We start from the raw sequence: 72,089 nt of genomic DNA, 5'->3' as shown, positions 1-72,089 counted from the left end.
AAGACAGCGTCTCTCTCAGTGCGTGAAGGAGGAGGGGCAGCTTCCGTGGGCTCTCGCATCAGCTGGGCTCTCGGGCAAGTAGATAGCTGCTCTGCTCCAGAATCACCGCCGTGTGTTTGCTTAAGGCAACGTTGGTATATTTATACCTGAAAGGTGCCTGGGTTTGACGTAAGGTTGGACATAAGACGTCAATAAAGATGTCACTAAGAACTGACCGTTCTTACAGTGCTTTACAGAAGTTCTAGGACGAAATCAAAACAAAAGCAAGGGGGATTTCCCAGGTTTCTGGAGGCTTGGTTTTGTTTAGAGAACTCGGTGTGCTTACTAGGGGGCCGGAGAAGTAGCCTTGCTTAATGTGACAGCATGTGCTACGACTGAATTATGGATATGGTTATAATGCCGTTGTATGGATATTATTGATTATAGCCGGACTAGGGCATAAAATAGGAATATTGATTCGGGTTCCTAGATAAAACACTACAATGGAATGGACTTTCTCTAAACAACGACATAAAGGAAATTAGCACTTATTAACTACTGTCACTGCACAAATGAGAATAATCAAATGTGTGTATTTTATCTCATCTGGTAAGTACCTGATGTGATATAATACACATCCCCAGATATATTTTGGCAGGTCAATCCTGCTGATATTATATGGGGTTTAAAATTCATAAGGAGTACCAAAATATTTATGATATGTCATATTCTGATGGCAAAGCTCATAACAGGAGCCCGTGGGGCTCTACTTTCTAATAACAGCATCAAATATCACCAATTTGTTGATGACACGCAACTCTACTTAAACGTCAACTTCACTCCAGACATCTGAAGCCTTGAACACTGCCTGAATCTCATCCAGATCTAGATCTTATCACCTACCTGGACCTAATACCCTCAAAGAAAGTCTTCCTGATACTTGCCAAGAACATCAACCAAGAAGTAGTTCTCGCCTAGCTCAAAGACATGGACTCTGATTGCTTCAAGCCCCATCTCTCACCCAGTGGCGTCAGTCATCCTGAACACTTGTCTCACCCTAGGAAAACACTGCCAGGGAAAAAAAGGTGGCTTGGTACCATCTCTCACAACTAAAGAAAGTGAACTGACACTGTGCTCTCACACCTGAATGCTGGAATTGCTCTGCCCCAAAGCCTTGGAGAATCCAACCTGGCACTCCTTCAGGGCATGCTGCAAACTACAGCATTTCCTGTCCGGGGCCTGAAAATAAGACTTCATCCTCATCCTGACAGAACTCCACTGGCTCGCTTTGCTGGCCCATACCATCTTCAAAATCACCTGCATCATTTATAAAGCCATCATGGTCAGCACTCCTGCTTATCTGGCTGACAATGCCACAGTCTCTGGTAGCTCTCTTCACACCCACAGCCAATACACCACTATACATTCAGAAAAAAAAGTGTAAAAAAGAAAAAACAAGGGAACAGTCGATGGAACCAACAATAGGGGAACACCCCTATATTCTTCAGCATAGCCCCATCCCTGTTTCATTTTAGCAAAGAGATGAAGATACACCTCTTTTAAAAACATTACATCAAAATGCAGAAACAGTACACTTTTGCTCTCAGAAAGCACCTACTACTCTAATCAATTGTTGAATGTATCCTTTTGATTCTGTACAGTGCTTCACTACATTTTAGATATGTTCGTGCAATACAAGTAACATGCATGCATACAAACATGCATAAAAATAGGCAATAATAATTGCACACAACAAATTCAAAACACTTCAGTGAAAGATGCTATTAAATGTAATAATTATTGCAAAGGATGCCGGGCCACTTCTAATGAGTGTTGGCAAAGAGGGTGCTGAAGAGAAAAACAGGCTGCATGAAGGGTTAGAAGATGTAAACCAATGTGTGGCAAAAAGTGTGAGTGATCAAGACCGGATGAAGCATTAAGAATCAGAGACTACTGTAGAGAAGTTAGAGCAAGCCAGCTACCATGTCCACACAACAGACCGCAGAGGCTGACACACAAACAATACGGATAAAATACATATACAATATAATGCAATACAGATATAGATATGCACACAGTCACACATAAACGGACATCAAAATAAATGTATTGAAAGAGGGATAAACAGATATATCAAAACAAGTTTCATGTCCAGATTTTAGGGAAATGAAAGTATAATGTAAGTGCTTAATCAATATGTTGCATCACAGTAGCTAACTCCCTGTTACTGGGTGGTGGAATACTTCATTGAGCATCTTGGGAATTATCATATGTACATGAAATATAGTGTTATAAACATCACTTGCATAGGAAAAGTATTTCAAGGGTTTTCATTTCTAACAACAATATACTATCCGGGGAAACATGGCAGTGGTGAGCGCTGTGCTCCGGTCCTGGGCTCCCGTAATGGCTCTCTTTTTTTGCCTTGACTAATGCCAGAGACTTGCCTCTTAACACAAAGCAGCCAGAGATCAGTCCTTTAGATCAAATGTGCTGTTTATGATTCCCCACGCTCCCAATACCTTAATTTACGACGCACTCACGGAGCAACGAATCTTACCCGGTCCAGTTGGAGAAATCGGTGTCCTGGTCTGCCGGTCAGGGTATCGGTGTATCAGCATACCGGAGGTTTCCGGCTCATTTTGACATTTTCTTTCGCCCCTTTTTCCATGTGTTTGGTGGAGGTGGTTCCCGCCCTGCCGGGCTTGCTTCATTGGAAAACAGCCGCCCTGGAGCTTCGCATGGGGCGCCAAATTTGCAGCCTCCTCCGGGATACTCGGGGCAGTCCTTCCGGGGCCATTGAGGGCGGAGGTGAGACGGAGGCTCAAACACTGAGCACACTGAGTGTCCGACAGCTGGAGGAGCAGAACATTACCGCGGTGAGTTCTCTACAGCCGAGAAACGTTACATCCGGCTCTCCAGCTATTAAGAAAGTAGCTGTGTCGAAGTTAGGCGCAGCTAGGAAAAAACGAGGGCGAGGGGCCAAGCAACAATGCAATATTATTAGTGAGGTGACGGGCGGTGATGATCCCTCATTTGAAATAAGTACAGGGGAGGAGGATTTGACTCAGGGCTTGGGCTGCAGTTCCATCGGTGCCTCCAAGAAAAGTAAAAAAATATCCATATTTTTGTCAGGGGAAGTTAAAGCAAAGCGAACAAAGGGGTGTAAATCGGAGAAATTGGCAAAAGTCAAATTTGCTACCACCCTTGGCTCGAAACTAACCCCCTCTCTTAGATCCTATTTTAAGGCTGTGCCTCAAGTCCTTGATTTAGCGAAAGAGAGGGTATCCTTTGGGCAAATTCTCCCTTCTTCCCCCGCCCCTCTTCCTTTTATGGATGTAGAGGAGCTCTTGGTAGGGGGCGAGGAGTCCGACATCAGATGCGGGGTCTTGACCAAGGAGGGGGGAATGGAGGCTGCAGTGAAAGAGATGGAGGATGCGGGTAGATCCGATGCAATTGACGCAGAACTACAGCTGTCAATAGAGGCATTGAAGGCTCTGGAGACATCTGAGCAGGGAGAGGCTTTACAGAAGGATATGCAGAAGGATATGGTCTTAATCCCAGGCAGCTCTTTGGCTGAGGGAGGTGACATATTGGTGTCAGCCTCTTCCTCTTCTTCCTTGGAGACCATGTTTTATCCCTGTTCTTCGACATAAAAAAGGGTTTTGAAGTTTCAGCTGCCAACCAGACAGAAATCAGAAACTTTTGCGAATCCCTGGAGAATAAAATTGATGGACTTAACACCAGGACAGTGGCGTTAGAAGACACAGTGGTAGACCTTTCCCTGCATCTCGACAAGGCTAAGGTCGATATCATTAATCTTAAAAAAGACGGTCTTGCCATGGCTGAAAGAATGGAGGTTTTGGAGAACAATGCTCGGCGAAACAACCTACAAATCCTGAATTTTCCTGAGGGGAGTGAGGGCACTGACATTAAGCAATATATCATCATGCTTTTAAAGGATTCTTCAGGACTTCAACAGTCGGAAGAAGAGCTAAGTATTGATATACAAAGAATCCATAGGGATCCCTTTAGGAAGAGCCCATAGAGGTCTAAGCATATAAAATTTCTAGTTAACTTCCACACTTATTCTCTTAAGGAGTCTATTCTCAACCAAGCCCTGAAACAGAAATCCGTGAGCGGTAAGGGGTTCACCTTCCAGATAAGATCGGATCTATGCAGGGTAACCCTGGATAAACAGTGGAAGTTAGGGAAGAGGTTAGAGGCTTTTCGGAAGCAGGGGGCGGTTGCTCAACTTAAATTCCAAGCTGCACAAAAAATAATGTATAACAATAAAATTTAAAATATAAGATCGGTGCAGGCTGCAGATGAATTGTTGCCGGACTAGGGGAAAGAGCAAGGTTCATCAGGTTAGTTTTGAGTACGTTTTTGGCCCTCCTGTGGAGCTTCCTCCTAGGACTATCAAATTGAATATTGGGTTAGTGGAAATATAGGAACAAAAAGAGGAAAATATCTATATTGAGCCCTAACTATTCTTTTCTGGCAAGTAACTTATTTTTTGTATCTTTGGCATTTAAGTTTAATAGTTTAATCGTAAGGAGCATTGTTGCGGGAGACCGGAGGGGCACTATCTCTGGGCTTGTTCCGGTTAGATAGGGCAAGGGTTTCCCATGGAGGGGGGGGGGGTAGTCTAGGGCACGGGGTAGGTGGGTGTTGCAAGGTAAAAAAAATTAAAAATGTCCTAATTTTCTTCTCTGTAATGTTCATTTCCTTTTTTTCTCATAGAGTGATCCTTGGTGAAATCATGGCATTTTTGGTTGGCCTGGAGGGGTTTTTGAATCAAAACAGGATATATGGAGGGGAGAGGCAGACTCTTCTATGAATAGTCTGCAAATTCTCTCCTGGAATATAAATGGCCTTCGCACCAGACCCAGAAGGGATAAGATTTTGCAATATCTTCACGATTCTGGTGCGCAGGTCATTGTTCTCCAGGAGACCCACCTGACAGAACCCGAGATGGTTTCCTTGGCCAAAGATAATAGATAGATGGATTTATGTATTTCAACAACACAGGCAACGAATATTAGGGGAGTCACTATTCTTTTTAAGAAACCAAAAAAAGCCCGTCTTATATATAAGTTAGTAGACCCAGGTGGCAGATGGGTCATTGCAACAGTAAATATTGCAGGGGCCCAAGTCACAATTGTTGGTTATTATGGTCCGAATCACGACGACCCCTCTGTCCTTAAATCTATTTTCTCTCATTTATTGTCTTTTTCAGAACCTATTATCTTGGACGGTGATTTTAATATAGTTTTAGATCCCCTCCTTGACAAATCACCAAATAGTCGGGCTTTGACACCTTCTAAAACCAGGGCTTTGCTATTGGATAACATGAAACAGTATGGCTACGTTGATATATGGAGAGTGAGATCTGGACAACTACTGGGTGTTTCATTCCAAAACCATAAATATCATCATAAATCAAGAATTGATTTTATCCTGATCAGCCAGACTCTGAAGAATGTAGTAAAAAATATCTCTTGCCTCCCATCACATTTATCAGACCATTCAGCTGTATGGATGGTAATGGAAGACTTTCCCAAGACTCCGCCCAGAATTTGGTCGTTTCACCGCTCGCTTCTCTCGGTACAAGAGGAGATCACTTTTTTAGTAAAGGAAACCGAGTGCTTCATGGCTGCGAATATTGGTTCAGCCTCATTAGTCTGTGTTTGGGGCTACTATAAGGCCTTTTTAAGAGGGCAAATAACTAGCAGGGCTACTTAAAGGAGGAAATTGTATAGAGAGGATGTAACGTCTAGTGAGGCTGAAATTGTGAACATACAAGGGGAAATAGATTTGCATTCAGATGCCCCTATTAACATCTTACAGGAGCTGCATAACAAGTTAATGGGAGAAAAGGGGCACCTGGAGTCAGTGTTGAACATACGTGTTCTACAAAGGTGGGAAGCCAGTAAAATAGCTCATTTTCAATATGGTGAGGGAGCGGATAGACTTTTATCCTGGAAATCCAAGACTGACCAGGTACGAAACAACATTGGTTCAATTCCCCAGGATAACTTGGTCTATACATCAGACGAAGATATTTGGAGAGTTTCTAGGCTGCTTTTTCAGGATATTTATAAGGAGGATAAAAGTATTGAGGCGGGAAGATTGGTTGAAGGACATACCATTGCCTTCGCTGACCTTGGAACAGCGGGTGTCCTTAGATCGGGTTATCACACAGGATGAGGTCAAAACGGCTATTGAGCGCAGTAAGAAGGGCAAAGCAGCAGGTCCAGATGGCCTTCCTGCTGAGATATATAGGTTGTTGGAGCAGGCAATTGTCCCCTTCTTAACCACTTTATTCAATCAGATCCTCCAGGAAGGGATGCCATCCCCCCTCATGGGATGGCGCATCGATTGCATTGATCTTAAAACCGGGCAAACCGGCATCAAGCTGCGGGTCATATAGACCAATTTCCATTCTTAATGTGGACTATAAGATCTTTGCTTCTATTATGGCCAATGGACTGGGGTCGGTTGCAGCTGACATCCTGCACCAAGACCAGAGAGGGTTTGTTAAAGGCCGACAACTTTTTGAGCTGACCTACGACCTTATAGGTGCAATCGACATCGCATCCACCGACTCTATCCCTTTCGCTCGACGCAACTAAGGCCTTCGACAGGGTGAATTGGTCATATCTGTCGGGGGTCTTAGGTAAAGTTAACATCGGAGATAATTTCCGTCGGACAGTGAGACTGCTATACTAGAATCCTTTAGCCTGCCTTTTGGTGAATGGAGCATTATCCAACCCTTCTGACATCACAAGGGGAACACGTCAGGGCTGCCCACTCTCCCCACTCCTATTTGACCTATATATTGAACCCTTCGCCCAAAGACTGAGGGATGACCTTAAAATCAAGTCTTTTAGGTACAGGGAGTGAGAGAAGAAGGTGGTCCGGTACGCGGATGACATCTTGATCTTCTCCTCAGAATTGTGTACCGCCCTTCCATCGGTGATTACATTTTCTCAGGATTTTGGAGAAATCTCTGGATACGAGATCAATGCCTCTAAAACCGAGATTATGGTTTGGAATAGTGTGGAGACAATGGCAGGAGTGCAGACAGTTTAAAAATTAGATACCTCGGTATTAATATTGTCCAGGATGTCAACAAAATTGCTGAAACAAATTTTTCTGCAGTAGCGAAAGACTGTCGGAAACTTATGAGATCATGGTCTTTGTTACCGCTGTCTATTTTGGGAAGGGTTAATCTTCTCTCACTCCCTGTACGTGGACAAGTGTGGCATACTGGTTAGAAGCGGCAGACCCTGAAGCAGAGGTCGGCCCAGGACCAGGGTTCAATTCCCGACACGGCAGGGTCTTGGGTCAATGTCCGTGGACTCGATCATTCTCGCTTAGGTGCCTACGCTAACCATGGGTCCCACTCTGCAACTCTGGGCAATAGCTTGCTTAATCTCCACAACGGCCCCAGCAACGCCGGGGATGCCTGGCGTCACCTTGGGGTGCCCTCTCACAGGGAAAGCCAGGACGGGTTCCCCAGCGGTATACAGCGCCAGGACGCCACGTAACAAGGTAACAGTGCGCTTTACAAGTATACATACATTACATTACATTACATCATAAAGATGTCCATTTTACCAAAAATCTCTTTTTTGTTTAACACTATTCCTCTTTATTTTGAACCTTTACTTTTGTCTAAGTTACAGAGAGATATTAATTCATTTATTTGGGCGCAGCACATACCCAGGATCGCCTGGAAAAAGCTAAGGCGCCGAAGAGAAAAGAGAGGACTAGCAGCCCCGGATCTTCAATTGTATGCATGGGCATTCCAACGTACCCACTCGTGCATGCTATTGAAGATGCCCATTAACATCGGTATTGGTTGTATGTTCAGGGCCATGCTTAGTGGGCCTAGTTTACCAAAGGAGGGGTTTCTGTTTAAATTCGGGGACCCCAAATTTAAAAATAAAATAAAACTGAAGGTCCTACAGGGGATGGCTAGAATGTGGGCCAAAGTGCGTAGTTCTGTAAGGCTAGGGTTTTTCTCAAGTAAGGCACCTTTATGGGATTCACCAGGGGGTCCGGGTTGGCTGAAGGATAGCCTTGCCTTTGCCCTTGAGAGAGGCAGGGTTGATAGTTTGGGGTGATTTGTTTGTAGAAGGAGTTCTTGTGCCATGGGAATCCCTTAGTAATTTAGTAGTCTCAAACCTGTTTAGGTTTAAATATATGCAGATAGCTAGTTGGGCTCAGCCACAGTCCACCATTAAGAACAGATTCCCAGTAGGGAGAGGTAACCATCTTGAGTTCCAACTTCTCAATAAAACTCCGGCCATAAAGGAAATCTCTTTTTGGTATCATGCAATTCTAGAGGAGATTGATGGTGAATTTCTATTGGCCAACAGTCTCTGGTACAGCTCCTTTTTGGACCAGTATGTGGGTAACCTCTGGCTCAACTCCTTCAAGCTATTATGGGATATTGTTATACCAGCATGGCTCCGAAGGAATCACCTCTTCACCCTGCATAGGGCCTATTATTCACCGCAGAGGCTCTCAAAATTCTCAAAAGACTCACCAGTATCTTGTACGAGGTGTGGGGCAATAGCTGCCTTGGACTTACATATGTTCTTCGATTGCCCATCTCTGTCTTCCTTTTGGGATTCTATAAGTAAGTTACTGTCAACTTCGCTTGGCCGCCAAATCACGATAAACCCTGAACATGCAATTTTTCGTGTGATGAACGGGGTCACAGGCCCTGCCGGACATCTTCTTTTCTATTCCATCCTCCTGGCCAGGAGAGAAATTTGTAAAAAGTGGAAGGATTCTATACCACCCTCATTTCTGGATTGGCGGAGGTCAGTATTGCAGATCTCAAGGTTAGACCGAATGAGATCAGGCAACCAAAACAAAAGAGCCTTTTGGAACCTCTTGAAGTGGTCCTAATAGTGAGTTGTCCGCTGTTTTTTTTTTCCCCGTCCAATGATTATGCTGCTCCTCTTTTCTTTTTTGTTTTTCAGCAAATCCAGATATGTCAGGTCGTGTCCTGACTATGGATTTACATGCCCTACAAGGTAGCTCTCCTTGGGTCTCTGTACGAGGGTCTTGGAGGTCCTGACATTACAGATTGGCGGTGGCTATTTCTTCAATTGGCCTGGCCATCCAGTTCACTGAGGCATTGTGTCACTCTCTTCAGACCTTAACGGAACGGCCAGGGTAGATTGTGAGGACAAAAAAACAATATACTATCCAAAAACATTGTCATCACGATTAAGAGAACTGTTTCAGCATGTTACTTAGGCTCTCACAGTATAAAAGAGGAAAATGTTTTATACAAAGCTAACAGCTGTTTCACAAGCTTCTGTGGAATTCAGATGGTTGACTTTAGAATAAGGACACCCTGCTAAACTTGACTGTTATTCACACTCATTACCACCTCATGCAGCTTCCTCGAAACATCACAAGCTGAGAAGTGCGCAACCTGACAGAAGATACTTCCTAGCTTGCCAAAAATAGTTCCACCAACATGGCTGTAATTACCCAGCAGCCCCTAAAAGAAGGGAGTAACTTGCTCCACACTTCCTGTTTTTTATTGTCTGTGGAAGACATTTCCTTAACTGAGAAACCAGTAAGGCGGAGTATTCTTTATTATACATTGGTTTTAATCTTAAATGTTTTATTTCTTCCTCCCCTTAGATTAACTATAGCAATCTTCTTAATGTACAGGTATTGTTGCTACTACCTAGCTATAGCAGGCTAGACTGCCATCTATGTGTACTGCAACCGTTGAACAGACTCACTCAGTCAGTCTTAATTCTTGAAGCCTCAAGAAGCATATTGTTCATGCTCAGTGCATTGGAAGGTTTCTTCTGTAATGTTGTCATTCTTCAGAAACGTAGCCTTGATTTGTATTGATTTGCTGATCAACAATCTGCCAATTTGAAGACTGTGGCTACAGGAGGATTAGGCACGAGGTTTGAATTGCTTTGAAACTTGCTTAAACAGGAAGATTCAGATTTCCATCTTTCAGCTTGCTGATAGTTCGGGAGACATGCTTTTACTGGAGTTGGCAGGAATTTGGGAGATTATATTACACGGTACTTCCCTTGCATTGTGGCAAATTACTTTTGGCTACAGATTGCTGAGGCATGGAAACATCAGAGAATAAGTTAGCAGTGCCATCAACATTGGTCCATCCTAACGTGGTTCATTTACAAGCTGCAGTAGAGGAGACATTTTGGCAAGAGAAAGCTAGCATCCTACTTTTTCCCCTGAGTTCGCCGACCCTGATGATGAGGATAGATTCTCCAACGTGTACTTGAGAATCTGAGTTTGCCAACTCCTATCCCTTAGGCTGAAAATAAAATTTCTTCATGCTGTATCATCAACTGGAGTCTGCATCTGTTCACTTACATGGAGCTATTTGTTGTGAGCTCTCCAGTGAGTAGAAGGATGTGGATAATCCAAATTCTTCTAGAATTTTGTCTAGGTGCTACGCTGTGGATACATTTACAGATTAATTCCATGCGGTAATAAAGGTTGACAACCTCATGTTTTGTCTCACCTCGCAAGGTACTATAATATCAGAAGATGTCTTACCTCGTGATCCTATAGCTAAGAAAGTAGAGAGAATGATAAAGAAATCATATGCAGTTTCCAACTTCTCTTTGAAGGTCAACATATTCCACCTATACCGCTCAATCTCTCCTCAGAGATTTTCAGCCACTCTTGGATCAAACAAGTGAGGGAGAAAATTGTTCTGCAATTTGGCTCCTAAGCAGCAGCAAGTCTAATTCCTTTTGGATATATCATTTGATAATGTAAGTGCTTTTGCAGCTGCTTCCGGAGAAGTGATTTCAACTCGCTGCCACATGTCGATGTGCTCCTGAAAAGTGGATACTACTTAAATGTCAATCGTGATGAAATTGCCCTATGAGTGGCAGCATTTCAAGGACTTGTGAAGAATTTGGTCAAAGATAAGAAGCTCTTGTTTGACCCTTTACGAGAGGAAGGGAATTTGGATACAGAAGGGCTATTCCACATGTATGTTGACTGTGTAATTCCACTCTCTTTCAAATAAGGGGTCATGGGAGGTATACCCCGATGCCCGACAAGTCCTGATTTGAACCAGCCACTACCACCCACTCTTCAACTTTAAAAACATGACTACTTGTCCAAATAGGTAGCCACCAGCTAGAGTGTCAGTGAGCCAGGGTCTAGAGCTGTGGTACTCATTGTACAGCCCGCGGGCCGCCTGCGGCCCGGCAGGCCTTCCTTGGTGGCCCGTGGACCTTGCAGGCAATGTACCCATGACCCTCAGAAACCCAATTTTAAGAGTGACAGAAGAGAGTGGGGATAGAGAAAGAGAGCGAGAGAGTGGAGAGAGTGTGGAGAGGGACAGTGGAGAGAGAGAGAGGAGAGTGGAGAGAGAGGAGCGAGAGTGAGAGAGTGGACAGTGAGAGAGAGGGGAGAGAGAGAGAGTGGAGAGAGAGAGTGGAAAGAGAGAGTGGACAGAGAGAGAGAGACAGAGAGTGGGGAGAGAGGGGAGAGAGAGTGGAGAGAGAGAAAGAGAGAGAGTGAGTGGAGAGAGAGAGACAGTGGTGAAAGAGAGTAGGGAGAGAGAGAGGGTGGAGAGAGAGAGTGGAGAGAGAGAGTGAGAGAGTGGAGAGAGAGAGAATGATAGAGTGGAGGGAGAGAGAGAGAGAGAGAGTGGAGAGAGAGTAAAGAGTGGAAAGAGAGTGGAGAGAGACTGACTGAGAGAGAGAGAGACTGACATACTGAGAGAGAGACTGACTGAGAGAGAGAGAGACTGACTGACTGAGATAGAGACTGACTGACTGACTGAGAGAGAGAGACTGACTGATAGAGAAACTGACTGACTGAGAGACTGACTGACTGAGAGAGTGACTGACTGACTGAGAGAGTGACTTACTGACTGACCGAGAGAGTGACTAACTAAGAGAGAAATTGACTGACAGAGAGAGACAGAGACTGACTGACTGAGAGAGACAGAGAGAGATAGAGATAAAGAGAGAGAGAGAGAGAGACAAGTCAATACTTTGTGAAGTTAGTACTTTGTACCAGAGGAAAGAAACAACAAAAGATTACTATCGGGGAGAAGCAAGGGAAAGAGCATGAGCTAGAAAATGGCAAAGATAAATAAAGAGAGAAATGTAGTGGAAAGAGCAGGACATGCACTTTGCTGGAGTGGTAAACCCAAATGGTAAAGAAATTAAAAGAAAAGTTTGCTGATATTAGCATTACGAAGAAACAACTCATTCAATCAGGGTACAGCCACATTCCTCTAGGAGTGGGACCAGCACAAGAACAGAGTGAAAAGTCAAAATGAGGATCTGGCAATTGAATGGACAAAAAGCCTTGCAATCATGAGCAAAGCCCTCTCTATGTAAAATTATATGCAAAGCCCGATCCTGTGCCTCTCTAAAATGGCTCCGTCCCTTTTGCTGAGGCTATAGACTCGACTCAAACTGGACCTGTGCACATTAAGACTGCATGCTGACGATCTCCCTAAAAGGGCTGCACCATCCCTATCGAAGGTGTTTACTCCTCACCTGCTCCTCAAGTAAGGACCCATACAGGGCTGAATGCATATCCACAAAATATTTCCCATGTGATTTGGTTCTCCCTAGTGCTCACTCCACACACGCTCCCGTGCCTGATCTAAAAGAGATGTTTCCCTCTTGCTGATACTATAGACTCTACACTCGCTCCCGCACCTAACTGCTCAGATCCCGTTCTCGAGCCCAGACTAATTAAAACTGATTTTAATGGCCATGATAGAGCGCGCGAGGTCACCCAACCAATAATTTCGCCGCTTCCGGCTTCGGGCCCATATATTTCAATTCACCATATACATTGACCGGGTGACTTCACGGGCTGCTACCAATTTGTGTGAATTCCCTACTGTAATTACTCAGTGTACCCGACTTACCATCCACCGACACGGGTACCTATGACCACAACGGATCAGGGAGCTAGCTGTAAAAGGAAAGGCAGCAAAATACAACTCAAAATGACATTCAATACCTTTGTAAAATGACCACGGACAACTGGAAGTTTTAAAGTCTTTATCTAAAGTTCGTTCTCGGTAAGCATTAGATTTACAAGAATAAGGCCATCAATAATCAAGATAACGAAAAGTACATAACTATAGAGAAATAAAGTCAGGGTAATCATGGAAATGCTAATATGGGATGCAACAGGAAACGCTATGCACTTAGGGCAAAAGTTCTTTAGACAGTTTAAGTAAGGACGTTCTAGACCATATCAGAAAATGACAAACTGCAATGCAAAATATGATTTCTAATAGATAGGGCAACATGGGAACACGTTATGAAAAATGCAAATGACTTTATGATTCAATAGTTTGCGGCAAAGCATGGAAAAATCAACATGTGCAAAGGTGTGTCTTTATTGAAGCAAAAGACAGAAAAATAGAAAGGTGCAAGTTCAAAGAATTTAGAGCAATATTTACCTAGACTGGTGTGAAAACCAAACCCTGGCCACGGGTCAGTTAAGGACAGGAAACCCTCAAGGAAGGATACCCCTCAATGGACAGCAGGTGCAGAATGGACACCCAGGACAGGACAGGATACCCTCAGATTAGGAATCAGGACAGGACCTCAGGACAGGACAGGAAAACCCTCAGGACAGGACCGGCACCCGCAGTTCGGAAGCAACGCCTGCGCTCCACCCTCTCTGCAGCTATCGATCAAGACCCCGATTGGGTCAGCGAACTCCCAGCAAAGTGCTTCGCCAGCACTTTAAGGTTCAGTAGAACCTTAGTCTATGGTCAATTTCGGACAGAGTGCTCCGCAGCTCTCTGTATCTTCAGTCACCTATTGAGTGCGATGGGTCAGTGACAGGTCAGCTAAACCAGACAAGTCGGACAATTTCCCTAGGTGAACCCAGGGTAGATATACAGTTTGGGGACGGTGTACCACCCCCCAATGTTGCAAAGTGTCAGAATCCCTCAATTTGGATTGGTCCTAAGGTAGGCTTTGGGTAACACACCAATCAAAACACACTATTATGATGCCTACTTTGCATCTCTGGGTACCGCCTAGCGAGATTGGGGTTCCCATGAGAAAATTGCGCAGAATACAGGGAAAGAATACATTTTAGCAACATAATAGAACAATATCGTGATGCTGCGGGGCGAAGGTGCTGCTTCCCAGGGTGGCTTCTGGTATCAACCTTCTTTGGCAGCAATTCAATGCCAAGATGGCTTCTGGCGAGTCTGCACACAAGTACCCTCCAAGATGGCTTTCGGCTCAGTCAGACCCCCATTCCCCGCGTTACATGAAAAGTAAGCGAGAACAAATTAATACATAGAAATAACATTATGAAAACACATCACAGGGTTTGTACTTCTAACGTATCACTAAGAAATATACTTATGCAGTCTAAATGTTAGCTACATATATACGAGCACAAGAGCAGTGGCACGAGCAGTACCACATTACTGGCAAAGCTATGTATTACGCATGCGCAACTATTTCCCTCCAAACCCGCAAACACGTCAGGACACGTGAGTGTGACTGACGCATGCGCAGACACTATTTCAAAGCAGCGGCCATTTTTAAGACTCAAGTTAATTGTATTAGGAATACACATAGGCAAGCTTCATGGACTTCGTTTAAACATGAAATAAACGTTAGTAAGACGTACAAATTATTATTTGGTTATACATGGACGAGGTTCATGACAACAGCAAGTCGCGAATGCGAAGCTTTGCTTCATCAATCCCCTCTTTGATGATATTTAATATCATCACAAAATAAATGGAACCAGATGCCAACTTGTCACACCTTATACATTTCTATTTCTTCCAGCAAGCTATCCAGCTTTTCTCTCTCATTTTTGGTAGGGTGAGAATTCTTCACCCTTTTGTATATCTGATTATTCATTTCCTCTAATTCAAGTTCATCCACACTTCGTTTCACTCCTCTCGCATTCACTTGATGCTTTCCAGTGTGCTTGCGACATTTGCAACAGGCAAATATGAAAAATAGGATAAGACCTATAATTCCAATTGGCATCAGTATCTTAAACAATAAGCTTTTACCTAAGCTAGCAAACCAATGACCTACATTTGAGAGACCATCTACCAGTCTCTTCCAGGCACTGTCAACCTCGAGTGGTTTGAGTTCCCTTTCCAAATTAGTAATGTTTTTCACATATCTTTTGAGCTGCACACTTTTGTCCGGAATATAAGTGCAACAATGTTGCGCCTTCAACATCCGGCAGACTCCGCCCTCTTTTGCTAATAAGGTATCAAGAGCAAGTCTGTTCTGCAAAACCATTGATCTGATCGCAACCATTTCGGTATTGACCAGCAGAAATCCATGAGTTGTGTCAGTAGACAACACATCCACTATAGTGGACAATTTGCAAATTCTGTGAGTGTTCAGAACCACTCCCACTCCAGGTATCAGTGCACTGAAAATACTACCCATTATTTCACCTATGCTTTCTCTTTTACTACGCACTAAGCCATTAGTATTTTCACTGCTTCCAGTAACTTTGTTCACATGGTATATTTTCGTGAAGACAATGCCAAAATAGCAGCTTCCATACCAGTGATCCGGCAATTTGAAATAAGCCTTGTCCCCACATATATAATAAATTCCAGGAAACACAGGCTCTGACCCATTTTTGAAACCCCAACCTCCAATTACCTTGTAATTATGTTCGCATTCACTGGAACCAATGAAAATGTTATTATAATAGCTAGTCTTCTCGCGGTGAAGACATAGCTTGCCTTTCTTTTCAAAATCCAGCAACAGAGCAGGACCCGCTCCACCATTAGAGGTGCCTTCCATGTTCTCAGCCCATTTTGGCCTTTTCTGTGTTTTGTCATCTGCCTTTCTTTTTATTTTTATTCTCCTTTTCTCTGCCATGTTCAGGAACATCTTTTCCTGCTCACGCAAAGAACAGGTCAAGTTATCTCTGTGTGCGTCACCTAGGTCTATATTACCTATAGTCAGAAAGTATTCGCCCATATAGCGAGTAACGTCACTTTTGGTATGTACAGGATTCAAGTTCCCACGTATAGGGAGTTCAGAAAAGATCACGTCACTGTTTGAGTAATAGTACTGTAACGGTCCTCTTTTGTAAAATAAACTAGCTAAAATGCTACAGGAAATTCCATATGTCAGAGGCAAGTGATGGTATGTCACGCCTTCAGCTACAGAGGTAGGTAGCTTCATGCAGACATAGCAATCTTCAATTTCCATAGTCTCTACATAGTGTATTAACAAGTTTGCGAAAACATTTAAATGTGTCTTATTCTTAACTCCATGATAATGTAGTTCTCCCTCATCTGATGCTTCTAAGTCTCGATTTGTTTGTCTAAGTGCTCTCTCATGTCTTGCTACACTTTGTGTTGTCAGCTCCTCACTGTCAGTATTTACAATTTCAGTAGGGACAATATTAGTATTTTTGCTCACCGCAAAAGGAATGAAAACTGTTAGTCCTATCCAGAGTAATATCAGTATAACTATACTACATACACATACCTTGCAGCATGTTTTGCAACGACTGCAACTAGGTCTACCATTCACGTTTGAATCAGACATTTTGGCTCAGAAGAAGTTTCTCGACCCCTCTTTGTGTCTTTACACCAGTAGCTTACTTTGTGCAAATTCACGGTGGCTCGTCTTCTTCCTCAGCAGAGTACTCAGGGACGGGTTCTCCGTCGCTTTCGTCAGTTAGATCAAGATCTTCAAATTCTTCCAAAACAAGCGTCCATTCAGGAGACTTGTACTTTTTATTTCGTCTTTTTATTCGATCACTCCTTCTCTTGGAAGTATCTTCGGGTTGTTCTGCTATGCGAGCACTTCTCCTTTCTTCTGCACGTTTTTCTTCTACTGTTTTTATTCTCAGTCTCAATTTCTTTATGTATCCAGGTTCAATGTGCTTTCTTTTCTTAAGTCTTTTGGTTGGTACCGAGACTTCGTTCTCTTCTCTTGTCCTCTTGTTTTCATTAGTCTGTGGCAATTCTGTTTCAGTTTCTTCCTCCTCTATCTGACTATTTCCAGGGCTAGCATCTATTTCTTCTGCCTGGTTACTAATCTGGCCTTGTTCAGGAGAATTTTGTTTTTGCTTTTCAAATGTCTCTGTTTCTGTTTCCTGAACACGTTCTTCTAATCCTATCTGATCCTGTTCAAGCACTTTGATCTCTTGATTTTCTTCTGCTCGAACTATTACGCTATGTCTAGTCTGTCCCTTCCCGACATCAGGAGTTAGTGGAGGAGTATCAATCACCTGTTCTGTATCAACCACTTGTTCTGTATCAATCACTTGTTCTGTATCAATCACTTGTTCTGTCCCTGTCTTACCTTCTCCTTCCTCAGTTTTGATGTGAATCTCAAGATCCCGAGGTTCTTCGCCTGTGCCTTGCTTTTCCTCTCTACTCCACTCTCTACCTTCCCAAAGTCGCTCACTTGTTCGAATGGGGTCTTCAGTGAGATCAATCAATGGTATCCACTCCTCTGGCCATATGCTCGGCAGCTCGTCTTCAGCTACTTCAGGCTCAGCTTCTTGGACCCCTTCAGCAGGCTGGACTCTTGGCAGTTTGTCATCAACTACTCCTGGGCCAACGTTTGCTGATTCTGCAGCTCGACAGGTACTGGGCTGTACGTCGTCAGCTACTTCTGGTCTGGCTCCTGCAGTGCCCTCTGCTGGACGCCCTTCTTCTTCAGGCTCTCCGTCTGGTAATACCTTCTGGGTGTGGCTGGCGTGTACCCAATGTGGAACCCCTGCACACTTTACTGCTGTGGTTGTTACCAGGATCACCTGACGCTTCTCTCCCCACCTTGGCTCCAGACAGTTCTTCCGAGTATGCTTCTTTATTTTTACCCAGTCTCCGGGAACCAGTTTGTGGAGAGGAGTCGTTGGATTGAGGATGGCGTCTTCTCCGATCTGGCGAGAGATAGAACGCACTTGGTCACCTAATCTCTTGCAGTATTCAAGCACCAAATCATCAGTAATACTCAACAGTTTGCTTCCTGGTACCCATGCTTGTCTCATCACTCTTCCCATCAAGATTTCATGGGGACTTAGGCCTGTCTTGCGGTCAGGAACACTTCGGAGTCCCATCAGGACCAAGGGCAGGGCCTTCACCCAGGTCATACCAGATGCATCACACAGTTTTGCTAGTCTGTTTTTGATAGTTCCATTTACTTGTTCCACTATTCCAGAAGCCTCTGGACGGTAGGCACAGTGAAGCTTTTGTGAGATTCCAAAGGCCTTACAGAGTTCGTCGATCACCTCATTCTGAAAATGTCGGCCTCTATCTGATTCAATAGTGACTGGAACCCCGAACCTAGGTATCAGTTCTTTTAGTAAACACTTGGCTACTGTCATTGCGTCATTTTGGGGAGTAGGGAAGCTTCCACCCACTTCGAAAATAAACAGACCATGACAAGGACATATCGTTTCCCTTCACAACGTGGCATGGTGATGAAATCAACCTGTATTCTCACAAAGGGACCCCCTGACCTCCCAATTTTCCCCAATTCCACCGCAGTATTCTTGCCTGCGTTCATCCTTTGACATGGCAGGCACCTCTGACAGAGGGACTCTGCTACTTTCCTGAACTTTTTACTGTACCAAGTCTGTTGGAACACTAGAATCATGGCGTCCCTACCAATGTGTGATCCTTCATGTATCAATCTCGCCATTGTGCTAAGTAAGTGTCTAGGTAACACAGGCATACCAGTTGGGCCCAAGATGACACCATCCACACGTCTTGGTCTACACCCATCTTCCTTCCACTTCTCTCTCTCTTGCCAAGGTGCCGCCTGCTGCCACTCTTTCACTTCATCCCATGTAGGCACTTCTTCAAACACTTGAAGTTGGCAGCTGGTTCCTGGCCCCCCTCGTTTTGGATTTATGATATACCGATCTCTGGCACACCATTGGGCCACTCGATCAGCGAAATCATTTCCCAGTGATACAGTGTCCATGTCCTTTTTATGGGCGACACACTTTACCAATGCCAGTTCATTTGGTAACTGGATTGCCTCTAAAAGGTCTTGAACCACTTTCCCATTTCGAATAGGGGTACCCGATGAAGTCAGGAACTCCCTCTGCAGCCACAACTGGCCAAAGTCATGCACAACCCCATAACAGTACTGACTGTCAGTATACACTGTTATACGTAGGTTTTTCCCAATTTTGCAAGCTTTTATCATAGCGATCAATTCGGCTACTTGTGCAGACTTTACGTCAAATAGATAACCTGCTTCTTCAATTTTTGTTAAGGAGACTACCGCATAGGCAGCACTCAGGCCTCCTTGTTCATGTCTTAGACATGAACCATCCACAAATAATTCCTTGTCATGCACAGGCAATGGTGTTTCTTTAATGTCTGGGCGTAGTTTGGTGTTGAATCCTGTTAAATCAATGCAATCATGCTCATCATCCACCCCACCTTCCATATCCATTGGGTCTGGGAGCAAAGTAGCGGGGTTCAGAATACTGCACCTAACAATGTTTACATTTGCAGCACCCACAAGAATCCTCTCGTATTTAGTCAGCCGACTAGGGGTGAGATACTGAGTCTTCGTTCTGGTCAGTAAAATTACCACTCCATGTGGAACATACACAGTTACAGGATGTCCCATGACAATGGACTCACTCTGCTCTAAACTTGCGCAAGAAGCAGCTACTGCTTTCAGACATCCTGGTAATCCAGCAGCCACTGGATCCAGGGTGGCAGAGAAATATGCCACAGGCCTTCTCGTTGTGCCATGATCTTGTGTCAGGACTGACAACGCGCAATTATCGCGAGTGTCACAGAATAGGGCAAATTCTTTGGAATAGTCTGGCATTCCCAACGCAGGGGCTGTACACAGACAATCTCGCAATTTTGTGAAGGCTGTTAAGCTTTCATCATCCCATTCTACAATTTCTGGTGTTCCTCTCTTGGTCATTTTTATCAAAGGCCTAGCCAGGACTGCAAATCCCAGAATCCACTGCCTGCAGTACCCTATCACTCCCAGGAACATTCTGATCTCTTTCTGAGTACGGGGTAACTGCATCTTTTGAATTATTCTCACTCTTTCTGATGTCACTTTCCTGACACCTTTCTCTATCTGGTGTCCCAGATATTTCACTGATTTTGCACAGAACTGTAATTTGTCAGGGGCCACTTTATGTCCCTTTTCACTCAGGTGATTCAGTAGGGCAATGGTGTCAATCACGCAATCCCTATGACTTTTAGACGCCACCAAGAGGTCGTCTATGTATTGCACTAGGACAGAGTTCCCAGGTAAGACCAAAGTTTCCAAACATTTTTTCAAGATCTGATTAAAGATAGAGGGGCTCTCTGTGTACCCTTGAGGGACCCTGTTCCAGACATATACGTGACCATTGAAGGCAAATGAGAAAAGAAATTTGCTATCTGGATGCAAGGGAATGGAAAAGAATGCATGACACAGGTCTATCACAGTGAACCACTCAGCATCCCAGGGAATCTGATACAGAATCACTGCTGGGTTCGGGACAATAGGGCAGCAGGGGACTACTATCTTGTTGACTTTTCGTAGGTCCTGCACTACTCTGTACTTGCCACTAGGCTTCTTGATACCCATAATCGGTGAGTTACATGGGCTACTCATTACTTCCTGTATGATGTTTCCTTCTAGCAATTTCTGTATTTCCAGAGTGACACCTGCTCTCACTTCTGCATTCATCCTGTAGAGTTTAGTATTGGGGTATACTGCATTGTCCTTGATGGCTATCTGTATGGGGTCCACGTTTTTCATTAACCCTACATCTTTCCCAGTAAAGTCCCATACCTCTGGCTTCACTGCTTCTTGGAGTTCCTTGGGCAAATCCTGCATGGTCATTCGTTTAATTTCTGAGTCAGGTCTAATTAACATTAATTTATAAATGCCATCTTCATCTGGGGTCTGAATTTCAACACCCTTTGGTGTGCAAAAGATGGTACAGTTCATTTTGCACAGCAAATCACGTCCCAGTAAGTTCACTGGACTGGTGTCGCAAACGACAAATCTATGCATTTCCTTAAAGTTTCCAATTGAGATCTCCATGGGCTTGGTAACAGGAGTACTAATCAATTGATTAGATACACCTACTACTTGGATGGCTTCTCCCGAGAGGGGTAGGTTTGGAACGTCCACTGTTCTTACAGTAGAACGGGTAGCACCAGTGTCCAACAGAAAAGTGACATCGTTTCCGTCAACCTTTCCTTCAATGTATGGTCCGGACTGGTCTACCGGCAAGGAGGCGCCAAGTACGCACTCCTCGTCCTCCCCTCTCAGGCCCCGTCAGTACTGGTCTTCACAAAGGAAGGTATCGTTCAACAAATACTGCGAAGTTGCTGCATTTCTGTTCTCATTGCTTTCCCAGACTTCTATCTCATCACCCTCTGTGACTTTTCCCCTATGTGCTTGCTTTGGAGCTCGGGGCACCTGAATCGTTTTTACCTGTGGTTGAGTCTTTCTTGGTCTTTCTTTCTGCGTCTGTGGAGTTAAATCAGGTGTTTTGGGGTTATCGTCAGGCAAATAAGGACACTCGTTTCGCCAGTGTCCAATTTCTCCGCACTGGTGACAGGGAAATTTCTTCATAGCCTCTTCTCTGCTCATTTTGGGCCGGGGCTTACCTCCTCCCCCACCCCCAGGACCTTGGTTCTGAGTGTTTTTGGCCATATTACTCAACTGTTTTTCCTGCTGTTCTGCGAGCTTCACTTGAGCCCACATGACCTTTTCTTTGAGGGCCTTTTTCTTTTCTGCCATTTCGTCCTCGCAGTACTTTGCGTACCGCAGGACCTCGTCTACCTTTTTGGAGAGCCAACAAATTTTGTTATCTTTTATCCACTGACAAATTTCAGGCCTTAAACCGTTTACAAACCTGTAAATGAAATGCGTCATATCCTTCATCTCGATGTTATCTATACCACTGTATGTTTTAAACACCTGCAACAGCCTTTCATAATAGGAGTGCACTGTCTCGTCTCTCTCCTGCGTGGTTCTATCTATCCTGGTCCAATCAGTTTCCTTTGCGGGCACCTTATTTTTCAAATGCAGAATTACCTGTTCATATTTTTTCATCACTTCAATCGACGGTTCCCCTGTGTTAGAGTCCCTCGGGTACTCCTCACTAGGCCAGCCTATGGCTATTTTACACTCGGTCCATAGATCTACCGGGACCACGATATCGAAAAATCCATCCAGGTCTTTCCACAGGCATTTTTGCACCTTTACGAACCTTTCCACCTGCCGGTACCAGTCAACTGGCTTTTCGCGCAATTTCGGGAAATCGTTAGTAAAGGACACAATATCCTGCCTGGACCATGGAACGTGCACATACCTCCCACCTGGCACTTCACGCATGGGGCATAACGTTTCGGGCTTGTCTACCTCTCTCAAAGGGAACTCAGGGGTCGCTTGTCTGGATCGAGCCTCATCTTTCTTTCGTGCCCACCTGCTTTTCCATTTTTCCACGTCTCCCCATTTTTGCAAAATTGCTAGCAGCTCTTTAATCTGCAACTTTTTCCCGGACACATTCAAGTTCTCTATATCTTTGTCTGAGAATTCAGCTCTGTAAGGTTTTTGCAAGGGCTTGGATCTTGAAATATCTACCCCCATACTAGCTGCAGTGTCTCTCAACTTTTCGTGGAGCACCCTGGTACTTCTGGTAAGGCTTTTACACATAAACAGCAACTCTTCTTCGGAGTAGGTATTTAATCTGTCCAATCCCACATTTCCTGCCATTAATTCTTCTATTTCTACCCTCAGTTTGTAGAGGTCTAAAGGTTTCGTTTGCGGAGTCTGTTTTTCTAATTCACGACTCCAATTTTCAATTTCTTCCGGAGTTACCAGAGAGACACTCCTAGTACCTGACGTTGATTCTAATTTAATTTCTTTCGCATTAAAAGGATTATGCCGCTTCTGCACTCCCTTCCCTGTCTGTTTGTTTGGCAGGTCCAAAAACACAACTTCGGACTCGCACTCACTGGACTGATCGTCTATCAGTAGGGGTTCCTGCCTTGATGGGGCCATGATTGGGTTCATAACTGGAGGGTTTGAACTTCCCTGATTATTCCCATACAATGGAACCACTGGTCCAATTGTTACCGGAATAGTCAAAGCCTCAGGACTGGTATTTAGCTGGGAGATTTTCTGAATTATTTCTGTTCTCTGTCTAGCTAGGGCCTCTTGCTCCCTTTCATCTAGTACTCTTCCTAAGGTTCGGTCAGGTATTATCTGTGGGGTCAGGTGAGGGGTAAAACTCGGGGCAGTAGGATGCGTTTCACTTGGTCCTCCACCATAATTTGGTTTTGGGAACAAAGTTCCTGTGCCAAATGACCTGCGCTCTTCCCCATATGGAGGCTGCAAAAAGGGCATTCCTGAACTTAATGGCTTCTCTTCGTTTTCATAAAGAGGTCCGGGGAAAAAGGCTCTTTCACGGGAATATTTTTCCTCCGGGCTCACGGGCACTCTAGGATATATATCGCGTACCTCCGCGGGTCCGGGATTCTCAAAATAGGGCAGTACCTGACCACCTCCCCCCCTACTTAGGGATCTGTCCTCTTCCTTAATAGATGGACGCTGGGGATTCCCTCCTGTACTGGAAAGTCGGGCTCCCTCATCATAAGGGGGCGGACTTCTCGTAAAAATGTCATCTAATAATTCATCGTCTGACTCCCCCAGGGCCCCCCAATGCTTACTCTTTTCTGTCCTTTTCCCTCCTGCAGAAGGGGTACATGCTGGCATCATGGGAAACAGACCCTCAACAATCATGCTCTGTCTCCACTGTTTCATCTTTTTATCCCTGGTCTCTTGTTTCAGCCTTGGGTACCACTTGGTCAGACCTTTGTCCATTCGGGGTTTCTCTCTTTCAAACGCCTCAATCTCCCATTCCTCCAATGCCTCATACTGCGTGAGTCTCGGTCTGGGATGCAATTCATTCATTCGGGTTCTCAAATTAAATAAAATCCTGCCATTAAAAGTACCGTCTAACGGAAAAGCCAATATTCCGTCATCTTTTGTGTACTTTACCCAATTTTCCAACCACACACAGGTATTGTACCCTCGATCAAACATCATGAAAGAGGCGGGAGTATTGGGTGGTGGAACAATCACGCCCTCTCTGGATTTTATTGGCTTTCCACTGATCCCTTTCAAACCCTTGGCTTCTTGGATCGGGTCTAGTCTCTGGACAATACGAGTGCCACATACGATTTCTACGCTTAACTTTGTTTACAAAGTTACCTCCAATCAGAACGCGTCTTGCAATTCCGCGCGACCAATGGGTGCACGCGTTCAAAATAGTTTCGACCAATGGGTGCGCGGCCCCTTCGTGAGACCGTTCTCACTCTTCGGCGCTTCACCCCTCCTTTACAATTCCAGCCCCGCTACCCGCCCGCTGTTTTTACCAATCCCAGCGCGGCACGGAGTGACGTCAGAGACGCTTCGCGGCTGACTCCCTCCCTTCACAAGGTAACGGAAACTTTCTTTCTTTCTAAAGTGCTAGTGCTTGGTTATTTTACAACGAATACACATTCGCCACAGTGCTCAAGTGTCTAGACAGAGAAAGTGTTATTTTACTGCAAGTAAACTACTTCCATTTACTTTTCACACGCTGCGGGTAGATCTCTTCCGCCTACCCTTCACTCTAGCATCGGTGAACCTGTTATTCCCCTAAACTCATCCACTCTTCCGGGATATATCCGAGTCTAAGGTTTCCCAGCGGACCCCTCTGCTTTCACCCAAGCTCCGATGAACCTGCTACTCTTCCGATGTGACCCTTACTAGGTTACGCCACTATGGGAATTTTGCCAATGAACCTCGTTACTGACATTTATTCACACATGTATTCAGAAAAACCCTAGTTAGTGCTTCCCGGTTATCCTAACCTGCACCTAACTTTCCTCGAGCCTGCGACCTCAAGGCAATGGATTCTATTCACCACTTGCCTTTTCAATTCCCCGCGGAGTTCAGACAACAATGAACGAGACGGTTTACAAATGCATGGATTAGTACATATAACAATATAAGAACAAGAATAACAATGATAAAACAATTCATGAATTTCAAAGCAGCGTATTCTCAAGAGAATGATCAGGTCCCTCGGAACGGCCGCTCTTATAGCAGCATTAATATACTAGCAGCTACCGACTTAACTAGTCTAACTAATCCTGCCTAACCTTTAACTAGTCCCTAACCATCCTCTGCTAGCCAGAAAAACTGATAGAGCGCGCGAGGTCACCCAACCAATAATTTCGCCGCTTCCGGCTTCGGGCCCATATATTTCAATTCACCATATACATTGACCGGGTGACTTCACGGGCTGCTACCAATTTGTGTGAATTCCCTACTGTAATTACTCAGTGTACCCGACTTACCGTCTACCGACACGGGTACCTATGACCACAACGGATCAGGGAGCTAGCTGTAAAAGGAAAGGCAGCAAAATACAACTCAAAATGACATTCAATACCTTTGTAAAATGACCACGGACAACTGGAAGTTTTAAAGTCTTTATCTAAAGTTCGTTCTCGGTAAGCATTAGATTCACAAGAATAAGGCAATCAATAATCAAGATAACGAAAAGTACATAACTATAGAGAAATAAAGTCAGGGTAATCATGGAAATGCTAATATGGGATGCAACAGGAAACGCTATGCACTTAGGGCAAAAGTTCTTTAGACAGTTTAAGTAAGGACGTTCTAGACCATATCAGAAAATGACAAACTGCAATGCAAAATATGATTTCTAATAGATAGGGCAACATGGGAACACGTTATGAAAAATGCAAATGACTTTATGATTCAATAGTTTGCGGCAAAGCATGGAAAAATCAACATGTGCAAAGGTGTGTCTTTATTGAAGCAAAAGACAGAAAAATAGAAAGGTGCAAGTTCAAAGAATTTAGAGCAATATTTACCTAGACTGGTGTGAAAACCAAACCCTGGCCACGGGTCAGTTAAGGACAGGAAACCCTCAAGGAAGGATACCCCTCAATGGACAGCAGGTGCAGAATGGACACCCAGGACAGGACAGGATACCCTCAGATTAGGAATCAGGACAGGACCTCAGGACAGGACAGGAAAACCCTCAGGACAGGACCGGCACCCGCAGTTCGGAAGCAACGCCTGCGCTCCACCCTCTCTGCAGCTATCGATCAAGACCCCGATTGGGTCAGCGAACTCCCAGCAAAGTGCTTCGCCAGCACTTTAAGGTTCAGTAGAACCTTAGTCTATGGTCAATTTCGGACAGAGTGCTCCGCAGCTCTCTGTATCTTCAGTCACCTATTGAGTGCGATGGGTCAGTGACAGGTCAGCTAAACCAGACAAGTCGGACAATTTCCCTAGGTGAACCCAGGGTAGATATACAGTTTGGGGACGGTGTACCACCCCCCAATGTTGCAAAGTGTCAGAATCCCTCAATTTGGATTGGTCCTAAGGTAGGCTTTGGGTAACACACCAATCAGAACACACTATTATGATGCCTACTTTGCATCTCTGGGTACCGCCTAGCGAGATTGGGGTTCCCATGAGAAAATTGCGCAGAATACAGGGAAAGAATACATTTTAGCAACATAATAGAACAATATCGTGATGCTGCGGGGCGAAGGTGCTGCTTCCCAGGGTGGCTTCTGGTATCAACCTTCTTTGGCAGCAATTCAATGCCAAGATGGCTTCTGGCGAGTCTGCGCACAAGTACCCTCCAAGATGGCTTTCAGACCCCCATTCCCCGCGTTACATGAAAAGTAAGCGAGAACAAATTAATACATAGAAATAACATTATGAAAACACATCACAGGGTTTGTACTTCTAACGTATCACTAAGAAATATACTTATGCAGTCTAAATGTTAGCTACATATATACGAGCACAAGAGCAGTGGCACGAGCAGTACCACATTACTGGCAAAGCTATGTATTACGCATGCGCAACTATTTCCCTCCAAACCCGCAAACACGTCAGGACACGTGAGTGTGACTGACGCATGCGCAGACACTATTTCAAAGCAGCGGCCATTTTTAAGACTCAAGTTAATTGTATTAGGAATACACATAGGCAAGCTTCATGGACTTCGTTTAAACATGAAATAAACGTTAGTAAGACATACAAATTATTATTTGGTTATACATGGACGAGGTTCATGACAACAGCAAGTCGCGAATGCGAAGCTTTGCTTCATCAGCCACTTGCTATGGATTGCTTGCTATGGGTCGCTTGCTATGGGTTTTTTACCAGACACACGCACCCGGCACCTAAATGGTCATGTCCTCCCTCATCAGAAAGTCTGAAGGCTGATCTCTCCTACAAGCTGCTGTGAAGCTTACAAAAACTGATGCCCATGATATTGTGTATGTATGATGTCTTGATGTCGTGTATGTATGATATCATGTCAACCCTCATCAGAAATTCTAACGCGCCATGGCTGATCTCTCCTACAAACTGCCGTGAATGGGTACTCCTAATAACAACACATTGAACTAAAGCTTCAAATATCTCCCCTCTATTTAGCTCTGTCACTATGTTACTAAGGTTCATATTCTGGAGAGCAGTACACTCCCTCCTCTCCTATTTTACTCTCAACATAATCCTGCCCCAACATGGCCCCCGGCTCAGACTAATCTGGATTCCATCCTCTGGAAATCAGGTTCGAATTGCCACACAATTAACTACCCGCCCAACCTCTCCAAAAACACGACTAAATCGCTAAAACACAAAATACTCAATGCTAACCCAGAAACCCTTATCTCTGACCCCTATTTCTGTCTGCAGTGGAGAATTGCTTTCCAATCCTTACTCAGAATCGCCGTAGCTAAGAAATGTCCACACGGTACTAGACTTTCGGCTGTGACATCAACCTCATTCAGAGCAAATGCTACTATATCCATCTGTAACAATGGGATTATACTAATTCAGGCCACCGACCGCAACATGGCCATCATTGATGAAAGATTCGACTGCCATAAAAAATCAGTTGACCACACCTACTCACCTGAGGAATGACCTTTCTCTATCCCCTACTCATTGCCAACCTGAGCACGTGCTATCGCCTCATCACCAACAACCAACTGCCCCTCATGTTTCGAACTACTTGCAGAGGACCCCAGCTCTAGGCACTACATACTCACCCAATCAATCAATCAATCAGGTCATTTGTAGAGCGCACTACTCACCCGTAGGGTCTCAAGGCGCTGGGGGGGGGGGGTGCCGCTACTGCTCGAACAGCCAGGTCTTGAGCTTCTTCCTGAAGGCGAGGTGGTCTTGGGTCAGGCGCAGGTCGGTCGGGAGGGAGTTCCAGGTCTTGGCGGCCAGGTGGGAGAAGGATCTTCCTCCTGTTGTCGCTCTTCGGATGCGGGGGACGGCGGCGAGGGCGTGGTTGGCTGATCTGAGGAGGCGCTTGGGAGTGTAGAAGTTGATCCGGTTGTTGAGGTAGCTCGGGCCTTGGTCGTGTAGGGCTTTGTGCGCGTGGGTGAGGAGACGGAAGGTGATTCTCTTGTTGACCGGGAGCCAGTGTAGATCTCTCAGGTGTCCGGAGATGTGGCTGCGTCCACCCTGATCTTCCCAACTCCATTCCAGCAATGTCGAAGAAGCCTCTATCCATAGCCCCAATCTCCTCGCCCACACCCCCACTCTCCCTTCCCTCTGATCTCTATTCCACAGAACTCCCTTTCCCCTCAGCTGCCTCGTCCTCTCTACTCCAGGTTAGCCAGGCCCCCTAATCGTAGCTTCCCACCACAGTTTTCTCCTCTCCATCTGAGTCAGAAAGCCTCCTCCAAAGCTGTCCCCTCTTAATCCCCCTTTTTTGAATTTAATTACATCCACTATAGTGAACCCCTCCTCACATCCCACCCACACGAAACACGAAACACCAGCAGATCCAGCTGCTAAGCTCAAGAAAATAACTCAGGAACTTCTCAAGCACAAAACGGCCCTTCAAAATCTCATTAACACCACCGATGACCTGGCCCTTGATCTCGCCTCCAACAAGTCATCGCATGACCTCCAGCATCCACTCCACCACCACCGTATCACCCACAATGCTACTGACCTACCACAAGCTCAAAACCCCAGACAAGCACTCTACAAATACTACCCCCTACCCCAATGACCCACCCAGACCCGCCAGAGCCAACAATCAGCTCTCAGAACCAGATACTCTTGCCCTCCTACAAGCGTACAACACCCCCCTCTCGTCCATACCTGACCCCTATGGATCCATACAACCCTCCCCTATAAATCCCCCCGGAACAGAAAATTCCAAACATGGTAGCACGAAGGCTATTAAATGCATCACACCTAACCTGCATAGAGCCCCTAGACTCAACACCAGTACACTAAACTCTAACAATCTCATACGGATACCCATCACACTACCATCACACTGAACACAAAACACACCTGAAATGCCTACTACTTAACTGTAGATCAGTGGTGAAACATACCACAGACCTTGCTGATCTCATCTGGCTCAGGAACTGGACCTCCTTATCCTCACCAAAACCTGTCTCACTGACTCATTGGGCCCCACCCTGGACATTCTTAGCCCTCCCAGCCACAGCATTATCAGACTTGATTGTACTAAGAAAACCGGAGGAGGCATAGCCTGCATCTACCTCAGTTCTCTCTCAGTCAAACAGTCCCCCTCTGCTACGCTCTCATCCTGCGAATACTTATGCATTGAAATCTCCAGCAAGCATAAACCCATCTGCGGCCTTCACATTTTCTGTCACCTGCCGGGTGACAATGTCCCCCTTATTGAACATACTATGGAAACCATCTCCTTCAACCTGGGCCGACACTGCCCCCAGATCTTCCTTGGAGACTTTAACCTCCATTGGAATGACCCACATGATCAGGCGGTTAATATTCACAAAAACTTCTTAAATTATCTCTCCCTGACCCAATACTGTGACAGTCCCACTCACAACCTAGGGGCGACCGTTGATCTAATCCTTGCTAATCCCAACTCCATCCAACTTGATTCTATTATCCCCTGTAACTGGTCGGACCATCACTATATCACCATCCGTATCCTTAAAAGTTGGAACTCCAACAGATCTCAACCTCTAAAACAGAAACATTTGAAAAGAGTGCTCCATAATACCAACATTAATGAGCTCAAATCTTACTGTACCACCTCCCTACTGCTCCAGCTAATATGGCCAACGTTCATGACCTCAATGATCACTACAACAACACGATTCTCTCTGCCCTGAATGCAACTGCCCCCTTCAACTAAAAAGAAAGCCCAGCAAATACTCATGACCCTGGTTCAACGACAGCCTAAATTCAGACAAATACAGCCTTAGACTGGCAGAACGCACCTGGAGAGCTGATCCTTCGACTGATCTACTAAAAATCTTAGATAAAAAAGGAGCAGATACAATAAAATCATCAGAATGGCTAAAGCAAACTTCTTCAAATCACAACTTGACAAAGCCAAACATTTCCCGAAAAGACTCTTTGAACTGATTAAGTCACAATCTAATAACACTTCCGGCGAGTCACCCCACATCTCCTGCCCTCAGCCCAGCTGTAACGCCGTTGCTGACTTTTTCCTCGAAAAAGCAAAAGAGATCAACTCAGACCTCATATTGTTTCTAATCAATCTCTCACCCTCGCCTGAATCCTCAGGTGCTGCCCCACCCCAATAAACAATGACTGGTAGAGCCCTTCACCCCTGTAAGTGATCATCATCAGCATACACTCAACCCTGAAACCATTCAATCACTACAATGACCCCTCCACACAACATCTTCAAAGAAATTGTAGAAACCCTAAACTGCTCTGGTCCAAGATCATTAACGCTTCGCATAACTATTGTTCAATCATAAACATTCCTACCCTGGCAAATCTCCTTGAGAAATCTGTTCATGAACAACTGCGCAAACAGATTGAACAATTCCAACTCCTCAACATCTTCCAGTCGGGCTTCCGTGCTGGGCACAGCACTGAGACGGCCATCACGAATATAGTGGACGATGCACTCTCCTTGCTTGATCAAAATGAAGCCTGCCTATTAATACTACTCGATCTTTCTTCTGCTTTCGATACGGTCAAACATGACAACCTACTTAACCTACTTGAAGGTAGGATGGATCTCTCAGGCACTGTGCTAAAATGGTTTGCCTCTTTTCTAAACAACAGTATGCAAAGAATCAAAACAAATCAAACCCTATCTGACTCAAGTCCCTGCACTCTGGGTGCCCCTCAAGGGTCTTCTCTCTCTCCCACGCTCTTTAACCTTTTCATTGAACCGCTGGCTGTAATCTTCAAGGACCCCAATATCCAATACCACATGTATGCGGATGCGTAGAAACCTCCGTTCGTCCACTCTGCGCCTGATCACCGTCCCCCGCTTTTGCAGGGTTCGGCTAGGGGGAAGCTCCCTCTCTGTTAAGGCTGCTTACACACCACACATCATTGACTCCATTAAATCACTGGGTGTGGTACTGGAAAAGAACCTAAACATGCAAGATCATATCAGAGCATCTACCAAAGGAGTAAACTTTCAATTAAACATCCTGAGAAAACTTAAACCTTACCGACCACAAGAAGACTTCAAATCAGTGGTGCAAGCACTAGTCATCTCAGGACTTGAATAGGGCAGTGTTTCTCTATGCGGTCTCCCAAAACTCAGCCTAGCCCCACTCAGAGCATCTCTCAATGCTGCAACTAGACTTATCACGGGCTCCTAGAAATCCAATCACATCTCTCCTGACCTTAAAGCGCTCAAGTGGCTTCCTTTTGAGGCAAAGATCCAAATACAAATTGTGTGTATTACCCATAGAGCCCTACACTTCAATACCCCTATCTACCTGACAAATAAGCTTGAGCTATCGGGTAGTGCTAGGCCCTCAAGAAACTCCAGCACTCTGCTCCTCAAGCCAAAGAAATTAAAAGAACTGAAAACCTACAAATGTACTTTCTCTGGGACTGACCGAGATTATGGAACTCCCTACCTGTGGAAATAAGACGAATTTCATCATCTCTTGCCTTCAAAAGAGAAGTGAAAGCTCTATGGATGAAGAATAAGCTGAACTAAAAGCTTTGCTCCCTTGTCACCCTACCTGTTTTTGCCTGACTTTGTTACCACCTAGCTTCTGCTATGGCCCAGTGTCACCTGCCACCATTCTACTGTCATTCCCGATTTATCTTGCTGTAACTGGCGAATGTCACGGTCCAGTCCATTATGTCACTGCTGTACCTGATGTATACTGACCTAATTTGCTCCCGCAGCCCTCGATCTATGTCTACCGCAACTCTTATTTAAAGTGCTCTGATACCCACCTGGGTCATGTTCGTGCCATACAAAACTTTAATTAAAGAAATAAAACTTTGGAAGACCTCTGAAGCCGTCTATAGTGAGCACACAAAAATGATCAGAACAGTCAGCTACACTGATAGTGCCTATGGGTAGTAAAGCCAGGGTGTGTGATGGCAGTGTGGTAGCGTGTATATGAAGGTGTCCACCTTGAAGGATGCTATGGCACCAGAACCGTAGCCAACAAAAAAGTCACCTGTCATTTTGCTAATTTCTAAAAACCTAAAGAAGAAAATATTTCAATGCATGCTAACAAATATTTGTTATGTATTTAAAGCTTTTCTTGTATGATAGCATATCACAGATGAAGACGCAGTAAGTAACATTAATATTGACATACAGCATTACTATTGACAAAAAGAAACCCATACACATATCAGGGAGAAAGGATGAAGTAAACGGTGAAAGAAGGGATGGTCTTCATCACCTTGCAGTATGTCATATTTGTATTACTTCATCATGGCTGAATCGCCATCACCAGTCTTTCTAGCAACGGCAAGGGCGTTTCTTAGAGTCTGCACTATAAGAGAGTAAAGGGAGGAAGGCCAGGTGGAAGGGGAAGAAATCCTGGAGGGGGCCCTAACAGTGTTCAGCAGTCATGGAGATTGCTCCATGGAATAACAAGTTAACTCTTGGAGTCCTCTTGTCTTTCTTCAGTTTTTGGTCAGCATTTGCAAGACATTGCAGGCTATTGTGGGGTTGAGGGTGGGCCAAAAGTAACCATGTGATGGATTTGGGGTTAAAGTGTGTATGAAGCTATGCAATGTCTCTTAAGATTGCTATTGTGTGCTAATAAAAATGTATTATCAAAATGTGCTCTTTATATTTACATCTGTTTTTGAAATACAGCATTGTCACAATGTCTAATGTTTTGAAACAAGCTTGATTTTTTTCACCCTAGCCACACCCCCCCACTGACACCAGCCCTACGAATGCAGCCTTCGGCCACAAACCACACTGTAATTTTAGCCCCCGACAGAAAGTTTGTGAGAACCCATGGTCTAGAGGATAACAGATTTCCAGACACTCTAAACAAATTCTTAGACAAGATACTCTTCCAAGGGATCCTCTTAAATGGCAAGCCCTTTTAGTAGGAACTCAGATGTTACGGCAGAAAGCAGCCATAATTCCAAAGCCTCCAAACAAAGAATTAATCTGTCATCATATCTTCAAAATAGTAACTCTTCAGAGCATTTGTTCCGTTGATGAACAATGGGGACTACATTGCATCCCTTAATATGTTGAATGCCTTTTGTGAGATATTGGGTTCTTGGTTAACTGTGAGGTGAGCCCCAGTCAAGCAACAACCACAGTCATTTGCAGGGTGAATTACAAAAAGTCAATAAATTAACCTGTCTTCAAACCTGGTACATTGGCACAAAAAGCAGCCAGGCTTAATTTAGGCAATGTGTAAATTATTTATGCAGCACACAAACATTAATAAAGTGAAAACATAACAGAATTAAAGTTCCACACCAATTTAGAAAAATAGAACAAATGTTGTTAAGTAATTTGTCACCAGAAATGAAAAGAATACAATCAGTAGAACCAGAGTAATTAATTATGAAGATGTTACCTACAACAGAGCAAAAAACACAAATGGGCCGATTCCGACTCCGGTTGGAAAAGGTACTGGCCACCACGGAGTGGGAATGGAGTCTGACCCCCACGTACAGGTGGCGTACCACCCGTGTAGTACGATGCAACTCCCATGACATACAACTGACCCGTGCGGAATGCAAGCCATAGGACCGAGCCATACGGAAACCAGTGATTCGCTCAGAAATGGGACATGAGTCGCACCGACCTACACGAACCAGGAATGAACCCGACCGACACGTACGAGCGACGTCCGACCCCACAGTATGATGCAATGTGTGTAAAACCAAACCGACTCGCACAGAGCCAAAGCCGCATGACCGACACGCACAGAAAACCGGGACCTGAAGCAATAGTGACCTCTGCGACCGACGCGTATGCAACACAGAAGAAAGCGTGAAAGACTCAGAGAAGCCTGCACGAGGCAACATCAGCGCCCGACTCGGTCAGCAGAACACAGGAAAAGGACCAGACAAGCAATAACAAAGTCAATAAATACAAAAAAAACTTGTAACAAAGACACACCTATAACTCCAGCTATATAAAGGCCAACAATCACTACCATGATCCTTTGCAAATACAACAGCCAAGCCAGCACAGAACACCTTCAGACTGCAACCACAGACATACTCACAACTCAGTCAAAGGGGAATCCCTGGGTAAACACTCACACCTGTAACTCCAGGCCAGTCATTCATGAAGAATTAATTAATTACTAAATTTCCACACTAAAAATGAACGTTCACAATCTTTTTAATGAAACTTAAAATTTACACAGGAATGATTTAAAAATTCAAGAAACTTCAAAGATACTAGTCAGTTAACACAAAACCTAACTCTCCAGCACCAGGCTGTTCTTTCAATTTATCTAAAGAGAGAGTACCCCACTATCTAGTATCTAGTTAGGTTTTGTGTTAACTGACTAGTTTTTCCTCTAAAAAACTAACAGTAGGTGTCCCAATCATACAATGGACACACTAAAGACTTTTGGTTTTAGTGAAGAACAATTAAACAAAATATTAAGTTCCAACAAAGGTGGAAGCAATATAACAGTAATTCCTAATGGTGGGGAAAAATGGAACCAGCTGGTCAATCTAAAAAAGAAAATAATTAGAACAGAACTGCATGCGGAGTTTATGACACAATACGTAAGAGCAGGTACGATACCCACAGGCCTCCAGATACGGAATGAACCGGGGCTTTTTATCGACAATCCAAAATTCCTTGAAACCTGGACATTTATCTTTAACAGGTGTAGTAGAGACCTAATGCTCCTAATAATTGAGACCGCTCAGAGTACCATCTTGATAGAGTTACAAGAAATGGAAGAACTAGAAAAAAGTCTCCTAGAAAGTAATGCTGTAGAAGAGGCAAAAAAGAAAATAGAAGAGATTAACCAAGACATGAATGGGTACTGTGAATACTTGACAAATCGTAAAACACAGAAACTGAGGAAAGACATAAATAAATTTACCCAGGAAGTAGTCTATCCTTTCCTCAAAAAAGACTATTATACAGAGAAACAAGAACAGAATAGGAGCGGAGGACCGAGAGTCAGATTCCAGCAAAGACGACCCAGACACTTGAATTTCTCGGGGACATCTGAAAGTAGTGGGGAGGAAGATGTCCATGCTAGAGAAGAGGAGGAATATGCAGGCCCTAACAGAGAATATGAGAAAGCTTTTTTAGACCAACGCCCCCAGAAAACCCGGGGAGGCTATCGTGGGAGAGGGAGAGGTCAGTACACGAGGAGACCAGCCCAAAGAGAGGAAGATCAGGAATACCAACAGAACCAGGCCCCTCAAGAGTACAAACGGACCAGGAACAAGGTATACTGGCGTTAGAAAAAACGCCTATCATAAACCTATCCCACAGAACCTTGACAAGTATTGAACAACAAGTTCTAGGGATGGGCTTCAATTTTGTACCTACAGCAAGTATCAATAAATTCCAATTAGAGAAAGATTTACGAGCATTTTTTCGAAAGATACGTCTTCGACGTTTCTTTGAGAACAGGCCAGTCAGGGAAGCACCGCAAGACTCAGGCTTAAGGACCAAATCCACTGTTACCCCAAGCTTAGGGATGGTAGACAAAAACCTTGAGACTTTTGAAACCATGGTCAAACTAGAGATTGGAATCCTATTGAAGAAAAAACACTTTCAGGAACACAACATTACCAAAATACAGAGAGACGCCATAGACTCCCTCTCCAAAGACGTGCAAATAACAATTAAACCCGCGGATAAGGGTGGAGGGGTGGTAGTCTTTGACACCACTGATTACGATCAGAGAGTGATGACCCTCCTGTCGAACGAACTGCACTACAGGAGAGTGCCCCAGAGCAGACTGGATACACTAAAGAAAGAGGTGGGAACACTACTACAGCAAGCACTATCAAAAGGCGACATTACTGAAGAGGAATGGAAGTTTCTCAACAATACGAACCCTAAGACTCCGGCATTTTATGGACTGCCCAAAGTCCATAAGAGCATAAATAACCCCCCACTGAGACCTATTGTGGCGTCCATTGACTCCCTGCTGGAGCCTTTGAGTAAATACGCGGATAGGTTCTTAAAACCATTAGTGGAAAAACAGAAATCATACATCAGGGACACCTCTGATATGATAACAAAGGTAGAAGGCATGGAATTTGTTGGAGAAAATGAAATCATGGTGACTCTCGACGTAGAGTCGCTTTATACCAACATACCTCAACATGACACCATCGAAGTGATTAAGACTCTACTGGAGGAAAATGAAATCATAGGGGGCAGTAAGGATTTCATAGTACAGTGTGTCACAATGGTGCTCCTCAATAACATCTTTTTGTTTAAAAAGGACCTTTACATACAACGCAAAGGGACCAGCATGGGCGCTACATGTGCGCCGAGTCTGGCCTGCATCTATGTAGGTGTATTTGAAAATAAACACATCTATAATGAGATCAGCCCATACTACGAAAACATCCGGAGTTGGGCACGCTTTATAGATGATATTTTCTTTATTTGGTCTGGGACAGTTGAGCTCCTTCAAGATTTTCTATCATGGTTGAACTTGGGAGACACTAATCTAAGATTCACAGCAGCATACAGCAGAAACAGAGTAAACTTCTTAGATATCAGTATAGTAAATGAAGATATGCAACTAAAAGTGGAACTATACAAAAAGGAGTCAGATCGCAACACGGTGTTGCAGTATAGAAGCTATCACCCCAGGAGCCAAAAGGACTCTATCCCCTTTGGGGAATTTCTCCGCTTGAGGAGAAATTGCACCACAATAGATGATTTCTATAGACATGCGGGAGAAATGAAGCAGAAATTCCAGGAGAGAGGTTACCCGAAGAAATTGATCACCCATTCCCTGAAAAGAGCTCGCTACTACGACAGGGACTGCTTACTGAAGAAGAGGGACAAAAAAGAAACTAAAGAGAAAATAGTGATGGTAAGCCAATACTCAGTAGTGGCAAACCAAGTTAAGAATATAATAAACCATAATTGGAAAATTCTTAACAAGGGGACTGAAACCCAACTACAGCGTCCTCTGTATGCATACAGGAAAAATAAGAACCTAAGATCAAGCCTAGTACACACATACAGGGACGATGTAATAGAACGTCAAACTACCCTAACTGGAACAAAAGCAACAGGGAACCACAAATGTGGTAACTGCTGCATATGCGAACTTTGTATAGTGACCAAGAAAGTGGAACACAATGGAGCCACACAAGAGATTACCGCTTTAAATAATTGCAGGACAAAAAATGTGGTATACATGATTTTATGCCCATGTAACCTGGGTTACATAGGCGAAACAGGCAGAGAACTCAGAGTCAGAATATGTGAACACAAATCGGCAATAAAAAACAACAAGGAAAATGCACCATTAGTGGATCACTGGAAGGAAAAGGGACATAATGAAAAAGATCTAAGATGGGTCATCCTAGAAAGAATTAGGGAACAAACTAGATTAGGGGACAGCAGAAGAAGGAGAAAACAGCAAGAACAATGGTTCATGATTAAATTCAATACCATTCAAAATGGCTTGAATTCCAGAGAAGAGTGGGAAACCTTGATATAAGCAATCCCTGTGAGGGAAATAAAAAAGAGCTACAACCTGCAAAAAAACTGGAAATAGGGCCAACTGAACAATACTGTGCCTGAGACGATGCCTCAATAACACTAAGTCCACGAGAATCGGATTGTAATAAGAGAATCTGCATCAAATCGAGCAACGATGAATAAGCCTATAGGCAATAAGGGCATGTGCCCGCTGGCATACAGAAATAATCAAATAAAAATGGGAAGATGTGGCTATGGCCTCTAGAACGAAATAAAATGATAAACTTAGGTAGACCACATAGCATTAAAATAAATGTCTAAACTAGACCAAGATGGATAACACCCATTAGAATCTCCCTTTTTTAGCAAATAAAAAAGAGTCATAACCGGCAATGAGACTCCCAAATAAGCCAAACAGAACAATACTGTGCCTGTGATGAGGTACGAATAGAGCTATAGGCAACAAGGGCTTGTGCCCATTAACATATAGAAAAAAATTAAATAAAAATGGGAAGAGGTGGCCATGGCCTCTAGAACGAAATAAAATGCCAAATTCGGGTAGACAACATAGTATTGTAATAAATGTCTAAATTGGTTCAACACGAAGAACAGCCATTAGAATCTCTCTTCGAGCAAACCCTATGGTAACTTATATGACGACCTATGGAGAAAGTTAGAAGCATCCGGGATATATCGGGAACCAAAATAGACCTGAAGTACAGGATAATTCTTTAATAGAATAAATAAATAATAGTTATCTACCGAACATAAACCCAAATCCCTATGTGTAATGGGCATAGCGGCCCTTTCCTTTAAAAATCACCACTCTAAGATGGCGATCAAACAAACGTCAGACTGCAGCAAGAGTGCGCCTGCGCAGGCAGCAGCTGAATGCACTTGTCGGAACCAAATGGGGTTTAAAAACGGCGCGCCCGGCTCCTCAATACTAAAACGGGAAGAGGACGAGGCAGAACCGCGACCGTCAGAGAGACGAGGTAAGAGAAGGGGATTTGCTTATACAACCAGGGAGTTGGGACCCTTGCTAATGAATAGAAGATAGCGTAGCACGCACTGTGTTTATGACTTGGGCGCAATGGCACATACGAGCAAATGGCTTAGGACACAAAGATAGGAGGAGGGCGGTCTGTAGTGTAGATGATAAGATAAGTTCCAACAGATAGGAAACGGCAGTCCATTAGGAAAAACAGCCAACAAAGGTATACAAGATGCAGTCAGCAATATCCAGGCGAGGCTGCTAACGAGTATAATATTAGTTCAGAAGGGGTGAAGGAGTTTTAAGCGGGATGAGAAGAACGAATAGTAACCTAGATAGGGAGCATTCCCATCCAGGCTAAAATGCTAGCGATTAAAATAATAGCGCAAAAGTGGTGCAAAGGTGTTAAAAGGGGAACAAAAAATGCAAATAGTAACCTAAACAGGTAAATGATGAATCATCTTACAAGTGGGTGCATATACAAGTACATATATATATATCTTATTTTTCTGACAGAACATATCAAGTTAACTCACGGAAGTACGCAGATATTATGCCCGTCCATGAAAATTTTTAAAGCTTTTTAGGTAAGAGAAACGACAAATGTGGTTGATGATGGAAAGTAGTAAAAGACAGAAACCCTTAAAAGTGCATGAAGGTCACTGTCTTTGATGGCGACATCTCAATAATTATAAATCTTTACCTAGATAGATAAAAAGACAGACAAAAAAGAAAAGCTGAAGCGCCTGAATGAAACCACAGGGAAGTGGAAGAGAAGCCTCATACAATCGGGCTCTCTTAAATAAGAAGGTAACTGATCCCCCAATTAGTAACATCAACAGTAGATAGAGGGGGCAAAATATAAAGACACTTAAGAATCCTTATATCTTTACACTAGGAAGATCTCCACCCCGAATAAGAAGTGTGGAACCAAGGAGATAAATTTAAGAAATATCCGAAGGTGTACCCTGCAATTCCCAATAGGTAAGAGCGTGTACGAGTGCCCCCACATTTTGGAAGGATATAGCCACACAGATAGCCTATTTTTCCGCACTAAAGAAGAAACGGAGGGATAGAGGAATGCAGAAAAACAATGTTGTAAATTTCTCCCTTGTGGGATGCATGTACTAGATATATGATCAGCTGTGTTGGGAAACAGATGCCCGGATATCATAAGGGTTTCCACAATATGCCACGGATGGTTTATTTTTGTAAATTAAGGAAGGAATGGAGAAATAGAAGAGTGGAAAAAATGTCCCAAATTTCTGCCTTGTATGATGCATGTACTGGGTATGTGAACTGCATCGTTGGTAATCACATGCCTGGGTGTAATAAGGGTGTCTGCATTATGAAAGACGATAAAAACACCATAGCCCTTGATCTGCACAAAATAATTGGAAGCAGATGTTAGAGACATACCGAAATACCGATAATGAGTCAAATTAAAGTCCCAAGATACTAAAGGGAAACGGGGACGAGAAAAAGCAGAATAAAAACTATGCCATGCCCTACTATAGAATAGTGATACCTTGTTTTTCTCCCCTTGTACACAGAATGAGGGTGCTAATCAATAACTTTTGATGCCGGTGACCCCAAAGAAACGGCAGTCCTGAAGAAGGTGCTGCAACATCAAGTGTCCACAGCACCGAAACGCGTCGACGCATTTATATTTCCTTGTAGAATCCAAACAGGGTCTAGGGGGCAATATATATCCACATGTTGGCGACACTATTGACCGTACCGTGTATATATATAAGGACCATTGGATCTAAGTAAAACTGTGGCAAAGTAATCTATAGGCCACAACACAAAGGGTTTTTTTTTCCGTATTAAATTTTGTTGATTGTTGAAATTGCTTTTCCAATTGTTTGTGATATATTTAGCTAGTATAAATGAAATGGTATTTGCTTTGATGTCTATTAGGAAATTTTTTATGATGTTTTATGAATTTACATGATCAATTGTTTCTTTTGCACTGTATTTATTCAAAGTTTCTTTGAATTTTTAAATCATTCCTGTGTAAATTTTAAGTTTCATTAAAAAGATTGTGAACGTTCATTTTTAGTGTGGAAATTTAGTAATTAATTAATTCTTCATGAATGACTGGCCTGGAGTTACAGGTGTGAGTGTTTACCCAGGGATTCCCCTTTGACTGTTTGTCACTGTACCCTGTTCCCTGGTGATAGTGGGGTACTCTCTCTTTAGATAAATACTCACAACTCACCCATCACACAACCTTCACACCATTATCACCTCTCTAAAAGCACTCTCACATATACCTAGCAAAACTGACACCCACCCACCCTCTCTTGCACCGTCACTCACACATCACTCCCCACCACCACCTATCACCATGCCCCCTAAGTAGAATCCAAAGTTCACAGATAGTGAGTTAGAAGCCCTGGTATATGAAATCCTCGGAGTGGAGCCACATTTGTTTGGTACATTGGTCCAAAGGACCCCCATGTCACAGAAAACAAACATGTGGGCGAGAATTGTGAACAACGTGAACGCACAAGCACCAACATTGCGCATGAAGGACGACATCCAGAAAAGGTGGTATGATTTACGGAGGAGGGTCAAGAAGCTCCTTGAGAAGGAACATGCCTTGAGTCAGCGCACTGGCGGAGGCCCACCTGCCAAACCTGTATACTTCAGGTCCTGGGAAGAGAAGGTGCTGGATATCCTACCATCAGAGAGCATCCGTAGCCAAGCAGACATACCAGAGCCTGGTGAGTACACAACCAATATACTCAATATTGTGTCGCAATACACACACATCACCGTCAAGGGGACAGTGAAACCATGCACCGATAGCAAAGCCACAGTAAACAAAAGATAATCATCCCAAGATGTATATGCTAGTCAGACAAACACAATACCTGTCACTTCATAGTGATTTGTACCTGCGTTATGACATGTACAAACCTACTAACAAATAGAGCAAGGCAGTGGCAGAGATCTAAATAAACACTGTCAGACATATTGCCACCACAAACACTGCCTCACAGTGAAGCTGACTGACAGGAAGGAATAGTGGGTATGCTGGTGAAGTGAGTATATTCAAAAGCATGATGGGGTCTGTAGTCACAGATAATATTCCCCTCACAATTGGACCATCAAGACCTCTCTGAACCATGCTAACATCACAGGGAGTGGAAAATAACTGACAAGATGGCTGACAGTGGGTTCTGCTGTGGGGAGCACAAGGCCCTGGGGTTGTGATCAAATCAGAAGCAGGACACCACAGCCTGACATCCTGAAAGCCAACTTGAACGCCATGCAACGGAAGCACGTTTCATGGTGGGATGTCTGGCTGGTTGGAAAGGAGGACTGACAGCTCTGACCATACTTACTAGCATGTTTTGTCACACACACCCCTCAGTAAGCTCACACTGAACCAGGGAGTGGAAATGGACTGACAAGATGTCTGACAAAGAGCTCTGTTGTGGGGAGCACAAGGCTCTGCTGGGAACTGTGCACCAACAAACAACAGGACAACACTGTCAGCCATCTTGTCAACACAGGCACACCCCCTCACAGGGAAGCAGAGTCAATTGTGAACAGGAATGCCACACCTGTGTCAGCCACATGATGGCCCTTGAGTAGCATTGGCCATGTACAGTCAAATCCATAGATGAGCTGGTCATGCTCACACTTTGACATGCACATTGAAATGGTTCATGTCAGCTGGACAATGTGCAACAACAATATCAATCTCTGTCCGTGACGACTTAGGAGAATGCAGTGTACAGGCACGCATCCTGACGACCAGTTGCAAATGTCATGTATATGAACCATTGATACAAAAATCAAGGGGGGGGGGGTATGGATCACCAGGGTCCTTACGTATTTTGTTGCCTTCATAAAAACCCTCAAATACGTACACAGGCGGAGGGCGGTATATCTTGGTTCTCCGCCTCAGTGCACTGTAGTAGCATTATCATCGGGTCTTCATTGTTGTAAATATGCTGTGCTTCCACCTGAAGGTAGACCGGCTGGTTTCCCAGTAGTGTACCGAGATGAAAAATAAGAGGGTGTTTCTGTGCTCAAGTTCTGCAAGTTAAAATCCTTTACATCACTCAAAGGCTAGTGTTTAATGGATAAAGTTGTGATGTATGAAGTTACAAACAAAGGTGGTACGTGTGTGGACTCAGCTACTAATCCAATGCACTAGTGTTGTTCAGTGTTGGTCAAAATGTTTCAGCCCCATGTGATTCTAGAGGTTTTTTTCATCTCTGGACACTACTGGGAAACCAGCCGGTCTACCTCCAGTAGACTGATCCATGCGCACTCCTTGGCTATGGACTGTCTTGGAGACAGACACGAATTCAAAACTTGTATGAGTCATGCGCTGAATATTAAGTTGGCTGCCTACAACAATGTTGCAAATCCTAGGGTGTTAGGAAGGTGAGATTTTGAACGATGCGGAAGACGTGTACGAGTCTTACAGTTCCATGGAATGGCCAGATTCATAGAATGCAACCGTGTTGGACCTTTCACTTAGGAGACATGGCACCGATTCTGCCTCTGCAGCAGTGATATAAGGCTGGCTGGCCCCCAGAGAGCTCACTTGCCTGCTCTACATGCTACAGGACCACATATCTGCTACCACTGCTGCTGTCTCTGCATCCTCTAGGTACTGCTATGGCATGTACTTTGGAACGAACCCCAGCCTTCAAAGAGGAGGAGAAAGAGGCCCTTCTGGTAGGGTTCCTTCCACAGTACTGCAAGCTGTATGGGAAATCAGGGGAGCAGGTGAGTGTGCAGTCCACTGCCTTCCTAATTGTGTGAGTTGTCTGATTAGCAGTACTAGCAGTGTGTACACCAGTGGCAAGAATATGCACTGAGTACTTTCAACCCCCAAAGTGTGTAAGTATATGTGATGAACAGCTGTCCTGCTGCACAAGTGCATTTGTGCAAGCTTTTACTTCCCAGGCAATGTTACCATGTCAGACATGCAGGACAATTGTCCATTTCCATGGGTGCACTACCTGTGTACCTCATTTACCTTTGTGATGACTACATGTATATCCAACTGTGTGCAGCACAAATATGTGGCATGTGTGGTAATGTCCTTTTCACTTTGTCATTCTCACAGGTTGATGCCCACCAGACGCAGGAGATATGGCTGCTCATCGCCCGGGCAGTTAGATCAGTGGGGGTCTACAAGCGCCGGATCCGCAACTGCCAGATGAGGTGGCACGGCCATCGGGGCTGGACCCGGTGGATCGTAAGGGTCCAGCAGAAGCTGTTGCCTCCTCGCAGGAGGGGCGGACACTACACCCTGACACCCCACATGCTCAGGATTCTGGTGGTGGTCTTCCCGGACCTGGATGGGCAACTGAAGGCCAGACAGCAGCAAGGAGGGGGTAAATCCTTGCCTAATCTGTGAACTATGTTTGACATGCTATTTGGAGTCTTTTGGCCTGGTTATACTTCCACATTACATTGGTCTTGTAGTCCTGGACTCATGTCCCTCAATTGTATAATGCACCCTTCTCTTCTAATACACAGGTGAGGCCCCTACAGTCAGTGACTTTTTTCACATGGGCATGGTGTCCCTGCAGTCAGCTATGCTTAAGGTTCTGGACAGCATATGTTACTGGGACTCTGATGTGTGATTTGTGGGTGGGTCAATTGTTTGCACAATGCCTGATCTCTGACATGTGATCTGTGTGTGCCTTTGACATGTGTTCCAATTTATGGTCTGACTCTCCACATGTGTCTATGGTATTTAAAATACACCCATGCAGCAGGTGAGTCCATTTAGTAGCCTTAGGAGTATGTATATCAAGTGTGTCACACTTGCTCAGCGACCTGCCAACTGTCCAGTAGGGAGGTTTCACATTGACCTGGGCAGTTATGCCCACTCCAGGTCATTGAAACACTCTGTTCCCAAATCAAATTTGTCTTTATTAGTTCATAAACAATCATAAAAGACACATATAACAATACAAGATAGTTAAAATTCCTTACAATTCATAATAGCTTTTCTTTTTTAACCCCTCCACTGCGCCGCCGATTTTGCGGAAGTGAAACGGGCGGGGCCGCATCGGCCATTGGCCGACGGCAGCACCAGCGAGGTAGCGTTGCCGTCGGCCAATGGCCGACGGCAGCATGGAAGGGGTTAAAGAGGATTCTTAAGAAAAAAATAAAAAAACATCTCATGTAAGATCCTATTAAAATACAAGACACCTAAATAAAATCCTTTTCTGTTCAAACCAGAGATCATATCCATAATACACAAGTTATGGGTAGACACTCCATTCATATAAGCAGCAAGATTAGAAAAGGCTAATAGCACAGTGCGCTCAGCGGATTCATTTTAGAGTACCATGCAAACTATTCCTTCTAAGGGCCCACGTCCAACTCCAAATGTAGACATATTGATAACTATGACTTCACTGGTATCCATTTTTAAGAGACGCAAAGCCGTTTGACAAGATCTTGTTCCTAGTAAAACACAAACCGACTTAAGCTATTTATATGCAAGGCACACAAACAGAACGTGCGGTAAGGTCTCATCCTTGCAAGGGCAAAAATGACATTTTGTATCTTGAACAATCCCCCACTTTTTGGTAAATGATTTTAGGGGAAGAGTGCCCACTCTAAATTGATGATAGAGTTTCCTGTCACCAGGGCTCGTGATGGTATCCCAGTAGGCCTCCAGCCTGTATCTAATTTTGTGGTCCAAGAAGAGGCCTATTAGGGAAACACCATTCGCATGGAAAGAGACTTCTGGCAGACCATGTCCCTACATAAGGCTTTAAAATCTGTTTTTGAGGGGAAAGAGGTTCCTTCTGGGTCCTCCCACAAGTGGATGTGGCCCATATCCATTAGAGTAGCCTTAACCATTTGTAACCATTTGATATTATTAGATTTGTCAGCTTCTTTAATAAACCTAACTGCTTGCACATAGGGAGCTAACTCAGGGGTAGTCCAGAACCTATGCCAGTAGGCAAGGGGTCTAAACCCCACAGCCTCCTCAAAAGAAACACAGCCCAGATCTAAACATAAGGGTCTGAGCGGTGTCGAGAAAGGCCGGTCAATGCCCTCAAAAACCAGCTCTGAGCTTGGACTATTGGAGCTAAATTTTCAAAGCCCCAGAGCTTCGCTCCATAAATTATTGAAGCTCTAATCTTCCCTTGATAAATAGTTAGAGCCGGAGCAATTGGTTTGGTTTGGGAGAGCCGGTGTACTTTTAAAAGGGCCCTTGCTAGCTCATGGTCAAGATCGCGGTCATTACAAAAAAGACTAAATCTGTTGAGGGCTCTTTGTAGACCAGCTTGTATTTTAGACAAAATTAAAGTGTCATCTGCAAACATTAAAAGAGGAACCCTCTCCCCAGCAAGGTTGGGGGCGTCTGTGGGATAATCAGGGTAATATGAGATTACATTATTTATGAACAACGAGAAGAGGGTAGGGGCAAGAACACACCCCTGCCAAACTCCCTTGTTCACAGGGAACCGTTCTGTTAACTCACCCTGATGACCCCCTCGGACTTGGGCATAAGTAGATTCATGCAGTTTTATAATGAATAACAGGATCTCAGCGGACATCCCTAAATACTTAAGACTATTCCACAACTTGATGCGGGGCACTAAATCGAATGCAGATTTAAGATCTATAAATGCTGCAAAAAGGGTCCCCCCTGCTAAGATCACTGTATTCCAATACATCAACATGAATCTAAAGACTTGATCGATAGCGCTAACATGAGATCGAAATTGTGCTTGGTAGGTGGATAGGATTTCATCATCATCAATCCACCTATTTACCCTGCTTAGCATTAATCTAGCCACCAGCTTTTGCATCGTATCTATAAGGTTTATGGGCCAATAATTAGATGGGCTGGCACAATGCGCTTTTTTATAAATGGGGATAACTTCAGCACCACGCCAGGACTCCGGAAATGGAACACCTTTGGCCAAACCATTCACAAAGATAAGAATACATTTTAGCCAATTCTCCTGGTCAGATTTAAATATAACAGCCAGGATATAATCCGGGCCTGGGTCCCTACCCGCAGTTACCCCATCAAGAGCATGCTCAATGTCCACTATAGTAAATGTTAGAGATGACTCTGGGACTACACATTGGCGCTGCCCAGTACTAGAAGCAGGGGAAGAAAATTGGGCCTGGTAGTGTGCAACCCAGGCTTCAGGGGGGACATTGTTAACTGGTACCGGGCCGGTATTATCATTGCCCCACTTAATTCGTTGCCAGAATCGGCACCAGTTTTTCTCATTACTCGCCTCTAACAGGTCCCTCCATCTATTTTCGTTGAAGGCCTTTTTTGCCCCCTGTTGGGTTGTCTTGTAGTCAGAACGCAGTTTCCTTACCTCCTGTGTTTGGCCTTTCCTTATGGCTTTAGACAAATCCCTAAAGGCTGCCCTACATGCCCCATCATACCACTTTGCTGAATTATGAATAGGAATCAACAACAATGCCTCATGAGCTGTTGTAAGGGCCGGAAGGGATGCCTCATTAAGGTCAATTTGAGAGAGGGCAGCAAGAGTATCTGTGAGTGATGTCTTAATCTGGGTCATGATGCCCTCATCCTCAGAGAGCTGTGCCCATTTTAACCTACGGCAATCATTCAACATAATTACGTCTGCTGTTACAATGTCCGTGGTACCCCTCGGAGGTGGGCCACACTTTACCTCTAATACCAATGTCACGGGATCATGATCACACTCCGATCTTTTCAGGACCTCCATATCCCTTACCCTCTGCCAGAATTCTAAATTAATGAGGAAGTGATCAATCCTACTGGCTCTTAATCCAGACCCTGAAGAGCAAGACCCCACCCCGACCCCTCAGCTCCACTGCACAGTCTCCTTTCTCCTTCCCCCAGGCCACCACTCCACAGGTTCCCCCGCCACACCCTGCCCCAGATTCCCCCACCTACAGATACACCATACCAAAAATGTTCAGGCTCTCCCCCTACCACTTGCTCTTCCACCACCACCCCGCTCACCCTGTTTGTGCCACTGGACCGTGTCCCCCCTCTGTCCTTCCGACCTCACCTGAATCCCATTCCGCTCCTATGGAGTTATGCACTGCAGTGGAGTCCACGGCCACCCAGTCTAACTACGGCATTGGAGTGGGGACCCTGTCCACTACATCTGACCTGCCCAATGCAGTTGTTCTTGCACCCACCCCATCAGACTTGCGCCCCATATTTGTGAAGGCACACACCATGTAAGACACCTCCACTGAAGTTGCCAATGACTCTCCTGCACCCACCACTCCTTCGCTGCCTCCTTCTGCTGAGCCATGAGCCTGTCCCCGCGGTGCCTGACCCATGTATGCCCCTCAGAGTGGATGTCCCCTTTCCTTAGCAGTGCAGGCAAGCAACGGATGACAGGTGTTGTAGTGTAGTTCCTATCATCCCAATAGGCTCTGCGCATTGGAATAATACCTACAGCAGTAAAGGCCTAGGCCAGACGTTAACTAGGTCTACTACTGTCGATACTAGACTTAAAGTTTTGGGTTTTGCCAGCTAGCTCAGAGTTCACTAGAAACTTTCTCGAATGTTCAGGAAGGACTTAACTTCCCTGATTAGACAAGAAGGGATTTAGTTTCTGACAACCATAGAACATGACAACTTTGCTCTCCCCTAATCAAGAGTATATCTCGAGAGTCGTGTGAACAAAAGGCAATTTATTTTACTCAGTCAGTACGTGCATTCTTACTCTCATCAGATTGTAGAGAAAAGGAAGAGACGGGCATGTTCAATTAAAAAGGTGTTATTTATTGATCAGTCTCTTTTCTCATACAAGAGAAATGGATCGATATTATTGCAATACTTATAGCTAAGTAAAGTGCATACATTAAAAGCAATAGTATAAAATAATACTGTAAAAACATTGATATGGTTTCTAAGCCATAAGATGTTTTAAAATGAATAAAATATATTACATACACATATACATTTGACTAAACGTACTCAACTGGTGTTTCTAAATACGCCTACCCCGTGTACCTGACCTAAGCCTAATACGTGGGCGGGAATAGAAAGTTACAGTTTAAGTTAAGTTTGTTTTTGCCAAGTGAATAACTAAAGAATTCTCTGTGAGGGGTTATTCAGTTCTGTACCTGGAATCTAGGTTGAATGAGGGATGGTATCTCTCTCTCTGGTCTCGATATTCCAGGCTGCCTGCGAGGGCTACCCGGAAGCGCCGGTGCTGGATCTCTCGGCAGGAGAAATCAGCGTGTCTCGTTCTCAGCGCGTCAGGAAGGCGGGGCTGTGCCAGCGGGGTCTGCTCTGCTCTGGGCTTCGGCAAGTATGGCTGCTCCGTCTCGTCACCACCGCGTGTGTTTGCATAGGGCAATATCGGTAATATTTATACCTTTAAGGTGCCGAGATTGACGTAAGGATGGACATAGATACGTCAATAAGGATGTCATACGACTTGCTCGTTAGCACATTCTTTTGCTGAAGTTCTCGGTGAAATCAAAACAATGGCCGCAGGGTTTTGCCCAGGTTGTCATAGGTTTGATTTGTTATGAGAACTCCGTATGCCTTATCAGGGGCTGGAGGAATATCGCTTGTCTAATTAGATCGCAAGCGTTATGACCTAATCAGATAACACGTTCCTGTGCCGTAGTGTGACTGCGTCAGATAACGGTATCTGCATCATGGGGGTTTTCTGCCTCATGGGCTGACTGTTAGTTAACTTGTTGGTTTGTTTAACCAGAATAGGGTCAGGAATAGGGGGATCGATTCAGAACCTATAGGAATACATCACAGTGTCACTCACACCCTATTCGGACTTTGGATATGGACTGGACATTGGCCTTTGTTTTTTTATAGACTTTCCCTTTGAGTTTCCAGTTTGCTGAATAAAGCATTTTTTGTTATCCTTGTGAATTTGATTTAGCTGCACATTATGTTGATGATGTTTACCATGAACTTGCTGTTATGATGCAGGATTTTCAATGTTGAATACTGAGGTGTTGATGTGATGTACTCCATGTGGTCCTTGAGATATGTATCCTGTTCTGGTCGGTAGCCATGTCATTCTTTGCAGCTAACTGGGTATGTCATGAATAACTAATTTTGCACAGGGATGTTAACATTTCGTTTGCATGGCCACATCTGTGGCTTGCACCCATGCACATATGATGTGCTTCCCATTGTCCAATTTGTCTATTTCCCTGACTATGGGCCGATCTCCACTGGACATGCAGGTGTGGGCATCATTGGTGTAGGAGTCAACTGTGTCCTCTGTGCAACTTGCTAGACATATGTTTTGAGTATGTGCAGATGACTTAAGGGACACTACCGTGCCCAGGCTGATGTGACCAGTGCCTACATTGGGTGGTAAATGATGGTTGACTGAACAAGTGTTTGCTGACATGACTGTGACCTGCTGGAACTGTGTTTGGCACAGCTGTGCTTCCACAGGAGTTGAAGCCCCTCAAGTTAGTGTGTTGTTCTGTGACATTGCCTGGGCCCATGGTGTGTGTTGTGTGGGCATGTCTGTGTGTGTGTTCCCATCCCTTTTTCTACATAGGCTGTGTTCCCTTGATATGTTTGTGTTGGTGATACTTGCTGAGTTGTCCTGTGTTCATCACACATCTTTGTCCGGGGCTTCCAGATATGTGGGTGCATGACACACTACTGTTCATGTGAGTGTCATCATTAGGATTATTCAGTTCTAAGTGGTGATGATGTGGTCAGAGACAGATAGTACACAGTCAGGGCTCCCCAGGGTACTTGTTTGTTCGCAATATCATGTAGGTGGTAACTTTCAGTGATTGAGAATATGTGTATGTCTGTGTGACTGCTCCCACTCATCAGGTTCATAGGTGCAAAGTTGGCAGGTTTCTGCATGTGTGCCTTGTTGTTCTCCTTGGCTTCTGCATTGTCCTGGGACTTTGGCAGGGATTCGAAAGTTTACTTGAGATTTGTCGTCATGGCCATGTACTGCATACTATGCTGTATGTCTGTCATTCACCGAGGTTGGAGACTGTCCTTGTGTAATGAGTCTGTACACCTTAGATCCTCCCATCATTACTGTGTTTATCATGGGTGCCTGGGCAATGTTACCAGTCCATGTGGGCTTCACTGATGTTCTTTGGTGCATTTCAGGGTGTGTGGTGTTGAGGGTGGACAGATGTGAATGTTTGCATGGCTGGGCCCCTACCTCCCTTTTGTCCCTGGTTGACAGGCCATGCTGAGTGACTTGTGTTTGTGTATGGGTGATGTACATTTGTGGCACAGGACATATGTCTGAGTTTCCCAGTTTGAACGACATCTACCTTTGGCATCACAGTGGACGTTTCATGCAGGCTTGTGTCACCCCAATTTATGGTCCCTGGGGGTAGTGCTGTTGTGGGTCTGTCTCTTGCTGTTTTAGTTACTATTCATCCCAGCTTGTGTCACATGTGTCTGTTTCGATCCCTCTCATCTTTCACTGCCTGATTGCCCACTAAGGGGTGCCCAATCGATGGATTACTTTTGTATGGCACTGTGTCCACATCTGTGTCATTGTGGTTGAGCCCCCCTCATGTGTTGTGTAGTTGCCTGGGAATACTGAGACACACATAAACACATGTTGTGTGAGATGTGCAGTGTGAGGTTGCCTGTTTGTGTGTGTGTGCATCTGCACCAGTGCATTGGTATTGCTGTTGTGGGCAATTGTCTGGATGTTGTTTGGGTGATTTTCCCTGCTGTCCCTGTGAGTCATATCTCATCATTTTGCACATTGATCCTGGTTGTTAGGTCCCATTGCTGCCATGGAATGGGAATTTGTGACCTGGCGCCTACAGTCTATGCAGGAAGTATTGATTTATGTGTCTATTTTAGATGTGTGTGTATGCATTATGATGGTCACGTCTGTTTATTTGTCATTGTACACTGTATGCAATGTCAGATCCCATAGGTGGTGCTTGTCTGCACATGGCCGAGAGTATGTTTTACTTTCACAGCACTATTTTCCTCACCACATCTCTGTGGGTATGTGACACAATCACTATTTTGCCTCCAAAGTGCTTCATGTGTTGAGACCAGGAATCATACATGCTGTTTGGCATTTGTTGCTTTTACCATAATGCCACTTACATTTTGGTCACTGTGATGATGGGGGATTTAGCCCTATAACCACAATGCTCACCTTTTGCTGCAGTTTGGAAACACGCAATTTACATTGGATCTACAAAGTGATGGGGGGTTAGAGCACATTGACACATTGCTTTTGTGATGCTTGACTTGTGTAGTCCACAGTCAGTTTTTGGTCACACATATGATGGTAGTTACATTGTATGGTCTAACTCACATTCACTGTTGGGGCATTTGTCAAAGACTACACACTATTGTCATGATGTTAGGGGTATGTATTTTACTGACATATCTGAGGTTGATGTATGGTGGATGTGTGGGGCATCACCCATCCTATTGGGGGGTGTTGATATTGATAGACACACAGCCCCCTATGAGTGGGGGGTGGCAGTACTGATAGGCAACATTCAACATATGGGTGGGGGTGGCAGTAGTGTCGGGCAATGTTCAACATATGGGTGGGGATGGCAGTAGTGATAGGCAACATTCAACATATGGGTGGGGTGGCAGTAGTGATAGGCAACATAGCCCCTATGAGTGGGGGTGGCAGGAGTGATAGGCAACATGCCACATATGGGTGGGGTGGCAGTAGTGATAGGCAACATAGCCCCTATGAGTGGGGGTGGCAGTAGTGATAGACAACATGCCACATATGGGTGGGGGTGGCAGTACTTATAGGCAACATGACACATATGGGAGGGGGTAGCAGTAGTGATAGTTAACATACCCCCTATGAGTGGGGGTGGTTATGGTGAAAGCCATGCAACCCCTATAGTAGCCTGTTGCTAGTGGACAGGATATGGACCCCCTGGATGTGTGTGACATTGGGCAGGTACATGTCGATTGTTTGTGTGGTGGGTGTCTGACTTACCGTCAGTGCCGTCCGCGTCTGTTCCTGATCCGGTCATAGATGTACAGTACTGGTATGACATGTGCCATGGGATTCATGATGTGCTCGTCTTGTACACGCTGCTTGTTGCTCCTTCTCGTACCCGTTGCTAGCTGGTCTGTCTCGTAGCCGTGTATTGTGTTCTGGCATGAATGCTTTGACGTGCTGCACGAGGCGATCCGTCCGGCGCGTAGAAAGTACGCATCGTACTTGACCGACCAGAAATTGCATTGATAATGGTACTGTGCGACACGAATTGGGCATTTACAGATCAGGCTCATACAAAAATTGTGGATGGAGTTGGAGCATACATGTCGATCGGGAATTTGGCATTTTTCCGTATCGTACTTCGTCGCCCGGATGGCCCGGCTCCTGGGACGATTCAGTCTTGAGGTAAGGCTACGGGCAGCTCTCGGTGAGCTGTCCGTCCAAGTTCAGAATCGACCCCAAAGGGCCAACTATGGAAAGTTGGTCGCACCGTACTTCGTCAAAGTCACAAGTACAGTCCAACAGTGATAGAGTGCAGGTCAGCTACAGTCCCACTAAAAGTTTGTCTTCTCAAATCAGTGCCAATAGTCCCGTTCTTGGTGGAGGGGGCCACCAGAAACAGGGAAAGTGTTGTGGGAAGCTACAACAGTAGCATGAAGAGTAGGCAAGGTGTTGTGGATGGGCATTGCTGGAGCTTTGCATTGGCACCCTTCACAAGTGTTCAATGCTGTAGTGTGAGGACAAGAACCTACATGCCCCATGGGAGGAGGACAGATGGAAGACATGTGTAGTCAAACTTACCTCAAGGTGCTTCTCCTGTGATTGCACCTGGATGTGCGCTCCTTTGCTCCCCGATGTCAGGGTCTACAGGGGTCTTCCATCTCTCCTTCTCCCATGAGGCATGTAGGCTCTTGTCCTAGGGCTTAACATGAGCCATTCTACGGTGGAGTGTGACACAGGTCACCCAACAACATGGTATCTCCTCACCACAAGGTTGGTAAGAAAGGAGTCCCCTTGTTTTAGGTCCTGATGAATGCCACGGACCCAACTGGGCCAAACAGCAGAAACATGTTGACCATACGCACCACATTTCGGGGACAGTAAATTCCCCATTATACCGTTCACTTGTTTTTAATACCATATAGCTGCTGTACGATTGGTAATCTGCAAAACAAAAAAGAAAATTAGAGTTTAGAATTATGTAGATGTGAGTAAATGAGCTGATGCATTACAAGTCAAGGTAACACTATGATTTCACTTGTGCAGTGTGCCCGGTGTCTATATGGAAGTGCCTACTGCGTTACTGACACAAAAGTGGCATAACGGGATTGTAAATATGCCGACTTATTTCTAATGTATTGCAATGAAGGTATCGTATATGTAGGCCTCTGTGCTTACCGTTGTATAAACACTGCGGCCAAACACTGCGGCCAGTGGAATTCACAACTTCACTTCAGGTGTTGTTCTACAAGTCAAAGGAGACAGCAGTATCTATAAGTTTAAAAGAGAAAGAGAAATTATGTCACAGAGAGTGAGAGAGAGCAAGAGAGAAAACAACTTTAAAACTGTCTCGCAGAGTCTGGAGTTGAGATTTTTTCTTGAAATGTCAGACATAGATTTAGAAGCTGCTTGTGTCACTTTTCCCATGTTAAAAGTGATAGAAAAGTGGTGTAATAAGCTTGTAGATCTGTTTGTCAGACTGTTCTAACCTATCTGTTGTCACTGCTCGGAGGTAATTATACATTTTACACACTGAAGCTGCTGCAAACTACGGACTGCCTCCTTTCACAAATGAAGGTAACACTACAGTTTTACGTGTGCAGTGTGCCTACTACATTTCAGTTCTGTTATAGTGCTGCGTTCAAGTGATGTCTATATGGAAGTGCCTACTGCGTTACTGACACAAAAGTGGCACAACGGTATTGTAAATATGCCGACTTATTTCCAAATGCATTGTAATGAAGGCATTGTATATTTAGACCTTTCTGCTTACCGTTGTATAAACACTGCGGCCAAACAGTGCGGCCAGTGGAATTCACAACTTAAAGACACCACTGCTTCTACACGTGAAAGCAGACAGCATTTTCAATAAGTTTAAAAGAGAAAGAGAAATGATGTCACAGAGTGAGAGAGAGAAAGAGAGAGAAAACAACATTAAAACTGTGTCGTAGAGTCTGGAATAGAGATTTTTTCTTGAAAAGTCAGACGTAGATTTACAAGCTCCTTGCGTCACTTTTCCCGTGTTAAAAGTGACAGAAAAGTGGCGTAATAAGCTTGTAGATCTGTTTGTCAGACTGTTGTAACCTATCTGTTGTCACTGCTTGGAAGTTTTACGTGTGCAGTGTGCCTAGTACATTTCAGTGCTGTTATAGTGCCGCATTCAAGTGGTGTCTGCGTTACTGACACAACTGTGGCATAACGGTATTGTAAATACGCCGACCTATTTCTAATGCATTGTAATGGAGGGATTGTATATCTAGGCCGCTGTGCTTACCTTGTATAAACACTGCGGCCACCGGAGTTCACAACTTGAATTCAACTGTGCTTCTACACATCAAAGCAGACAGCATTTTCTATAAGTTTAAAAGAGAAAGAGAAATGATGTCACAGAGAGTGATTGAAAGATGGTGCTCTACGTGTGGAAGAAGCCTTCACTGTAATGAAGAGAGTTAATCATTTCTATTCAGATAAAGTTGTGTAGAGCAGAGTGGAGATAGCAGCGTCCAAAAACTTTAAAAAAGAAAGAGAAATTATGTGAGAGAGTAAGAAAGAGAAAGGGAAAAAGGACATTAAAATGTGGGAGAGACATACAGGACAGGGGAGGGGTACGTGAAGCCAGAGGCGTAACCACAGTCAAAAATATCGGGGATGGGGGGGCTAGAAAAAATTTGGGGTGGGGACTTAAGTTCAAGCAAAAAGAAGAGTGGAGGTGCAGGGGCTGTAAGCGGGGGGAATATCAAAGCCTCATTAACAAGCAAAATGTGTTTGAAAGACCTGTGATGTACTCGGGTGCGACTGTGTGTGGGCCCAGGAAGCTATGTCATCCTAGCTGAAGCCCCGTTAGCCCAATGTTAGCCCAATGTTTTTTTTGCGCTTGCTGCATACTACAGATTCTCTCCTTTGACAGATAACTTGTCGTTGTTTCAGAAACAAGCTTCTTTGCTCACCTTGTGCGATTGCCTTTGTCCTTGTTACATAATCCATCGTGAAGCTGTACATCTAAGATATATTACAAGAAAAATGTTATGATTGGTAATTGTTGCTATATTAATTTGGAGTTAAATAATATCGCGCTTTCATAGACGTTGATTGTCACATTTCTACGAACTGTTTGTATTGTGAATATATTCCGGACATTTCAGCGATTATAAAAACGTTACTGGTATTGGGAAAAATATGTAAACATGTAAATTAATACATTATGTAGGAGTGCGTTCATCTAAAATAATAAGTCGCATTTTTGTATGTAGTCAGCTACAACCCTTTGACTCCTTCCGATGAATACTCAAGCCTCACTGCTCACCTTTTTCGAGGAAAAAACAGTTTCTTCATGATGTAGTCCCGATCTCCAACAAAGAAGTCTCATATATGGTGCCGGATCTAGATATCTGTATGGCTAACAACATACTCGTGCTCCCATCATCATCATCGCAGGTTCTTCACCCGCTCAGTGCTTTGGGCACCACTAACTCAGTGACCAAAGAGGCCATGCATGTGGTAGTGGGAACCTTGTTCGCTTGTTTGGGAACAACTCTTAAATGGCGTACAAGACGTGCGCTCCGTCTTTTTTATACATATGGTCATGTGTGTAGTGACAAATGTGCTGGATGGGTGTGGTGTGGGTGTATACCAGCCATGAGGGAGTGTGTGTGTCGATCTAACAACTAGGCCTGCAACTAAGAAATCACTACAATGGAAATTTGGGCCTTTTAGTGTAGTGGTGTTTTCCTGGTAGCATAAGAGTGGCTTTCTTTTTACTATGTGACGTTACGATACAGTCACTATGTATGTAGCCTATTTTGTGACGCATTTTATTGTACAATGCGTTTCAAAAACTAGTTGTGGTAGGGTGCTTTTAAATTAAACTGCGAAGTCTGCTTACGAGTTTGTTGAGTGTAGAAGTATATTTTTTTTCTATTTTCTATTCTATTATATTTGTGCGGACTTTTCTCCTTTAGTGTGCAGTACTATATTATTTCATAACATGTATAACTGTTGAAATCGTCTTAGAAAGTAGAATGGAAGCATGTAAGCTGCTCTCTGTGACGAAAAGCAATTCCGGCTCCCCCAGGAAGTGGGGAGCAGGCTGGGACCGTGGAGGCCTTGGGGCTCTTCCCACGGTCCGCAACGTTACATTTGAGCCCCGGGGGACGGGGTTCTTCGGGGATTATAAAAAAATTAGTGATAAAGGCTATTTTTTTATGTTAGATTTATCGTACGCGTACCTAGCACGTATGGACGACGTACTGTGTGAAGATTGGAAGTTGTGCCATAAGCGTACTAAAGGAAGAAAAAGAAGAATATTATTCTTTAAGATATTTATGAAGTGTATGTGTTTAGATGTTGGGTGGCTCTAAAAAGAGCCCTTGTGTTTATTGGGAGATGTTAGTACCTACAAGTAAGTACCAATGCAAAGTCTAAAGTTGAAGAGGAAGACTCTGTTTCCCTCATCTGTAAAATGTACACCGTCTCTCCTATAGATGTCATGGATATTGAAGCGTAGATTGTTGTGGTAGATAGACCCCATTCTATAGTCTCGGAGAAAGGGAGAAACAGATTTATTCACATGTTTCCTAGCTTTTTCAATCTGTGGACAATAGTGGTTGGACCGCTTCCATTTCTGCCTTTGGCATATATTAGAATATACAAAGTCAGTTTTGGGGAACAGTGTCATCAATTGTGCAAAGGTGTCCTTTATACGCATTTCCAGACCTACCCCCGTCAAAGTGCCTAGGTCATTGCCACCACAGAGCACAATTATGAGGTCAGGGTGTTGGAGGATTTCACCAATGGTATCAATTGGTGCCACTTTAATCCTCTCTGTCCAATCCATTTAATGTCTACATTTGGTAAACGTAGGTCTTTGTGAATTATTTTCTGTTCTGCGTACCTTTGACTCCAGAAAATATAGCTCTGTCCCACAATCCACACTGTAAGCATCTTGAAAAGAGGTCTGGATGCACTCTGAAGGTCTCTGTAAATGAAATGTCAGTTTGAAAAGTAAGATTTTTTCAAAAATGATGGACAAAATGAAGTTTTGAAAAAAGAAAAGGAATGATTAGTTGTTCGAGAACATTCTACACTAAGGTGGGATGAATGTTTCTGTTTTTTAAAAGCCTGATTTTTATCGGTTAAGAAAAACTGTTAGAAAAGAACGTTACATAAGATAAGCTGGAATATTCTCAAGTCAAGCACACTTGCTGTTTTAATTTGCAACAATGTATGATGAACTTATCACCTGTGTGCTGAGTTAGGTGTTTCCTGAAGTGTTTCTATGGTAACTGGCAGATTGTGGAATGAGGGAAGGGATGAAAGTGTTGTCAGTTGGAAGGGGTGCAAAAGTTCAAGCAATATAAAAGTGTGTTTCGTTTTTATGTAATCTGGGAATAAATGTGATTTTTTATTTATTTGTATATGTGTGTAGATTGAGTGTGTAGATTGACAGGAAAAGCTTGTTATTTGTTATTGGACTTCCTGTCCCCCTAGGACTGCTTACGGGGGTTTACAATGATCCCCAAGGTCAAAATCATTGATGGTCTTTTTTGAGCCTTTGATGGCCCTGGGGACCACCACCTGTCAGGGCCGGCTCCTGTAGTGTTACGGGATGCCTATCCCTGGGACAACTACACTGCTGTTTGCTATGGTAGGGCAACAGTTCTCTTTCAAGTAGGAAAGAAGATTGCTTTTCGTCTGAGAGAGCAGCATGTAAGCTGGTATCTCTGACAAAAAGCAATGACGGCTCCGGAAGGATGCAGGGAGCCGACTGGGACCGTGGGGGTTTTGGGGCTCCCCCCACGGTGCTGAACATTATATTTGATCCCCGGGGGATGGAGTCCCCGGGGATTGAAAAAAATTAGTGATATATGCTATTTATTTTTTTTACGGTATATTTAGTGTACGCGTACTGTGCGAATTCTGAAAGTCGTTTCATAAGCGTACGTAAGCAAGAAAAAATCAATAAAAAATATATATTTTACAGATATCTATCAAGTGTATGTAAGTGATTATGCATAGTCTAAAATTGTTGAGGAGCAGTGTTTTATACAGTGCTGAACTTTTGACCTCTGTTGACAGTTGACTTTTGCATGATCTGTTGGGGGTAGGGTGGAAAGTTATGTCAGTTTGAAAGGTTTGAAATGTTAAAGCAATGGAAATGTGTGTTTCTTTTTGAAATAATGTGTGAAGGATTTTAATTGGTTATTTATATGTATGTATGTGTAAAATGAGAGGGAAAATGTTCCATTTTGTGGTTCTGATGCAAACACTGAACTAGAGAGATTCTGTATAAGAATATCTACTGTGTGAGTGGCATTCTTCTTAATCTACAAATCAAGGTGAAAGGTGAGTTGATAAATTGTATGGGAATGTATGTGGTGCAAGTTTGTACATTAAGGAATTATGGGGCATATTATCAAGGCAGGCGATACAATTTTTGCCGCTTAATTGGCAGAAAACTGCCGATAAAGCAGCGATAATGGGCTTGATAATATGCTCTATGCAATTCCAATCGAAGCCCATGTTAGATGTGAAGGACATCTAACATGGGCTTTGATTGGAATTGCATAGAGCATATTAACAGGCCCATTATCTCTGCTTTATCAGCAGTTTTATGCCGATTAAGCGGCAATAATTTTATTGCCTGTCTTGATAATATGCCCCTATATTCGTCCCTTGTTAAACGTTTTGTAGTAGTAAACGTGTTTTGCTATAATGCATGCTAATATGTTTTATTGCTTAATATCACATTTTGCGCCTGCGTACTTTAAGGAATTATTGGCCATAATATCAAGAAAGTGCAATACATTATCTCCGTTTTTATCAGCAGGAAATTGCCGGTAAAGCGGCGATAATGGGCTGGATAATATGCCCTTCTGAATTCCCATTAAAAGCCCAGGTTATGGTGTTAACCTGGGCTTGTATGGGAATTCACAAGGCCATATTTTCAATTCCATTATCGCCGCTTTAGCGACAGTTTCCTGATGATAAAAACGGCGATAATGTGTCGCCCTTTCTTCATAATATGGGCCTATATTTGTCCCTTTTTCCATAATTTCTAGCCTCTCTTTGTATACTTCCCTCTGTCTCCACTTACTCCTTTCTCTCTCTTGGTACTACTGTCTTTTTCATATATTGTCCTCTGTGGTTATATTGCCGTTCTTTGTCTTTATATTTTCCGATTTCTTCTCCTATTCCTTCTGTCTCCTCATTTTCTTCCTATTCTCTTCATATTGAATGTTTTTCTTGATACTCCCTGTTATGTCCTCTTTTTATTTGTCTCCCTCTGTATATAGTCTGGGTCAATTTACAAGCCCCTTGTGCGTCTTTGTTGTTTTATTCTGTTCGTTTTTTTGATGTAATAGTGGCAGAAATAATGTAGTAAATTGCATATGTATTTGAAAAATGAGTCAGTGTTGTGCACTGAAATGTAGTAATTATATACATGGAATATGTATAGTCACTTAAAAGTTTTTCAGTAGTAAATGGTAAAATGCATGGTCTCATATTTTTTTGTCTAATATCACACTGTGCATGTGTGTGTACATTAAGGAATTATGGGGCATATTATCAAGGACCGATGTTAAAATTATTGCAGTTTTATTGGCCAGAAACTGCTGATAAAATGGCGATAATGGGCTTGATAATACGCCTTTGTTATTTCCTATAGAAGCCCATGTTAACACCAGAACATGGGTTTTTATGCGAATTAACAAGGGTGTATTATCAAGCCCATTATCGTCTGTTTTATCGGCAGTTTCCGGCCGATAAAACGGCGATAATTTTAACATCCGTCCTTGATAATATGCCCCTGTATTCGCTACTTTTTAAACGTTTTACAGTAGGAAATGTGTTTTGGTAAAATGCATGGTCTTATGTGTATGTGTGTACATTAAGGAATTATTTTCTCACCTTTTTGCATATTTTCTACACTCTCTTTTCATACTCCCTCACCTCTCGTCTTACTCCTTCCTCTCTGATTATACTATCTTCTCTTTTTCTTATACTCTGCTCTCTTTTTATACTTTTTTTCATACTTGCTCCTCATTTTGCATATTTGTCCTCCTCCTTATATTCTCTCTTGTCTTTATATTCACCACTGTTGTCATAGTTCTTACCGTGTTCTCATAGTACTCCCTCTCTCCTTATACTGTCAGTTTTCCTTTATAATTGTCTTTTCTCCAGATATTTGTCTCTGTGTCTTTTTACATTCTTTCCTCTTTCTTCATATATACTCTTCTGTTCTTATATTCTCTGTTTCTTCTTATTCTCGCTGTTCTTTGCAGGTACTCCCTATTGTTTTCTCATACTTTTCTTTTTTTCTAATACTCTTCTCTCTTTTCTTATACTTTGCACTCTCTACCAATATTGCTGTCTTTTCTTATTGTCATATTCCTCTCCTCATTTTCCCCGTTCTTATAATCCCCCCTGTTTTCACATTCTCCTCTCTGTTCTCTTACTTCTCCATGTCTCCTCATACTACTGAGTTGTTCTTAGATTGCCTTTTGTCCTATACTCCTTCTTTCTGTGTTCATATTTTCCTCTTTTCTTCATATTTCTTTTCTCTTTTCATTTTCTGTCCTCTGTTTATATTTCCTTAATATGTTCATATTGTTTGCTCTCTTCTCTTATTCCTCCTTGACTCCCTGCATACACTCTGCAGCAGTTTCCTCATATTCTCCATCTTTTCATAGTGATCTCTCTCTTATATTTTTTCTCTTGTCATACTTCTGCCTGTTTCGTCATACACTTTTCACTCCTCCATCTGTTTATACTCCTTCTTTTCTCCTCAGTCTGTATCTTATGTTCTTGTACACCCCTTTTTTCTTTATGCTCCACTTTTCCCCACATTCTTCGTGCTCTCTTATGGTACTGTTCTCTCTGTCCTTATACATACTGTCCTTTGCTAGTATTCCTTTTTTGTTCCTATAGTTGCGTGTCTTTTCACACATTCCTTCTTTTTTCTTTAGAGTCTTTCTCTCTCTTCTTATAGTGGCCCCTCTGTCCTCATACTCTCTTTTTTCTTCTTTTACTCTTTCTTCTCTCCTCATATTTCCATCTTTCTCTTCATACTCTCCCTTACCTATTGATACTTTCCAGTTTATTCATAATTCCTTTATCCCTTTATAATACAGTGTCTGTTTATACTCCCCTTTTTCGTTATATTTTATGTTTCATACATCTTTCTCTCTTGTTGTAAGTACTTTTATTTTCATAGACTCAGGTTTCTCGTCATAATCCTCCCTCTGTTCTTATAAGTAATATTATAGAATATTTCATATATTTTTTTTTTTATGATATATATATATTTTTTTTAGATTCTGCCTATCAATACTGAAAAAACTGTATCATGCCTACCAAATGTCAAAAGAGGAAACAACGAAAGAAAGGTGTTTATTTGAAGAGAAGTCATCCACAAGATTTACATGAAGAACCATGTGTTAAGAAAAAGAAAAAAAGTCCTGGTAAGAGAAGGAACACTTTTCTAAGGAAAATATTAAAGAGTAAGAGTAGTGAGCACTAAGGGAAAAATTGTATTACTGTGTCTGCAACGAAAAAGAAACGGAAGAATAAAGAGAACAATCATGGAAAGTCAAATGCAGAGAAAATAGTGTATAGTAAAAGGAGGAAAAAACTATTTATGGAAATTAGGACAAAAATGTTTTATAATAGAGTTAAAACAGTATTTTATTAGAAGAAGAAAGGTATAGAAAATGTAGTTGAGAAAGCTTTCGAATTGAAAACTAAATTGTTTGTTTTAGTAATCAATAGAATTCAATCGCTAGATAAGCCAATCCATTTAATGAAGGCCAAAAGTAAGTGGAGTAGAGTAATTAACAGAAGTAATTTTTGAGAGTTTTTTTGGGTGAATGGAAACATAGTTCAAGTTCTGAGCCTTTTTTTAATGAAGAAAGTTATCTTCAGAGTAATGAGTTGTTGCATGCAGTTGACAATAGTGGTCGTGCTTATGAGGTTAGAAATGGTTGTCCTATTAAAAAAGAGAAAATTGTTCCTAGAAATGCAGAAGGGCTGTTAGCTGATGAAGTTTTAGGGAGACATCCTAAAGCTCCAGTGTACACTTGGAATTGTAGTAGTGGAGGAGTGTGGCTCACTGATTAGAGCGGCAGACTCTGATGCAGATGTCTGGCCCGGGACCAGGGTTCAATTCCCGACGCGGCAGGGTCCTGAGCCCAAAATGTCCACGGACTCGATAATTCTCGCCTCGGTGCCTATTCTAATCATGGGGTCCCACGCTGCAACTCTGGGCAATAGTTGCTTAATCTCCACTACGGCGGCCCACCCCGCTGCGGGATGCCTGGCTTTCACCCTGGGGATACCCAGTAAGGGTTATCTCTCAGGGAAAAAGCCAGGACGGGTTCCCAAGGCAAGCGCCTTGATGCCTTCGGGTGATACGTGCGCTATATAAGTCGCAATACATTTACATTTACATTTGCAGTGCACTGCAAGAATCTATTGATTTTTTACACATCTTCCTACGTAACTATACTAAGAAAAGTGTTAAACAAAAGATTAAGATGTTGCAAGGACTAGACCCTTGCAGAGTGGGAGAAAATACTGGGTTGCAAGGTCATTCTCTGGCTTGTCTTTCTAAAAAAGTATGTCGAAGTGTTTTTCACCATTTCAGCATGTTAGCAGTACATCATTCTGAAATGAGAAAATTAGTCAGAAGATGTATTATGCAAAAAGTCCAGCTCTACTGTTAAAAAAGTTGAACAGTGCTCTTTTGCATGGATCTGTATCAAGTGTAAAGAACGTTTGTGATGAAATTGAGGTTAGTTATTTTGGTCGTGAGGTAGACAGTGGAGAAATTGAGATATTAATAGAAGGAAATGTAGAAGAGAATGTACAACATTTTGGGCAAGAAATTACAAAGTTTAAGGTGATTTCAGGTGAAAGGCCAAATTATTGTTGTGTGTGTTGTCGGCAAACTCATTATAAAAATTGGACCAGGACTGTTGATCTGTATTTAAAAAGTGAAAAGGAAAATAATAATGAGTGGAAGAATTTTGCAACTTATTTGTTGGTAGAGAATTGTTTTAATTTGGGTTCTGATCCGCGGATTTGTAAATATTGTTATAACAAATTAAACGAGAACAAAATGCCTGCTAGAGCTGTGCATAATAATCGTGAGTTGGTAAATATTCCTTCTGAACTGATGGATTTAAATACCTACGAGTCTATTCTTATTCAATGTGTGCCTCCATTTCAGGCTATTGTTCGTATGGAGCCTAAGACAGGAAAGCTGCCTCCTTCTGATTTACAGAGAGGATTAAAGGGAAGAGTTGTATATTTGCCTCTAGATTTAAAGAAAAATATGGAAACAATTGGTGTAGAAAATGTACAGGATGAACCTTTAGTTATTCTTGTTAATGGCATTCCTACTAAGAGTAAGAAAATCTGGCAAGAATTAGTGGATGTTAGGAAATTAAAAAAGGCAACGTTGTATCTTGCAAAAAATAATCAATATTACAGAAATGTGTATGTGAGAGAAGAAGAAATAACTGTAGAAGAAGAGAGTGATTTGCCATCTGGACAAATTGAAAAGTGGATGTGTCCAGAACCGAAGAAATCTACGAACATTACAGTGTTCATCCACGGCATTCTAAAGAAGTGATGCGGAATACTATAGAGTTATTCCAAATGAAAGAAGCAAAAGGAAGTCCCATTAGTGTATGGGAGAAAAGCTTAGAAGCTCGTTGTTTCCCTCAATTGTTTCCTACAGGAAAAGGAGGACGATATGATGCCCGACCTGTGCAGATTCCTGTATCTGAATACCGAACATCAAGATTATATGCAGAAGATCCAAGATTTCGACATTGTATTCCGTATTTGTTTCATCTTATGTTTGAGAGTGATTTTTCTGGACTTTCTTATGCAGTACACCATATATTGAAAACAGGTGTACATCTGCAAAATGTTTCGGCAAATTAATTTATGGATAAAGTACTGCAGAAAGACAATGTTTTGGAATCTCAGATAATTAATCTCATGGCGTGTCAGTAATGAGTACTGGTACCGTCGTCATGGAGAACTGAAATGTATGCTAAGGAACTTAGGAACTCCTACATAGTTCCTTACTCTAAGCTGTGCTGAATGCTTGGGGTGATTTACTTCAATTTCTTTGAGAGGCAAGTCCAAATATACTAAATATTGAATACAAGACACCAGGAGAATTGTGCTCTTTGGATCCAGTTAATGGATGCAGGTATTTCAAGCATAGATTTGAAGCTATGATGTATTTTATCACAAATAAAAACAATCCTCCTCTTGGAGAGGTTCTGGACTTCTTTTGGAGAAAGGATTATCAAGCAAGAAGTGCTCCTCACATACACATGCTAATATGGATCAAAGATGCTCCCAAATTTGGAACAGACTCAGATGATACTGTGTTGTCTTTTATTGAAGAATATGCGACATGGGATATACCCAAATGTACACAAGATAAGGACTTAAGACAACAAGTCTTATGATTCCGAAGCTATCGTTGTGGGAAATACCGTTGTCGAAAGTACAAATCTAAGGACAAATTCTACACCAAATGCCGTTTTGGATTTCCACGTCCAGTAATATCGAAAGGAAGAGTGAACAGTTTTATGTCATCTTTGTGACATACTATCGCAAGAAAGTCTCCATAAAATATGTACAACTTAAGAAGAAATGAAGAGTCAAAATACATAAATGACTATAACCCAGTCATTTTGTCTATGTGGAATGCTAATATGGATATTCAATTTGTTGCAGACAATTCCATTGCTGTTGCTCGATATGTAACATCGTACATAACAAAATCAGAAAAGACGGAATTGAAGGACATGTGGGAAGAGATTTCCCACGAGAAGAGTCTAAGTAAGAAATTATATACTTACAGTATGAAGATGGTATCTCATCGAGAAATTGGAGCATATGGATTCTCGGTTCGCTTATCATCTGCAAGTCTATACTCCAAATCTAGAAGAATCATTTGGGTGAGTCTAGGTCTTGCTGCAACATGAAACACCCGTGTAGTACGATGCAACTCCCATGACATACAACTGACCCGTGCGGAATACAAGCCATAGGACCGAGCCATACGGAAACCAGTGATTTGCCCAGAAACGGGACATGAGTCGCACCGACCTACACGAACCAGGAATGAACCCGACCGACACATACGAGTAACGTCCGACCCCACAGTATGATGCAATGTGTGTGAAACCAAACCGACTCGCACAGAGCCAAAGCCGCATGACCGACACACACAGAAAACCGGGACCTGAAGCAATAGTGACCTCTGCGACCGACGCGTATGCAACACAGAAGAAAGCGTGAAAGACTCAGAGAAGCCTGCACGAGGCAACATCAGCGCCCGACTTGGTCAGCAGAACACAGGAAAAGGACCAAACAAGCAATAACAAAGTCAATAAATACAAAAAAAACTTGTAACAAAGACACACCTATACCTCCAGCTATATAAAGGCCAACAATCACTACCATGATCCTTTTGAAAATACAACAGACCAGCCAGCACAGAACACCTTCAGACTGCAACCACAGACATACTCACAACTCACCCATCACACAACCTTCACACGATTAGCACCTCTCTAAAAGCACTCTCAGATATACCGAGCAAAACTGACACCCACCCACCCTCTCTTGCACCGTCACTCACACATCACTCCCCACCACCACCTATCACCATGCCCCCTAAGTAGAATCCAAAGTTCACAGATAGTGAGTTAGAAGTCCTGGTATATGAAATCCTCAGAGTGGAGCCACATTTGTTTGGTACATTGGTCCAAAGGACCCCCATGTCACAGAAAACAAAGATGTGGGCGAGAATTGTGGACAAGGTGAACGCACAAGCACCAACATTGCGCATGAAGGACGACATCCAGAAAAGGTGGTATGATGTGCGGAGGAGGGTCAAGAAGCTCCTTGAGAAGGAACATGCCTTAAGTCAGCGCACTGGCGGAGGCCCTCCTGCCAAACCTGTATACTTCAGGTCCTGGGAAGAGAAGGTGCAGGATATTCTACCATCAGAGAACATCCGTAGCCAAGCAGACATACCAGAGCCTGGTGAGTACACAACCAATATACTCAATATTGTGTCGCAATACACACACATCACCGTCAAGGGGACAGTGAAACCATCCACCGATAGCAAAGCCACAGTAAACAAAAGATAATCATCCCAAGATGTATATGCTAGTCAGACAAACACAATACCTGCCACTTCATAGTGATTTGTACCTGCGTTATGACATGTACAAACCTACTAACAAATAGAGCAAGGCAGTGGCAGAGATCTAAATAAACACTGTCAGACATATTGCCACCACAAACACTGCCTCACAGTGAAGCTGACTGACAGGAAGGAATAGTGGGTATGCTGGTGAAGTGAGTATATTCAAAAGCATGATGGGGCCTGTAGTCACAGATAATATTCCCCTCACAATTGGACCATCAAGACCTCTCTGAACCATGCTCACATCACAGGGAGTGGTAAATAACTGACAAGATGGCTGACAGTGGGTTCTGCTGTGGGGAGCACAAGGCCCTGGGGTTGTGATCAAATCAGAAGCAGGACACCACACCCTGACATCCTGAAAGCCAACTTGCACGCCATGCAACGGAAGCACGTTTCATGGTGGGATGACTGGCTGGTTGGAAAGGAGGACTGACAGCTCTGACCATACTTACTAGCATGTTTTGTCACACACACCCCTCAGTAAGCTCAGACTGAACCAGGGAGTGGAAATGGACTGACAAGATGTCTAACAAAGAGCTCTGTTGTGGGGAGCACAAGGCCCTGCTGGGAACTGTGCACTAACAAACAACAGGACAACACTGTCAGCCATCTTGTCAACACAGGCACACCCCCTCACAGGGAAACAGAGTCAATTGTGAACAGGAATGACACACCTGTGTCAGCCACATGATGGCCCTTGAGTAGCAATGGCCATGTACAGTCAAATCCATACATGAGCTGGTCATGCTCACACTTTGACATGCACATTGAAATGGTTCATGTCAGCTGGACAATGTGCAACAACAATATCAATCTCTGTCCGTGACGACTTAGGAGAATGCAGTGTACAGGCACGCATCCTGACGACCAGTTGCAAATGTCATGTAATGAACCATTGATACAAAAATCAAGGGGGGGGAATGGATCCCTCGTACTGTGTAACCAGGGTCCTTACGTATTTTGTTGCCTTCATAAAAACCCTCAAATACGTACACAGACGGAGGGCGGTATATCTTGGTTCTCCGCCTCAGTGCACTGTAGTAGCATTATCATCGGGTCTTCATTGTTGTAAATATGCGGTGCTTCCACCTGAAGGTAGACTGGCTGGTTTCCCAGTAGTGTACCGAGATGAAAAATAAGAGGGTGTTTCTGTGCTCAAGTTCTGCAAGTTAAAATCCCTTACATCACTCAAAGGCTAGTGTTTAATGGATAAACTTGTGATGTTTGAAGTTACAAACAAAGGTGGTACGTGTGTGGACTCAGCTACTAATCCACTGCACTAGTGTTGTTCAGTGTTGGTCAACATGTTTCAGCCCCATGTGATTCTAGAGGCTTTTTCATCTCTGGACACTACTGGGAAACCAACCGGTCTACCTCCAATTGACTGTTCCATGCGCACTCCTTGGCTATGGACTGTCTTGGAGACAGACACGAATTCAAAACTTGTATGAGTCGTGCGCTGAAAATTAAGTTGGCTGCATACAACAATGTTGCAAATCCTAGGGTGTTAGGAAGGTGAGATTTTGGACGATGCGGAAGACGTGTACGAGTCTTACAGTTCCATGGAATGGCCAGATTCATAGAATGCAACCGTGTTGGACCTTTCACTTAGGAGACATGGCACCGATTCTGCCTCTGCAGCACTGATATAAGGCTGGCTGGCCCCCAGAGAGCTCACTTGCCTGCTCTACATGCTACAGGACCACATATCTGCTACCACTGCTGCTGTCTCTGCATCCTCTAGGTACTGCTATGGCATGTACTCTGGAGCGAACCCCAGCCTTCAAAGAGGAGGAGAAAGAGGCCCTGCTGGTCGGGTTCCTTCCACAGTACTGCAAGCTGTATGGGAAATCAGGGGAGCAGGTGAGTGTGCAGTCCACTGCCTTCCTAATTGTGCGAGTTGTCTGATTAGCAGTACTAGCAGTGTGTACACCAGTGGCAAGAATATGCACTGAGTACTTTCAACCCCCAAAGTGTGTAAGTATATGTGATGAACAGCTGTCCTGCTGCACAAGTGCATTTGTGCAAGCTTTTACTTCCCAGGCAATGTTACCATGTCAGACATGCAGGACAATTGTCCATCTCCATGGGTGCCCTACCTGTGTACCTCATTTACCTTTGTGATGACTACATGTATATCCAACTGTGTGCAGCACAAATATGTGGCATGTGTGGTAATGTCCTTTTCACTTTGTCATTCTCACAGGTTGATGCCCACCAGACTCAGGAGATCTGGCTGCTCATCGCCCGGGCAGTTAGATCAGTGGGGGTCTACAAGCTCCGGATCCGCAACTGCCAGATGAGGTGGCACGGCCATCGGGGCAGGACCCGGTGGATCGTAAGGGTCCAGCTGAAGCTGTTGCCTCCTCGCAGGAGGGGCGGACACTAGACCCTGACCCCCCACATGCTCAGGATTCTGGTGGTGGTCTTCCCGGACCTGGATGGGCAACTGAAGGCCAGACAGCAGCAAGGAGGGGGTAAATCCTTGCCTAATCTGTGAACTATGTTTGACATGCTATTTGGAGTCTTTTGGCCTGGTTATACTTCCACATTACATTGGTCTTGTAGTCCTGGACTCATGTCCCTCAATTGTGTAATGCACCCTTCTCTTCTAATACACAGGTGAGGACCCTACAGTCAGTGACTTTTTTCACATGGGCATGGTGTCCCTGCAGTCAGCTATGCTTAAGGTTCTGGACAGCATATGTAACTGGGACTCTGATGTGTGATTTGTGGGTGGATCAATTGTTTGCACAATGCCTGATCTCTGACATGTGATCTGTGTGTGCCTTTGACATGTGTTCCAATTTCTGGTCTGACTCTCCACATGTGTCTAGGGTATTTAAAATACACCCATGCAGCAGGTGAGTCCATTTAGTGGCCTTAGGAGTATGTATATCAAGTGTGTCATACTTGCTCAGCGACCTGCCAACTGTCCAGTAGGCAGGTTTCACATTGACCTGGGCAGTTATGCCCACTCCAGGGCATTGAAACACTCTGTTCCCAAATCAAATGTGTCTTTATTAGTTCATGAACAATCATAAAAGACACATATAACAATACAAGATAGTTAAAATTCCTTACAATTCATAATAGCTTTTCTTTTTTAACCCCTCCACTGCGCCGCCGATTTTGCGGAAGTGAAACGGGCGGGGCCGCATCGGCCATTGGCCGACGGCAGCACCAGCGAGGTAGCGTTGCCGTCGGCCAATGGCCGACGGCAGCATGGAAGGGGTTAAAGAGGATTCTTAAGAAAAAAATAAAAAACATCTCATATAAGATCCTATTAAAATACAAGACACCTAAATAAAATCCTTTTCTGTTCAAACCAGAGATCATATCCATAATACACAAGTTATGGGTAGACACTCCATTCATATAAGCAGCAAGATTAGAAAAGGCTAATAGCACAGTGCGCTTGGCGGAATCATCTTTGAGTACCATGCAAACTATTCCTTATAAGGGCCCACGTCCAACTCCAAATGTAGCCATATTGATAAATATGACTTCACTAGTATCCATTTTTAAGATACGCAAAGCCGTTTGACAAAATCTTGTTCCTAGTAAAACACAAACCGACTTAAGCTATTTATATGAAAGGCACACAAACAGAACGTGCGGTGAGGTCTCATCCTTGCAAAGGCAAAAATGACATTTTGTATCTTGAACAATCCCCCACTTTTTGGTAAATGATTTTAGGGGAAGAGTGCCCACTCTAAATTGATGATAGAGTTTCCTGTCACCAGGGCTCGTGATGGTATCCCAGTAGGCCTCCAGCCTGTATCTAATTTTGTGGTCCAAGAAGAGACCTATTAGGGAAACACCATTCGTCATGGAAAGAGACTTCTGGCAGACCATGTCCCTACATAAGGCTTTAAAATCTGTTTTTGAGGGGAAAGAGTTCCCTTCTGGGTCCTCCCACAAGTGGATGTGGCCCATATCCATTAGAGTAGCCTTCACCATTTGTAACCATTTGATATTATTAGATTTGTCAGCTTCTTTATTAAAGTTAACTGCTTGCACATAGGGAGCTAACTCAGGGGTAGTCCAGAACCTACGCCAGTAGGCAAGGGGTCTAAAGCCCACAGCCTCCTCAAAAGAAACACAGCCCAGATCTAAACGTAAGGGTCAGAGCGGTGTCGAGAAAGGCCGGTCAATGCCCTCAAAAACCAGCTCTGAGCTTGGACTATTGGAGCTAAATTTTCAAAGCCTCAGAGCTTCGCTCCATAAATTATTGAAGCTCTAACCTTCCCTTAATAAATAGTTAGAGCAGGAGCAATTGGTTTGGTTTGGGAGAGCCGGTGTACTTTTAAAAGGGCCCTTGCTAGCTCATGGTCAAGATCGCGGTCATTACAAAAAAGACTAAATCTGTTGAGGGCTCTTTGTAGACCAGCTTGTATTTTGGACAAAATTAAAGTGTCATCTGCAAACATTAAAAGAGGAACCCTCTCTCCAGCAAGGTTGGGGGCGTCTGTGGGATAATCAGGGTAATATGAGATTACATTATTTATGAACAACGAAGAGGGTAGGGGCAAGAACACACCCCTGCCAAACTCCCTTGTTCACAGGGAACCGTTCTGTTAACTCACCCTGATGACCCCATCGGACTTGGGCATAAGTAGATTCATGCAGTTTTATAATGAATAACAGGATCTCAGCGGGCATCCCTAAATACTTAAGACTATTCCACAACTTGATGCGGGGCACTATATCGAAT

Source organism: Lissotriton helveticus, chromosome 4_1, assembly GCF_964261635.1.
Source record: "Lissotriton helveticus chromosome 4_1, aLisHel1.1, whole genome shotgun sequence".
Taxonomy (NCBI): Eukaryota; Metazoa; Chordata; class Amphibia; order Caudata; family Salamandridae; genus Lissotriton; species Lissotriton helveticus.
The sequence above is the reverse complement of the archived record's forward strand: the minus strand, read 5'-3'. Positions refer to the sequence as shown.